Below are 71,131 nucleotides of genomic sequence, written 5' to 3' on the forward strand. Positions count from 1 at the left end.
AAGTTGTATGTGTGAAGGGGTTTGTGGGTGAGTGTAGGTATATGGGGGGTTTATTGAGAAATTACTACTTACCTGATAATTCATGTTTCCTTAAACCAGACAGACGAATTCAGAACCAATGGGTTATGCACCTCTACCAGTAGATGGAGACAGAGTAAAGCTGACGTGACAGTGTGTGTATATATATATACTCCTGCAGTGACATCAGCCCGCCAGTATTCTCCGCAAAAGCCACTGTAGACAGATTAGTGAAACTTGATTAAAAACAAATAACCATTTCAACACTCGGCCAACAGGCAACACTGAGCTCAGACAAGATTGTAATAACACTAGTCTAGGGACTGGATTAACACTTACCAGTAACCCCTGGAACACGTAGCCACGCAGGAGGACCATAACACAATCATTTGGCAGCCAAGGGGCGGGAAGCTGAATTCATCTGTCTGGTTTAAGGAAAAGGAATTTATCAGGTAAGTAGTAATTTCTTATTTCCTAGCACCCAAACAGATGAATTCAGGACCAGTGGGATGTCCCCAAGCTACTCCCCAACAGGGTGGGAGGCTGCCTGCGGCCCAGTCAAAACTGCACGTGCAAAGGCCGAGTCCTCCCGGGCCTGCACATCCAGATGATAATACCTGGAAAAGGTGCATAAGGAGGACCATGTCTCAGCTTGGCAAATGTCGACAGGAGACAATAATCTAACCTCTGCCCATGATACTGTCTGTCCTAGTGGAATGAGCCCTAACCTGACTAGACAACGGCTGCTCAGCATCCACATATGCAGCCATGACTGATTCCTTAATTCAGCGAGCTATTGTAGCCTGCAAAGCCGGCTTGCCCTGTTTACTACCACCGTGAAGATCAAACAGGTGATCCGTCTTTCAGAAAGGTTTAGAAACCTCCAGATACCTCACGATGTGTCTCGACATCCAAGGGCGGCAACAGGCGATATTCCTCCGCATCACTTTCCTTATCCAGAGACGGCAAGGAAATTTTCTGATTCAAGTGAAAATCTGAGACAACTTTTGGCAAAAAGGAATGAACAGTATGTTGCTGTATCACACCTGGAGTCACCCGAAGGAACTGTTCCCAGCAAGACAAGGCCTGCAGCTTGGAAATTCAGCGCGCAGAACAGATCATCACCAGAAACACCATCTTCAAGGTCAGTAACCACAAGGAAAGGTGATGCATCGGTCGAAATATAGGGCTCGCCAAGAAATCCAAAACCAGATTAAGACGCCACAATGGGGACTGGTAACCGTAAGGGAGGATGAAGATGTTTCACTTCTCTCAAGAACAGGCCACATCTGGATGGGCTGACAAGGGACCACCATTCACCTGACCTCTGAGACAGGCAAGAGTCGCTACCTGTACCTTCAAGGAATTAAGGGCCAACCCTTTATTCAGGCCATCCTGCAAAAATTCCAAAAGGAACAGGATCTTAACCGAACGAGGAACAACCCCTCGATCTTCTCACCAAGCCTCAAATATGCGCCAAACCCGCACATAGGATAAAGAAGTGGAGAACTTTTTTGCTCGTAGTAAGGTGGCAATTACCGTAATAGAATAGCCACACTTCAATAAGTGAGCCCTCTCAAAGGCCATACAATAAGACAAAACTGAGTCAGACCTTCATGAAGAACAGGTCACTGCCGCAAAAGATTCCTGTGCGCCGGAAACTGGGAGAGTCTACCAGGAACCATCGCAGGTCTGCATACCATGGTCTCCTGGGCCAGTCTGGTGCCACTGAAAGCACCATCCCTCTGTGACCCTCGACCTTCCGAACTATTCTGCCCAACATGGGCCACGGGAGAAAGGCATTCAGCAGCTTGTGTTCTGGCCAGTCCTGCATGAGAGCACTGATACCCAAGGACTTCGGATCTCTCCTGCGACTGAAGAATTGAGGAACCTTCGCATTGCAAGAAGTCGCCAGCAGGTCTAGGAATGGAAGGCCCCAGCAATCTACCATCAGCTGAATCGCCTCATCTGACAACACCCATTCTCCTAGGTCCAGACTCTCCCTGCTGAGAGAGTCTGCTCTTATACTGCAGGAAAAGACAATGTGTGAGGCCGAGATCTCCTGAAGATGCACTTCCACCTATTCCATAAGTTGGACTATCTCTTGTGACACTTGCTGGCTCTTGGTTCTTTCCTGCTAATTGACGTAAGCCATTGTCGTTGCATTGTCTGACATTACCCGGACCGTTCAACCCTGCAACCTGCCGCTGAACTGCAAGCATGCCAACTGGACCCCCAGAGTTTCCAGCCGATTGATATTCCAGAGAGACTCTTCCACACTCCAGCGCCCTTGCACTGTTAGTTCCTGACAGTGAGCTCCCCAACCCTGGAGGCTCGCATCTGTCATGAGTACTAACCAGTCTGGCGATTTTCAAGGAAACTCCCTTTCTTAGATGATCCATTTGCAACCACCACTGGTGTGAGAGCAGACTTCCATCAGCAGGTGGAACTGAACCGAATAGCCCTGAGACTGCGGGCTCCAACGAGACAGCAGGGAGTGCTAGGAAATTATTTATTTTTATTGAAAAAGGAACTTACCACTGCTCAAAAACAATTGTAGTGGTTTACAAATACAACATATCTAATAAAAAGTAAGCTTATGTATTTACAAATAAGAATTGAATAAAACATATAAACTTAACCAAGAAGACAATACAAAGCTGCTGGTCTTAGTTCAATGCCAGAATTATCCTGTTGATACAGCCAGGTTTTTAAACCCTTTATATGGGATAGGCAATGTGTGGGTGTCATTGTGGATGGGGGAGCCTATGGTGTATTTGGTGAGATGTATGCAGGGGTGTTGGGGTTGTGGGCATCATGTGGAGGTGTTTGTAGGAGCAATGGGTGGGTTGGTGTGGACGTGGGTATTATGGAGGATTTGGGGTGGGTGTAGCTGGGGAAGGTTGTGTGGTAGGATTGTAGAGGGGCTGTGGATGTGTATTTGTGGGGTGTAGGAGTGTGTATGGAAAGCTACTGCTATCCCTGAGAGAAAAAGGAATTAGATCTATTTTAGGGGTCGGTCAGCTACTTGTGACTTGAAATGGCCACTGTCAGAGACAGAATGCTGGGTTCCATGGAACTTGGAATGTTCCAGCATGGCAACTCTTATGTTTTTATGACTCCTCCCTACATCCCCAGCACTCTCCCTCCTCCCTAAGCCTGATCCTAGCATTTTCCTTTAACCAATCCAATCCATCTTTTTTTAATATTCAGTTTGTCAGCATTCAATGTTATTTTCACCTCCTCAAACTTTACCTTCACTCACACCACGACTCCTTCTCCAACATTCGCCTTAACTTACACTACGCTCAGGCATCTTCTCCAACATTCACCCTGCCTTACCCAGGCATTAATCCATTTCCTCTCACGCCCCCCCCCCCCCCCCCAATCATTCACAGCTATGGTCTGGGGCTGCTTTTGCTAGCTGTTCTACTCCTCCTGTCTCTGCTGGCAGCACAGACAGCTCCTGACATAACAAACCCCTGCCGCCTCCACCCTGGCTCTATTCTCCAGGCCTTCCCCTTCTGTCTGTGGGTGAGGGGTTAAAGCAGAAAGAATATAGGCTTATTTTTTTTTTGCTCTGTAGTATCTGTTTCGCCTTATCACCTCCTCTCCTGCAGGCAAATGATGAGGGGAGAGCCTGGATTAGAGAGCAGAATGCTGTGTCCCCAGCCCCAATCCCCTCCCCTCCTATTCCCTGCATGGGATGGGATGGTGGAGCTCAAGCAAGAAGCATTCTCTGCTGCTTAGAAATAAAGATTAGCAAACCAACATATATAAAGGGATGCCTTTTTATTGGACTAACTTCATCCAGTTCTGGATTCGCTTTCAAGCACTAATACTCTTCCTCAGCTCAGAATAGAATGTGCAAGAGATGATTTTTTATCAGTAATAACTTGAGTGAATCCTACAAGGCATTCCAATAATAGCGTGAGGATAAGAACATAAGAAATTGCCATGCTGGGTCAGACCAAGGGTCCATCAAGCCCAGCATCCTGTTCCAACAGAGGCCAAACTAGGCCCCAGGAACCTGGCAATTACCCAAACACTAAGAAGATCCCATGCTACTGATGCAATTAATAGCTGTGGCTAGTCCCTAAGTAAACTTGATAAAGGGGGGAAGAGTTGACATTTGAGCACTGTCCAAGAGAGCTCGGGCAAAGAGTCCAAGCAATTTTTAAAAAATCTCGGAGAGCTCCCAGGCAAGACCTATAGGCTTATAGCGCCGCGTTCTCGAGGTAGAAAACTATAAGTCCCAGCACACACTATGGTGACGCCAGCCCTGCCCGTTCCAGCTTCCGCTCAGCCTTCAAATCCGAAACCGGAAATGTCGTCAGATCGCCCGCCCTTCCCCTGAGCTTAGCAATATCCGTGCGCCATCGCTCAGGCAACCGTGTGCTGCTGACGCGAGACGCGAGCGCCCTCTGGATGGCCCGCTCCCCGGCTATAGAACGCTGGGACGTCCAGCAGTGCGGCGCCAATAATTAGGAAACGGAGACCGGGAGAAGGAGCCCTCACACGAAACTGTGTGAGGGGGAGAAGCGCCAAGGACCCTGCATGGCCCCTCCCAGTCCAGCCCTTTAAACAGAGTTCGTCCCTCCCCCAGAATCAGAAGCAGCCTGTGCTGAAATGTCCTGATATCTTCTTATAGCAGAAGTTACGTTTTGTGCTTCACAGTTAATATCAGCGAGGGGAGCATGGGAGCTGAGAGGATCAATAGTTCGGAACCGCTTTGGGTCCAGGAAGGTTAAAAGCGGTTTCCTCCTCCTGCGCTGAGTTGCATTTCTGTCTTTTTAAAGCCTTGACCGACGGGCCGGGGCCTCGTGGAGGCGGGAGCGTGCCACTATGGGGGTGAGCGGTGAGGGGCGCCGCCAGCTGAGGGTCGGCTCTGCTCCGTTCGGTTGAGGAAAGGCGGAAGCGGTTTGAATCGCCGCCGGGCGGGCACGCACACGCGGGCGACCCTCGCTGCCCGAAAGGCGGGCCATGGGGAATGTCATGGCACTGGCACCGGTCAGGGACGCGCCCCCACCTGGGGCCCCCCGGCCAGTGAAGAGGGAAGTATCGCTCCCCAACCCAGGCAGCTTCGATGAGCTACACAAGAAATGCAAAGGTGGGTTCGACCCTGTGCCCCGGGGCACAATGAGCAGGTGCAGAATTTTCAGCTTGGAGCATAGCCCAGCTATGCCATCCTTCACAGCGACCTGGCATGGCGCTGCATCACCTAGTTCAGCCTGAAGAGGCTGATCCAGTCTTAGTTACCGAACTGCCTGTATGGAGATGGCTCCTTTTCTGAAGGCAATCAAAACTACATCTCCATACATGCAGTGGAGCAGCACCAGACCTGGATCAGCCTCTTCAGGTTGACCTAAATTCCCTCCAGGCCAGCCATAGTAGCAATAGCTGGGAAAACGAGGTCAAGAGGTGTCTACAGTATTGCAAAAGTAAAGCAATTTGGCAGCTTTAGATGGGCCCCATATGCTATTATTTTCCATATGTTTCATTCCTTGTGCTGAAAAGGATGTGTATCTGGTTGACAACTACATAGAAATGTAGATGTCAAGCAGAAAGGAACCATTTGGTCCAACCAGCCTACCAGTTTGTACCTGCCTGCTGTACAGTTGCATGTCTTACATACACAGGAGGTAGGACATGCAAATACATCTCATTCATATTCATTAGGGATATCCTGAAAACCTGACTGGCTGGGGGGGGGGGGAGCTTGTAAGACCAGATTGAGTAGCCCTGTCTTACATGATTTCTGATCATCTCTTTCTCTCCACCATGTGTCTGTTCCAGGGATGGCGAACTCCAGTCCTCTAGTGCCACAAACAGGCTAGGTTTTCAGGATATCTGCCTCCATTGTATGCATATCTATCACATGCATATTCATTGTGGATGTCCTGAAAACCTGGTCTGTTTGTGGCACCAGAGGACTGGAGTTCGTCATCCCTGGTCTATTCTATGCATGCTTGAATTCTGCAACTGTTTTTGGTTTCTGCAATCTCTGCTGAAAGTCTGTCCTCGGTGTCCATCACTGACTTGATGACCATATTTTCTCATATTCTTTTTTTGAGCCCCCCCTCATTTCAGCCTCATACGATAACTACCCTGGCTTTAAACTTTTCATATTATGGAAAATGCCTTGTTTTGGTACTTTACTGAAGCCCGCTAGGTATCTGAATATTTGTATCTTATCTCTCTTTTCCCTTCTTTGTCTGGGGTGCATCAGTGTGTTTGTCTTACAGTGCAATCAATGCACCATTTTGGGGGCCCTCCTTTGAATTGCCTCTACCTTCTCAATACCCTTGTGGTAGATGGCTCCAGAAATGAACATGGTTCTTAAAGTGGGGATCTCCCCACATCCCTATAGCGAGATATTACTTCCTGCTTTCTACTAGTGATAAGTGTTTTGTCACACTGACCGGCTACCATGAGGTCATCAGAGATGACCCCCCCCCCCCGGTCTCTCTTCTGCTTGGTGACTGCTATTGTTTCACCTTCAGAAATGTATTTGGCCCTTGGAGTTTTTGTGTCCCAAATTCATGATTTTGCTTTTTTTTTTTTTTTTTTTATTAAAGCACAATTGCCATCTCTTTGTGTTTCCAACCTTTTAAAATTATTCTTCATCTTATTTGCTTGTTCTGTCATGCTTTCACGGTTGAACATTTCCATCTCTCCTGCAAATGGACATACTTTCCCCTTCCAGTCATTGAAGAGGACTGGACCTAGCACTGACCTCGTGGCGCCCCGCTGGTCACTTTCTCTCTGCTAGTGTGACCTCTATTAACTTTCTCTCTTTCAGTTCTGTTACTAAACCAGTTCATCACTCCCTTGATAAATTTCGTTCCAACTCCCAGACTGGATAGCTTGCTCACTATTACATACGGTTTTACTGAAATCTAGAGAGGCCACATCTACCGCATCCCTCTGATCACTTCATCAAAGAAATCAACCACTCTTGCTCGGCAAGATCTTCCCCTTGTGAAACTGTAATGTCTATGACCTTGCGCACTACTGATGCTAAATGAATAGGTCTGTAGTTTTCCACTTCTTGTTCCTACCCTTCTGCTCCTCTCCTGTCTCCAGTGATAAGCTGAACAAACCCGTGAGGGTACAGTTAATGACTCCTGTAGCTCCTTCAGTGCTCTGGCATGTGCCCCATCGGATCCCAGAGATTTACTCTCTTTCAGCTGTGCCAGTACGTTGAATATTACCTGCTTGATAATTTGGGATGTGCTCAGCCCACAGTCCCTTATGACTTTGCCTTTGGTTCATCAGCCTCTCCTCCTGTTGTGAGGATTGAGCAAAAGTATTTGAGAGAGCTGCTTTTTTTCTGATCCTCCTCTTCACTTAAACTCATCCTCCCCTTTAATTCGTACTGTTCTCTTTTGGTCTTCCTCTTTTCATGTCGAGATCTAAAGAAAGTTTTACTCTGCCTTTACTGAATAAGCAGTAAACTCCCCTGTGTGTGCCTTTTCTTGCCTAATTGCCCTTCCTGTTTCCTGAATTCTATTCTTTTTCCTATTACTTGTTCTCCTGTCTCCTGCTTTAGAGAACTGCAGTAGGCTTTTCATTCTCGTCCTTTTGCTAACATACCTGACACTGATTTTTTTTTTTAGCACTTTAAAATAAGTAGTGGTTCTGAAACTGTGTGTTTATATTCAACCACACAGTACGGTGAGCACTAGACCCCAGATTGTCCTCAACCATAACCCGAGTGATAGGGTATCCATTTTTCAGAAATAGATCTAGTGTTGCCTTGCTATGAATGAGCTCCTCAACCAGGTCCCCAATTAATAGCAACTCACTTTTGCATGCTCTCCTTTGGATGCTTCTGTCATGTTTATACTACATCTTAATCACAAAAACAGACAGAGATCAGCAGGCTCACTGAAGCTTGCTGGGCAGACTGGATGGGGGCCACTTGGTCTTCTTCTGCCGTCATTTCTATGTTTCTATGTTTCCTTACATGCATCTGTGCTGACACCAGCCTGCCAGTATTAGAAACTGTGTTTTGGACTGGCCTGGCAAGCTAAAAAGGAAAATTTTAGCAGAGACTCTTGAGGTGAAATGCTTGCTCTCACTCGCTCAGTTGAGCAGGGTACTTGGTATATTTTAAAAAGAAATAAAAATCATCCAATGGTGAAAGCCTGATGCTCCCTCCCACTGTTGAGCAATTCAGGTCTTACAGGAGGCCTTGGTGGAGTTTTCTCTGTTTGTTCCCTTTGCCCTTCTCCCCCACTTTCTGATTTCCTCCATTAGATCCTCTTAATCCTATGTCAATGATATGCTTTAATTCCTTATCCTGGCTGGACAACTCAGCAATAAAGCTTTCAATAAAAAAAAAAAGAGAAAAGGATCGATCCAGGCTGCTTCAGCGGCGACAGACCGCAGCAGTGGGATAGTAACATTTTGGGCCTTAGGAGTTTGGGGTGAGTTACCTGAATTCAAGATTTTTTTTTTCAGTCGGGGCCGCGTGTTGAGAGAAAAATGGTGCCAGTGGCTGAGTGCAGCAAAAAAAAACCACACTGTGCACAGGAATATACTGGCAGGAAGTGTGCAGCGGCTTGTGAGGAACTCCATAGCTGCAAGTTTATGCAGGTGGAGGGGTGAGCCCGGGGTTAGTGCTGCCGGAAATCAAAAGTTCTTCCGCGGGACCTCCTGATTTTGCCTTTGGCTTCGGCAGCCAAGTTGCAGCCGCAGAGCAGTGAAGAGGATTGCGGCCCTCCACCTCTTAGCCCTGAACAGCAGGCTGAGAGTGCATCTAGGACAGAGGCGATGTCCAGTGCAGTTGTTCCCGCTTCTCCTGCCGTGCAGCTTTCTTCCCTACCCCAGGCTCTTATCTCCCAGAGATTTTTAAGGGCTTGCAGGTGTTATGTTTGGGGCAGGGTGCGGCTCCTGGAATTGCCTCAGCTACTCCTTTGCATTTGAACTCTTCTGGCTTGGGAGGCAGAAAGAGGGGATGAGGAGAGAAGGTTAGATGATTTGTTTGTGTCAGGGGACTCCCTGGAGGGCATTAATAGATTGCCTTAGTGAAACAGAGTGAGGATTTGGAAGAAGGGAAGGTCCCTCCTGAGCATGGAGATGATGTCTCCATGCTGTGTCTTTCATAATGAGAAGCTGGCAACTTTTATTTCTCAATCTCTTCATGCATTGAATATTGTGGAGGATAAGAAAGCAGAGACCTCCTCTTCCAAAGAAGATCCTGTTATGATTAGGATAGGTTCTTTCTTCTTCATCAGACAGTGCAAAATTTGATTGGTTTGGATTGGATGTCTCCTAAGGCTAATTTTGATTGGCCGCTCACTGGCCAAGTTGTACCCTTTAGGTCCTCAGCTTAAGGAGAGATTTTATTTTTTCCAGGGTTGATGCCTTAGTCTGTTTGGTGACTAAGAGAACTACTATTCCAGATGAAGATGGTGCTGCTCTTAAAGATTTGCAAGACTGGAAGTTAAAATCTGTGTTGAAGTAGGCCTTCCAAAGCGATTAGCATGGCTCTCCAGATCTAAGCCTGCTATTACATTGTGGCAAGATCTGGTTTGCATCTTGTGCAGAATGCCGACGAGGAGCTGGGAGACCTTTCTGCTCAGTTGCAGCTGGTGTCAGCATATTTGGCAGATGTCTGCTTTGATTTGGTCTGCTTCTCAGCTAGAAGGGTAGTGTCCATAGAAGCAGCCTGAAGGCCTCTCTGGATGTGCTCTGGTCAACGGACTCCATATCTAACACTGATTTAATGAATCTTCCCTTCAAAGACGAGGCTCTTGTTTGGCAAGGGATTGGAGAAGATGCTGAAGTTATCCAAGGTATTCCAAGCTATTCCAAGGTGCCCAGGACTCTGGATGACAAGGCCAAAGCTCCGTCTCAAAACTTTTCTTCCCACAGTAGATTTTGGGATTCCAGGAGATTCAGGGATGGGGTTTGTCTAGTTAAAGATCTTGGGGTTTTTCTATAAAAGTTTCATTGCAAGTCTTCAAAAAAAAGTCTTCATTGCAAGTCTTCAAAAAACACCTCAAAACATGGCTGTTTTTAAAAGCCTTTCCACCCGACCCTTAACCTGCCCGAACGCAACACACCACACCCCCTACACAGTCTCCTCACCCCCATGCATCCCTCCCTGACACCTCCTCCTCCCACCATACCTTCCCCCTCCCCCCCTCACCCCCCTACCATTATTCCTAAATTATTCTTATCAACAAGTCCTTAATCCTAAATTATTTTAATCAACAAGTCATTCATGTACATATGTTATATTCTATAACCTTTTGTTATATCCTATAACCTATTGTTCCATGTACTACTGTTATAATATGTTATAATTGTTTATTGGTTACCATGTTATAATGTAAAATAGGGCTGATATCGCCCTATTCTCTTGGTTATCTGGAAACCGATGTGATATCTCAATCGAATGTCGGTATATAAAATAAATAAATAAATAAATAAACAAGTCCTTTTGTTGGAAAAAAGGAAGTTAAGAAGGATCCTCAGGATCTGAATCCTCTAGAAATGCACAATGAGGACTTGGGGGCCAGTTGCAGGGATAATAGGCAGCCATCCTTCTCAGTTTCACCAAAGATGGCATCAAATTACATCAGTCCGACAGGAGGGAGACTCTGGAAAGACTCCTCAACTGGAATGCGGTGATTCCAGTCCCGAGAAAGCTTGTTTCGTTGTTCAATTTATTGTATAATTCCAAAGGCGGAGGGTTTTTCCATCCCATTCTGAACATGAAATGAGTCAGAGTTCTTGAAGGTATCTCACTTCAGAATGGAGACCTCGGGGCCAGTGGATATGGCGGTGCAAAGGGAGAGTTCTTAACCTCCTGGGAATTGAAGGAGGCTTATCTGTGCATCCCAATAAGAGAGGATTGTAGTGCTTTCTATGTTTTACAATGCTGGGTTGGCATTTCCAATTTCAGGCCCTGTTATTTGGGTTAGCGACAGCCCTGAGGACCTTCTCAAAGGTAATGGTGGTTGTGATGGCGGTGCTACACAAGGAAAGAATTTTGGTTTATTCTTATTTGGCAATTTGGTTGATAAGGGTGAAGTTGCTTCAAGAGAGCGCATCAGCAATCCAGAGGGTGGTGCAGGATTTGGGGTTGGTAATCAGTTTCCCCAAAACAACCTGAAGCCATTCCAGATGCTGGAATATCTGGGGGCTCTTTTCAGTTCAAGGCTAGGTTGTGTTTAGCTAATAGAGCAAAGGAACCTGAAGATTCACCAGTTCCTTGCATTGGGGTTGACCAGAATAATGTTAATTTAGGACTATCTTCAGCTTCTCTGCTAATGACGGCTGCATTGGATCTTGTGCCGTTGGCATGGGCTCACATGCATCCTCTTCAAAGATCCGTACTATCCAGATGGAATTCTCAATCCCAAGATTATTAGATTTGTCTTCTGGTGCTGGAGTCACTCAGAGTTTGTGCTGGTGGTTGGAGTCCAAACATCTGGAATGAGGAATGCATCTTGAGATCCCAGCCTGTGTCATAGTGACGTCTGATGCCAGTCTCATAGGCTGGGGGAGCACACTTTCTGGACCTGTTTGCTCAGGGATGGTGGACTCCGAAGAGGTGAGTTGGTCAATCATCCTATTAGAGGACAGAGCGATCAGTCGCGCTCTTCTAGAGTTTGCTCCTCAATTATTGAGTCAAGTGGTCAGGTTAATGTCCAACAATGCCACAGCCATTGTTTACATAAATCATCAGGGAGGTACAAGAAGCTGTCGGGTGGTGTTGGAAATAGACTTACTCCTCACTTGGGTGGAGGAGATTCTGAAGGCCTTGACGGCATCTCACGTAACAGGGTTGGACAGTATTTAAGCAGATTATTACCTCAGTCATAACGTGATTGATCCAGGAGAATGGTCTCTGGCTTTGACCAGATTTAGTTGGGGTCTTCCGGTACTGGACCTTATGGTGAATTGCAAAAATGCCAAGGTTCGCAAGTTTTTCAGCAAGAATCAATTTCTTGGTTCAGGTTTGTCCCTCAGAGGGGATTGTACATGTATTTTCTCCTTGATACATGGTGGGCAGATATGGGTTTCATGATTCTAGTAGCTCCAGATTGGCCACGTCATTCTTGGTATGTGGATCTCATGCGTCTAAAGAGAGGCAATCCCCTCAGACTTCCATCCTTTGAATGTGCAAATTAGTTAAGAGAGGATATTCTCCAGCCATGGTGACTATTCTCCTAAAGGCTAAAGGTTTTCCACTTCCTTGGCGTATGGGAGAGTATGGAGGTAGTTTGAGGTTTGGTGCTCAGAACATCATTGTACTGCGAAGATGGCTTCAGTTCTGATGATCCTGGATTTATTTTTTTTTGTAGGAAGGCCTCTCTAAGGATTTGGCTCTTAATACCTTGAAGGTACAGGTAGCTACTCTCGCTTGTTATAAGATGCATGTTCAGGGTAGACTATTGCCTTCGCACCTGGATTTTTCTCATTAATCATATTAAGCCTCCGTTGGAGATTGTAGTTCTATCTTAGGACTTGAAACTTGGTTTTGACCTCGGAGGACTATGGTTTGAGCCTCTTGAAGGTATTTTTCTGATGGCTATTTGCTGAGTCAGAATGGTTGTGAAATTGCAGGCGCTCTCTTGTAGAGAGCCTTTTTTGTTGATTTCCAAGGATTTGATACAGATTAATACAGTACCTTCCTTTTTGCCGAAAGTGGTTTCAGATTTCCATTTAAATCAGTTGATCTCCTTTCCTTCATTTAGTAAGGCGGATTCTGAGGAGGTTAAGATTCTTTCTGCCGTGGATGACAGAAGGCTTCTTTTAAAGTATCTCAGTGTGTTCAGGAGGTTGGACCACCTTTTCGTTCTCTGTAGTGGAGTGCAGAAAAGTGCAGCATTCGCTAGAGCAGCCGTAACCACCTCCTTAATCCAAGTGGCACATTGGATTAAGGAGGTGATTACAGCAGCCTGTATAGATTGTCCTTTACCTAAGCAGGTGTGGGCTCGTTCCATGAGGACTCGGACTACTTCTTGGACTGAGCTGAAGTTGACGTCTCCCTTGGTGATGTGTTGGGTGTGTAACTTGCTCTTCTTTCCATTCGTTTGCTAAGCATTACTGCTTCGATGTTAGAGTCGGAGAGGAGGCTTCTTTCACCTCAGCGATGTTGCGAGGGGCTTGGGCAGCGACCTGCCTTATTCGGGAGCAGCTTGGATACATCCCACTGGTCCGACTGGATGAAGAGGAAGGTGAAATTTACTTCTTACCCGATTTCCTTGAGTCCAATAAGACCAGAACTTTTTTTTTTTTTTCCATTTTCTCTGATTTCTGAAGATTCTTAGAAAAGTAATGGAAAAGTGGTAAAGACTAGGGTGCAAACCCTTGCATTTCTGCACTGCTCTGCAGGTGAGTGGTTCCTCCTATATGTTGTAGAACATTATTCCTGCTTCCTCTGGAATTCCATAGAATAAGGGAGTTTGGCTTTGTTGTGTTCATTACATGGACGTGAAGTTCTCCACAATTAGCTTGTTACAGAAATACTGGCAGGCTCCACCGTACGTGCATTTTGTGAGACCGGAGAGCTAAATAGATTTGCACAGGGGTAAGGCAGCCTGATGCCTCTGTGATTGGAGGTTTCAGGGGATGGGTGCAGGAATACAGACCCAATCCCTTGTAGAACTGGATTGCTCTGGGAAGAGGCACCATGGTATTGTTTGCCTCTAGGACTTAGCAAACTGGATGGGCTGTACTTTCATCTATGTCCTCATGATGTAGTCCCTGATAATGTTTCTAAAGGTCTTACAACTTCAACAGCTGCCCTATTAAATTAAAAAAAAAAAAGCATTTCAATCTTGCCAAATTGGTTGAATCTGCACTGTAGGTATCACTATACACCCGCAGAAAAGTAAGGTTTAAATCTCATTTTTTTTCTTCCATGTTCTGCATCTAACTCACGCATGCCAAGTCTTCCACCCCTAGTGGAAGTCTTTTTTGCATTTGGAGCCCATTCCCTACCTCCTTGCAATGCTGACGGGGATCTCCCCCCGAGGCAGGGGAGAGCATTCCTTCACAAGAAAGTGGGTGGTGGGCCTTGGCTTCAGGGTTTGCAGGAGGAGCAGCTGCCGTGCCCGAAGACGCTACTTTCTGTTACCTGTCCTAACTTTACTGTAGCTGATCTTTGCCTTGTACCTTTGCTGCCCTTGGATTCAGTAAGGTCACAGTGCTGGCTCTGTTTCCTTTATGTAGGATTAGGGTTGGGTGCAGGAGGAGATTGCAGTGAAGAACGGCACAGGCACAAACTCTCTCACTAACTTCTCTTCCATCTGTTTTCTTTCTTTCAGAAGTGTTCCCACAGCAGATGGAAGGTGTGAAATTAATTGTCAACAAAACCCTGAGCAGCCACTTCCAGGTGACTCATTGCATAACCCTCAGATGTTTTCCTGAATGCAGTCAGAAAGGTGTGAGGGTGCTGGCAGCCCTTTTTTTTAAAGTTTGTGTCTGCAGTGAATTAAGTTTGCAGCATCAGGGCCTGGATGTGCCAGATTTTTGAAGACACCAAATACCTAGGCTGAAGGAGGAGCCGGTCCTTGCTTGCTTTAGGGCTGTGCACGGCGCCAAGTCAGAGTGATGCCGTCCCGGCTCTCTGGCCCCTCCAGGGATCCTTCCCAGGCCTGCCGGTGGGTACCAAAATCTTCCAGAGAGTCTGAGCTTGCTGGGCCTTGCTCCTGACCTGGCGTGACCTCTCCTGTGTGCAGCAGAGAAACGTCAGTGCCGATTGCTGACCTCTCGTGCACGTGGTTTCCGTGACTCAGGAGGCTGGCGTGTCTGACAGCAGCCAGATGAGCTCTCTCTAGGGCTGCTGCTGCCAGGGGACGTGTGTCCGTGTGAAGCCTGTGCGCAGTTTTGAGAAGGGTCAGACCGGCGGCGCCTTGCTTCACAGAGATTCTTGGGGCAGGAGGAAGCACCGGTACAGCGCCTGAAATACAATCCACATGTCGTAAAGCAAAAGGGGAGTGGGTTTGTGTTTCTTTGGGATTTTAAATCTCCATTTATCCAAGCAGACCTGTACAATCAGGCCTTTGACCCCAGCAGTTTTGTTTTGCTCATTTGAGCTTTTATCTTGATTGTGGACAAGCCTGTACTGGGCTGCAGAGCCACGAGCCTTCACTTGCTGCCATCGAGCGTGTGCCGCCTCTGAATCTACTTTGGTCCTGTTGTTTGCAGCCATAGTCTGTTCTTTTCTGGAGCTGGCAGTTTCCTTTTTACTCCCAGCTCAGTCAGGGGATTTTCCCCCTGTTTCATAATTGGGGAGGGGGATCCCACAGTGCACCAGGGCTCTTTCTGCCCCCCCCCCCCCAGCTCTGCATCATCCCCAGCTGGTGGAAAGCCCGACCCAGGTTCTTCACATGAATTGAGCCACCGGACTGGCCCAGAAGGGAAATCTTTAATGCTTTGGTTTAATTGCCAACTGAATTACGTAAAAACAAACCTTTCCCGTAGGGTACTTGAATTGTGCCTTTAGCCATGTCACTTAGTAAAATTAAACAGATTTTTTTGTTTGTTTATCCTCCCCTGCTTAGATCTTGCCACCTGGCTCTTATCAGGGACCTGTTATGCTGCTACTTTCCATCTGCCTAATGTCAGGCAACCGCCTTCCACTGTGGGAGCCAATCCATAAACTCTCCATTTGTTTTTTTTCCTATGGTAGAAAAGGGAATATGAAGGTCAGGCTGTGGTGCTGCTTAAGATGGATGTCAAGAACTCGTTTGTCCTGCTGGCCCAGGGTAAAGAGAATAATGAGCTTCTAAATCTGTTTCCTTCCTTCCAGGTCAGCCACACTATTCACATGAGTACCCTCGGCCTGTCCAGTTACCACTTCAACGCCTCGTACGTGGGCACCAACCAGCTGAGCCCTATTGAGGTACGTCGGCATCTCATCTCCAAACAGGCCCTGTAAAGCAGATACAGTATGCGGCCACTCGGCAGCAGAGGGCCATTTGCCTTCACTTGTTTGCAGTTTACGTGGCTGCTTCTAGAAAGGAATAGCAAGATGCCACCTATTTAATAAGGGAGCGAGCGCAAGGGCGCAGAGCCTGACTCGTCTAGGAATGAAGGACTTGGAGGTTCGATTTATTTAAAAGTATTTCCTGCGCCCTCCAAAGTTTGGGCCGGGTTACACTGGCACATTCATAATTAATACAGATAGATGTAAAAAGCAATAAATAACATAAAGAATAAAAATAGACTTAAAATTAGATGACCTTACAGTGGACAAAAAGGAAGGTAAAATAAGTAAAGGGTGAATAAAAGTAAACGAAAGCTGGTAGGATTGTGTCTCGCATAGTTCTGGGAATGCTTGCTTAGAGAGGAGATGTTTAATGCTTTTTTTAAATGATTTTTATTACTTAAAAGTCTGAGATTTTCTGGCCTGCAATGGAGAAAGCACACTTATGGGTCATGACCAGTCTGGTGGATTTTGGGGAAGGAACTTGTTGGAGGAGTTGATTTTTTTTCATCTAAGGTTTCGGGCTGGGATATAAAGATGAAAGGTTGCAGATAACCATGGGTTTTTGTTATTTAGAATAAGATTGTGTACTATAGTCAAGATTTTGTATTGGATTCGACATTTAATGGGTAACCAGTGTAAATTAGAAAGAACTGGAGAGATATGATCGTGCAATCTCTGGTTCCCTGTATGTACCTAGATCAACCCAGACTCCTGTGTTTTGCCTCCCTTCCAGCAGATGGAGACAGAGAAAGTTTTGCAGATACCGCCTCTTAACCTGGTGTGCCACCTGCAGCTCCTCAACATGTCTCTGTCTCCAGCAGATGGAGGTGCAAAGCCTGCAGTTCTGTACCTATTAAAAAAAAAAAAAAAGTAGTTTTTGGGGGGGATTCCCTCCCAGGAGGTTGGCAGGTCCTGGTGGGGCCATCCCTCCTGGTTTCAGAGGAGAACGAGCAGGGGTTGGGTACCCTTAAATGCTCATGGTTATGCGCTGACTCACGCCAGGGGTAACAACTGGTGGTCCAGTTCCTTCACCCCTAGGAGCCTGAAGAGAAGCCTCTGCCACCCTTCAGCTAAGCTTGCAGATAGTTTTCCTTTTTTGTTTTTCGGTTGGTAAAGTTATTTAAAAAAAAAAAAAAAAGAAGTCTTTTTTTCCTTTTTTTGTTAGCTGAGTGGGCAGTTTTTTCTTTCTAGGAGGTTATCAGAGCCATTCCCCATCATTGGCAGGAGGGTTTCTGGGAGGTACAATCTTGGGTGCGTCTCCCGATTGAGCTGCTGCTCTGGCATGTGCCGCGCGTTTGCAGCTGTTTTCAGATGTGCTGCGTGTGGAGAGAGTGTGACGCGGCTCTTTTGGGCCGGCCGCTGTCACCGATGCCTCTCCGTGGGGGAAGGCATTTCGGCAGGGACTGCACCGGCGGCTTCTTTGCAGCAGTGGTCTTGCGGGCCTGGGGCTGCTGCGTGGGAGGTTGTTGCTCCGTTCCCGCTGAGCATGGAAATGGCGGCCATTTTGGATTCTCTGTTGGCTAAGGCACAGAGCGCAGCAGGGGGAGGGGATCTCCCGCCTGTTCTCTCTCCCGCTGAATTGTCAGAGGAGGAGGCCTGAGGCGACGTATGGAGGCCAATTGGGAGAGGACCAGTATCCTCTGGAGGAGGATGTGCTAGGTTCCCTCCCCCTTTTCTCCAGAATTTGTGTTACTAATACACAAAGGTTTTTGGCCTGTCAGGCCATGGAGCAGTCTAGTTCTAGCCGGAGGACGGCAGGAGGCCCAGATTTATGGGGGCCACAAGGGCCACTAGTGTCCAGAGGGTCCTTAGGCCTTCTGTGTCTGGGGCCTCCGAGGAGGAGTCTGATCGGGGCCTGCCATCTGGGGATGGTTCTCCCAATGCAGACCCTTCTCATTTTCCGCAGGATCCAGAGGAGGATGCGTGTATGATCCAGACAGTGGAAGGTGATGATCCTAAGATAAGTCTGCTTGTTTCAAAGGGAGGAACTTGGACCCCTGATACCGCTGGTCCTGGCAGAATTAGGCATATCCATTCCGCTGGGGCAGCCTGACCTGGAGGACGTGGATCCGGTCATGGCCGACTTGAGGGGGTCCAGCCAAGACTTTCCCCTTTTACAAGTCAGTTAAGCTGGTGGTCAAGGAGTGGGATACTCCGGAGACTGCCTTAAGGTTAGCAGAGCCATGGATAAACTTTATCCTTTGCCCGAAGACACGCTGGATCTCTTTCTTGGTCTCGGCGGTTACGAAGAGGACCACCATTCCGGTGGCTGGCACAGCCGTCCTAAAGGATTTGCAGGACAGGAAGCTTGAAGTGCATCTTAAGATTTTTTAGGTGTCTGCTCTTGGCATCCGTGCAGCTGTCTGCAGCAGCTTTATGCTCTGAGCCAGTTTGATGGGTGCATCAATTACAAGGTAACAGGATCCTCTCGCCCCAGGAGTCTAATCAGGCGGAATGGTTGGAGGCCGCAGTTGCTTATGAGGCAGATGCATTGTATGACCTCATTCGCACCTCTTCTAGGACTGTGATGTCTTTGGTCTCGGCTAGGAGGCTTCTGTAGTTGTGAAACTAGTCAGCAGACATCTCATCAAAAGCGCAACTAGGAGCGTTGCCTTTTAAGGGCAAACCTTTGTTGGGAGTGGACTTGGAGCAGTTGATAAAGCATCTGGGAGATAAGGTGCACAAGCTTCCGGAGGACAAGTCAAAGAAGCCAAAGGATTTCTCCCTGTCCGCTCTCGTTTTCGGGGCCAAAGGCGTTTCCGCCAGGGCAGAGCTCCGGTTGGTGGCCAAAGGCAGATCTCGGGGAGGTCACAGTCCTGGAACCAGTCATTTTGTGGGTGTAGAATGAGCCGAGATGGCCCCAGCCAGGGTAGTGGCGGGCTCAAGCTTGCACAATGACGCGAGGCTGGCTCACTCCTCAGTCCCAGTCATCAGAGATCGTTTGACTCAATTTTATGAGGAGTGAGTCAAAATCACGACAGACCAGTGGGTTCTAAACGTGATAGGAAAAGGCTATGCTTTAGAATTTGATCGGCTGCTCAGAAATCTGTTTATGCGATCTCCTTGTGCTTCAGAAAAAAAGCTAATCATGCAGCAGATAATACAGCAACTACAAATGCTGGGAGCCATTGCCCCATTCCTCAGGACGAGCAGGGGACAAGACATTATTCCATTTTTTTTTTAAATTCTTTATCAGTTTTAACTTTACAAAACCATCAGTTTTGCAAATACAGAAAACACAGATAGGATGAAAAAGGAAAAAAACCTATATTCATATACAATTCACCATAATAGTAATAATATTTAAACTTCCATCCTTCTTAAACTTATAAATCAATATACAGTAAATTTGTGTAGGCTTAGTATCCGAAATTATGGAGAGTATTAAAAAAAAGGAAAAATAATTTTTTAAACAATAAAGGCTGACATCTAACAAACACTTATCTTTTACATAGTTATGGGAGAAGATGTAATAGGGGTTTTAGATGTAAGAAAACTTTTCAATTGCTCAGAAGTGAAGAATATATTGACTTCTACTCCTTTCTTTAAGATACACTTACAAGGAAACTTTAAAAGTATAACCCAACGTAATAGCCTGTTGGCGAAGGGTTAAAAACTCCCTGCGCCTTTCCTGGGTGATAGGAGACAAATCAGGAAAAAGTTTTACATTTTCATTATAGAAAACAGTAGGAAACTTTCTAAAGTAGTTTTTCATTATTAACTGAACATCCAGCAATGATATTAACGATACCAATAACGTAGCCCTGTCTATTATTTCTGTTGCCGAATCTTCTAAGAATTCAGTTAAATTTTCCTGTATATTTACTCTGTTTGCTGTTGAGGTTACTTTAGGCAAAAAGAAACATTTATTTGTAGCAGGTAAATTTTCTTCCTCAAAACAAAGGACTTCCTTCATAAATCTCTTTAAAGAAATATATGGGTTTTCGCCCAGAACGCGTGGAAAATTTAACATCCTTATGTTTAAGTGTCTAGAAGTATTTTCTAATGTTTCCACTCTTTTTGCCATGAATTGATTATCTTTAACCATTGCGGCTTTAAACTTTATATCGGTGGGGGTGTCGAGGGGTAAACCCTGACTTTACCCTTCCTTTTAGGTGGCATATTAAAATTTTAAGCAACTTTTCTCAAAGAAAAAACAGGAGCTACTCGGCGCCAGCTCTTAACGTGCTGCCATCTTGGATCCTCCCTAACGTGCTGCCATCATAGGATCTTCCATTTCTTTTGTGGGACCAAAAAAAGGAAAGGGACCTTTCGTCCAATTCTGTATTTAAAGAAGGTGAACTTGGCTCTTAGGGTTTCTCGTTTCCAGATGGACACTTTAGGGTCTGTCATAGCAGTAGTGTGATATGAGGAGTTCTTGGCTTCCTTAGATCTGATGGAGGTGTATCTGCACATCGGGATTCACCCGGATCATCAGAGGTATCTCCGGTTTATGATTATGGGGAGGCATTTTCAATTTTGTGCCTCTTCAATTTTGTGCCATCCTTGGAGTTGTCTAGCGACAACTCCAAGGATCTTCGCCAAGGTGATGGTGGTTGTGGTAGCAGCCCTTAGGAAGGAGGGCATACCGGTCCACCCATATCTGAACAACTGGCTCATCCGGACGAAGTTGGAAGACCTTTGCAGGCAGGTGGTGGACGTAGTGCTGCATCGCCTGAGAACGTTGAGTTGGATAGTGAACTTGTCCAGGAGTCCACTTTCTCCTTCTCAGGTTCTGGAGATTTTGGGTGCACATTTCAATATCTGAGTGGGAAAGGTCTTTCTCATGGAGGAGTGAATTGCCAAGCTACAGGCTCAAGTTTGGAACCTGTTGGAGGTCAAAGTGCCCAGGGTCTGGGATTACTTGCAGGTCCTCTGTTCCAGGGCCTCAACCTTGGAGCTGGTCCCGTGGCCACGATAATGGCGTTGCACATAGTGGGGTCCGACAATATGCAAGTGGATTTTCTCAGCTGGCAGCAATTGGATCGTGGAGAACGAGAGCTATCAGAGGAAGTGATGATCCTCAATTCTTGCAGGTGGGACATGCCTCATATGGATCTGATGGCAACCCAGAGGAATGCCAAGGCACCACACTTCTTCAATCATAGATGAGAACATGGAGCAGAAGGGGTTGATGTCCTAGTGCTTCCATGGCTGCACAATGTTCTGATCTGTGTGTTTCCTCCATGGCCTCTGGTGGGTAAGGTTGTAAGAAGAATAGAGGTCCACCCGGGAAGGGTGATTCTCGAAACTCCAGCAAGGCCATGAAGGCCTTGATTTGCGGATCTGGTCAATCTAGCATAGGACGGTCTACTGAGACTGGGCCATGACAGGGGCCTATATTTTCAGATCAAGCAGATTGCTTTTGTCTAGCGGCTTGTGTTTTGAAAGGAGACAATTAAGGAAGAGAGGATATTCTGAGGATGTTATTTCTAATCTGTTGCAAGCTCTCAAGACCTCTACTACTTTGGCATATGTACGAGTTTGGAGAGTCCGAGTCCTGGTGCTCGGAGCAGGGGTTTGTCCCTCAGTGAGCTTAGGGGTCGCATATTCTGGCTTTCTTGCAGAGAGGCCTAGCAAAGGGTTTGCCTTTTAGTTCACTGAGAATGCAGGTGTCGGCCTTGGCTTGCTTGCGGGGCAAGGTTAGTGGATTTCCCCTGACTGCACATCCGGATGTGATGCATTTCCTCCGAGGTGTGAAGCATTTACGCCCCCCCCCCCCCCCCCCTTGTTCGTAAGGTGTGTCCTTCTTGGAATCTTAACTTGGTCCTTAAGGTGTTGTGTGAAGCGCCGTTTGAGCCTCTTAAGAGGATCTCATTTTGAAGGTGGTTTTCTTGGTGGCGATATGTGCAGCTAGAAGGGTGTCTGAACTTCAGGTCCTGCCATGCAGAGAACCATTTTTTCGGATTCCGGAGTCTCTTTGCGGACAGTCCTGTCATTTTTGCCGAAAGTGGTTTTGCCATTCCTCTTAAGTCAGTCAGTGTAGCTTCTGGCTTTTCCAGCTCTGGAGGCTGGTGCACCTCACACAAAAGAATTCTGACGTCTGGATGTCAGAAGGGCTTTGTTGCACTATCTGGAGGTTACGAACAGTTTCAGACTGTCCTTCTTGTGCTATGGAGTGTAAAAAAGGGTCAAAAGGCTTCAAAAGCCACACTTGCGCGGAGATTGAAGGAAGCTATTGGTTCTGTCGAGGTCGTCCTTTCCCGGAGGGGTTAAGGGCTCATTCTACCCGCTCCCAGACGGCTTCCTGGGCAGAATATCAGCTCGTGTCGACGCAAGATATTAGCAGGGCCTTTGCTAGACCCTACAGCTTGGACGTCCAGGCCTCGGATGCAGGTAATTTTGGAGCCAGTGTACTTCGAGCGGGACTCTCGCAGTCCCACCCTGGTTAGGGAAGCTTTGTACATCCCAGGAGTCTGGACTGATCCAGGTATGTACAGGGAAAGGAAAATTGGTTCTTACCTGCTAATTTTCATTCCTGGTGGTGGAAAGCAGGGCTTGGAGAGTCCGCTCGATTGGTTTATGATATTGATTCCAGAGATTTCTGAAAAATGGCACAGGTTTCTCATTGGTGTTCTACAGATATGTTCATATCTTTGGTTACAATTCTCAATTAGGAATTTCCTCTTTCCTCTGCTCATTCCGGGGAAGTTCATAGGGTGAATTTATGAAGAAGTTTGGTTATAGAAACGATTACCGGCATGGTTAAAAGGGGAGGTGAAAGAAGCTATTTTAGCCAAAAGATCTTCATTCAAAAATTGGAAGAAGGATCCAACAGAAGAAAATAGGATAAAGCATAAACATTGGCAAGTTAAATGTAAGACATTGATAAGACAGGCTAAGAGAGAATTTGAAAAGAAGTTGGCTGTAGAGGCAAAAACTCACAGTAAAAACTTTTTAAAATATATCCGAAGCAGAAAGCCTGTGAGGGAGTCAGTTGGACCGTTAGATGATCGAGGGGTTAAAGGGGCACTTAGAGAAGATAAGGCCATCGCGGAAAGATTAAAAAATGATTTCTTTGCTTCGGTGTTTACTGAAGAGGATGTTGGGGAGGTACCCGTAATGGAGAAGGTTTTCATGGGTAATGATTCAGATGGACTGAATCAAATCACGGTGAACCTAGAAGATGTGGTAGGCCTGATTGACAAACTGAAGAGTAGTAAATCACCTGGACCGGATGGTATACACCCCAGAGTTCTGAAGGAACTAAAAAATGAAATTTCAGACCTATTAGTAAAAATTTGTAACTTATCATTAAAATCATCCATTGTACCTGAAGACTGGAGGATAGCAAATGTAACCCCAATATTTAAAAAGGGCTCCAGGGGCGATCCGGGAAACTACAGACCGGTTAGCCTGATTTCAGTGCCAGGAAAAATAGTGGAAAGTGTTCTAAACATCAAAATCACAGAACATATAGAAAGACATGGTTTAATGGAACAAAGTCAGCATGGCTTTACCCAGGGCAAGTCTTGCCTCACAAATCTGCTTCACTTTTTTGAAGGAGTTAATAAACATGTGGATAAAAGTGAACCGGTAGATATAGTATACTTGGATTTTCAGAAGGCGTTTGACAAAGTTCCTCATGAGAGGCTTCTAGGAAAAGTAAAAAGTCATGGGATAGGTGGCGATGTCCTTTCGTGGATTGCAAACTGGTTAAAAGACAGGAAACAGAGAGTAGGATTAAATGGGCAATTTTCTCAGTGGAAGGGAGTGGACAGTGGAGTGCCTCAGGGATCTGTATTGGGACCCTTACTGTTCAATATATTTATAAATGATCTGGAAAGAAATACGACGAGTGAGATAATCAAATTTGCAGATGACACAAAATTGTGCAGAGTAGTTAAATCACAAGCAGATTGTGATAAATTGCAGGAAGACCTTGTGAGACTGGAAAATTGGGCATCCAAATGGCAGATGAAATTTAATGTGGATAAGTGCAAGGTGATGCATATAGGGAAAAATAACCCATGCTATAATTACATGATGTTGGGTTCCATATTAGGTGCTACAACCCAAGAAAGAGATCTAGGTGTCATAGTGGATAACACATTGAAATCGTCGGTTCAGTGTGCTGCGGCAGTCAAAAAAGCAAACAGAATGTTGGGAATTATTAGAAAAGGAATGATGAATAAAACGGAAAATGTCATAATGCCTCTGTATCGCTCCATGGTGAGACCGCACCTTGAATACTGTGTACAATTCTGGTCGCCGCATCTCAAAAAAGATATAATTGCGATGGAGAAGGTACAGAGAAGGGCTACCAAAATGATAAGGGGAATGGAACAACTCCCCTATGAGGAAAGACTAAAGAGGTTAGGACTTTTCAGCTTGGAGAAGAGACGACTGAGGGGGGATATGATAGAGGTGTTTAAAATCATGAGAAGTCTAGAACGGGTAGATGTGAATCGGTTATTTACTCTTTCGGATAGTAGAAAGACTAGGGGGCACTCCATGAAGTTAGCATGGGGCACATTTAAAACTAATCGGAGAAAGTTCTTTTTTACTCAACGCACAATTAAACTCTGGAATTTGTTGCCAGAGAATGTGGTTCGTGCAGTTAGTATAGCTGTGTTTAAAAAAGGATTGGATAAGTTCTTGGAGGAGAAGTCCATTACCTGCTATTAAGTTCACTTAGAGAATAGCCACTGCCATTAGCAATGGTTACATGGAATAGACTTAGTTTTTGGGTACTTGCCAGGTTCTTATGGCCTGGATTGGCCACTGTTGGAAACAGGATGCTGGGCTTGATGGACCCTTGGTCTGACCCAGTATGGCATTTTCTTATGTTCTTATGTTCTTATGCTTGGATACTGAGGAGCTGCAGGTGGCACACCAGGTTAAGAGGCGGTGTCTGCGAAACTTTCTCTGTCTCCATCTGCTGGAAGGGAAGCAAAACCCAGGAGTCTGGACTGATCTGTGGTACTACAGGAACGAAAATTAGCAGGTAAGAACCCATTTTCCTTTAGATCGAGCCGCAGCATTCTGTACTAACTATATTGGATGTAATGATGATTGAGGTAGGCCTAAATAAAGGGATAGATGCAGGAGTAAAGACCCATGTCACTTGTAGAACTGAAGGGCTCAAGGGATGGGCACAGGGATACAGACCCCTGTCACCTCTAGGCTAGGACTGGAGGGCTGAGAGGACAATGAAGGGGATATAAATCTTGTCACCTCTAAGACTGGAGGGCTCAGGGGATGGGAGCAGGGATACAGAGCCTGTCACCTCTAGGACTGGAGGGCTCAGGGGATGGGAGCAGGGATACAGAGCCTGTCACCTCTAGGACTGGAGGGTTCAGGGGATGGGAGCAGGGATACAGAGCCTGTCACCTCTAGGACTGGAGGGCACAGGGATATAGAGCCTGTCACCTCTAGGACTGGAGGGCTCAGGGGATGGGAGCAGGGATACAGAGCCTGTCACCTCTAGGACTGGAGGGCTCAGGGGATGGGTGCAGGGATACAGAGCCTGACACCTCTAGGACTGGAGAGCACAGGGATACAGAGCCTGTCACCTCTAGGACTGGAGGACTTGGGGCGGAGGATGGAATATTTGGTCCAAGATGGTGCCTTGCTGTGAGTGCCTTTGGCCGTCTGGGGTTCTGAGGAGATCTATCTGGTAAATTACCCACCAAGTTTTGCAGAGCATGAAGCATTCCCAAGGGATTCCAGGAAAGACTGAAAAGTTTCTACTTTCAGTAAAGATGGAATCTTGTTTGCTCGGTGCAGTGGAGAAAGATGATAACAGAAGTTCCCTTCTCTTTTTCATTTAAGCAAGCTTCCAACAGTGCAGCTGATTGAGCTCCCTCAGTTTGGGAGCCTTCAGTTTTTTGTGTTGTATTATTTGTCTTTTATTGGCAGATTTTAATTGTTGTTTTTTTTTGTGTGTGTTATGATGTTACGTTTAGCTAATTTTATGGGTTTGTTATTATTATGTCTGCTTTAAATTGTACACCGCCTAGGACACTGGATGTTGCAGTTTATAAAGATGAGCTTTCCAGCTGCTCTTCTCTGTCTGGCTTGCTGCTGAGAGACTTTTTGCAGGGCTGCGATGAGCTTTCTGAAGGAGAATGTGATAAGTTCTTTAACACCTTGCAGGTGTTTCCCACAGTTACCGGAAACATGGACAACGCGGGGAGCCTCAACGCTCAGGTCATGCACCTCCTGGCGGATTGCATCCGAACCAAAGCCGTCTTCCAGGTAAACCACAGGCTTTTCTCCGAGAGCTACAGCGCTCGGTCAAAAGGGGAGAGGTTGTGCTTGATTGCTCCCTGATGAGAAGCAGACCAGGCCAAGAGGCCAGGCGTGATGGTTTCCTGATGAAAGCTGGGCAGTAAGGATAGTGAAAGCTGTATGGGAAGGAGAGAGGCCAAGTACGATAGCCTAAAAGCAAGAGAGAGGCCGTGCATGATGGTTTCCTGATGAGCGCCAGCTAGGAAGGCATATGAGACAGCAATTTGTGTGGTAAGGACTTTCTAAAATAGGTTTTTCTCATTCTTGCAGATACCACAAGTGATATAGGATGTGGATTGTAATACATCTGTCCAGTGAGGGTTGTGCCCTAGTACAGTCTACACACACACACACACACACACACACACACAGACACACAGACACACAGAGACAGAGAGACAGAGAGACAGAGACACCTTAAGTAGGCTGACCTGTCAGAAGCTGATGAAAATAACCACTAGAGGGGGCCTTTGCTGCATTTAAGGCAAGGGCTCCCATTTTCCTGGCATTGGACCCTTGAGTCGTTGGCAAAGCAGCAGGTCTTCCGTTCACTCCTCCTCATTGCATGCAGTGCCTTCAGTTGCCGGTAATCAGGAAGAAGATGCTCCCAGAACATGGGCTTGGTTTTTTTTTCATATGCCTTTAATTTATTTTGTGAAAGCCCCTGTTATTCCAGTACCGAGATTCCCTGCATCTGCCACATGCACACCACAGCTCTGCCCGTGCACCTCAATCCTGCCTTGCAGCAGCCCCTGTTGTTCCAATACTGAGACTGGCCCCCACCCTTGCCACTGCAGCTGTAATGCACCTGTTCTTGCAGCACCCCCCAGTACTGAGACCCTTCCTCCCCCCAACACAGCTTTCAGTACCTCTCGATCCTCTCCTTTACTATTCCAGCGCTGAGATTCCCGAACACAGCTATGTCTTCCCTAAAGAAGCTTATTCTAAAGGAAATGTTACAGTTCAGTGTGTGCATTTCTTTCACAATGGCTTTATCACAGAAACTGCCCTCTCTTTGCCTGTTAGACCCAGCACTCAAAGTTCCTAACATGGCAGTTTGATGGCGAGTACCGTGGGAATGACAGCACGGCCACTCTGACCCTGGGGAATCCCGACCTCATCAATGAATCAGGTGAGACCTGGCCACCCAGGACAGGGGGGGAGGAGCCATTCACCCCTCGCTGAAAAGAAACCATTACGTCTGGGACCTGAGGTGCCACGTAGATGGGAGGAGCTTAGACCATGAAGGCTGCTTCTTGTGCTAGTTTCCATTCTTGCAGCGATTGTGGTGGTGCATGGCCGCACTCACTTTTCTTGCTCTTTTCTTTCCTGGCAATGACTGTGTGGGTCTACGTTCTCCTGAAGTATACTCCCAATATTGTCTACACTTGTTCCCTTCCTGCTGAAGGAATTCTGCACTCTTTCCTGCTAGCCTTGCTCAGTGACCTGTTGACGTTGGGCTTTCGGGAAGCCCTCGTTAAGTTCTGTTTATTTGATGAGAGCAGGCAGGAGCAGCACATCCCTGATTTTTTTCCTCCCTGCGGTGGTGGTGCTGAAGCATTGCACACTGAGCCTTCCACTCCCTCCAGCGAGTGGGGTCCCACACTAACGTTTCCTGCACGTGCTTTCTTTGATACAGTGATTGTGGTGGCACACTTTCTGCAGAGCATCACAGGAAACCTGGTGCTGGGAGGCGAGATGGTGTACCACCGGCGCCCTGGTGAAGAGGGAGCTATCGTGACGCTGGCCGGAAAGTATTCGGGTGAGTTCAGCTGCGGCTCCTTGATGGCTCCAGGTCTTCGTGACCAGGCTGAGCCAGTCTTGATTTTTTAACCCTCTTACAGCTATGGACTTGAAATTACCATTCCTGTTAGTACCCCGGATCAGCCCAGACAAGTGGGTTTATGCATCCCTACCAGCAAATAGAGGCAGAGAATAAAAACTTTTCAAGCTGTGCTACATAACCAAGAATGCCACTTGTAGTCCCTCAGTGTTTCTGTCTCCAGCAGATGGTCGAGGTGCAGACCTGCAGTCTGAGAGAAATTGAAAAAAAAAATAATAATGAAGAGAGAGAAGTTATAAGAAGAGGTGCTCCCTGAGGTGTTAGGCACCTTCGTGGGCCATCCCTCAGATAGAGCCGGGCAAGTGGGGGGGGGGGGGGGGGGTTGGTAATCCCTGTCTGGTCTCTGCCAGCAACATCTGAAGGGATTGGTAGCCAGGGGTCTGGCTGGCTCTCTCCTTCCGCGGTCCTACTCCCCAGTGCTTTCGTCCGGATTCAGGGAAGTATTAGTGAGGGTTGTCTCCTGAAAGGGAGCTGCCTCTTTAATTTGTTTGAAAGGAAAAAAAAAAGTAGGCTTTCAGCCTGCAAGGCCTGAAGGGTGGCATGAGGCTTCAGTGGGAACTGAAGGCGCTGTGGGGAATGAGAGCGTCAGGCCCTGGTCAGCCCCGGGTTTCAGAGTAGGGTGGATTGAGCCGGCGTCGGGACTCCTGCGATCGTGCGCCTTGACGGGCCTGATTAACCGCGCAGCGCTGTGATTGGGCCACCTGTACAGGAAAAATGGCGCCAAATTCACTCCGCGGGGGATCCTGCAAGGCTTTTTGCTTGGCTGGCTTAATTCAGCCTTGATGTGTTCGGACTATGCCTCGGAGGAGAGTTGCCAGGTCGGCAGGGCCTGCTGCACAGGGCCCTGGGGGGAATGGAGAGGCGGCTAATTTGACTGAGGTGCACAGTAGGAAGCTGATGGCTTCCTGAGGGCCTAGGGATGTCCCCCTCTCCCCTTTTTCCGATGGTCCAAGCCGCAGCAGAGGATCAGGAATAGGGGGTGGGGGGGGGAGTCTAATGGCAAGATACAGGCCGAGGATTCTACGGAGATGGAAGCTTTTTCATCGGATTTTGCTCTGCTCCTTCACAAGGCCTGTTTGGCAGGGAAGGGGGCAAGGAGGAAGCAGTCCTTGGACCAGCCGCTTCTGTGCCCCTCTAAGAAGGCAAACTCCTGCCCTCGAGGGCTGCAAACAGGCCAGGTTTTCAGGATATCCACAAAGAATATGCATGAGAAAGATCTGCATGCACTGCCTCCATTGGATCCAAATCTTTCTCATGCGTGCTCATTGTGGATATCCTGAAACCTGGCCTCTGTTTGCAGCCCTCAAAGCCTGGAGTTTGCCATCCCTGCTTTAGAGGCTTGGGGTCTGGGAACTTGCTCAGAAGTCTGGGTCTGGGGCATGCTGCTGTTCAGGATGAAGACTACTTCGATGACCAGCAGGAAGATCCAGCAAATGATCCTGATGGTCCACGGGGATCCTGATGCCGATCTGGACAAGGACGTCCAGGAGCCAGATGAAGTGCCATTGGTGGAAGGCGATGACTCAAGGGTTGTCTGATTGTTCAGGAAGGAGGAGTTGCGGCCTCTTATTCCACAGTTCCTGGAGTAGCTAGGAATTAAGGTTGCCCAGGAGGAGTCTGATAATGAAAGGGAGCACCCAGTTCTAGATGGTCTGCGTGGCCCTCCTAGGGCCTTTCTGGTGCCCAAAAAGGTGAAAAAGTTAGTAAATCAGGAGTGGGATTCTCCTGAGGTGGGCCTCAAGGTTAGTAGGGCGATGGCTAAGTTATACCTACTGACAGAGGAGACCATGGACCTGTTGATTTCTAAAGTGGATGCTTCGGTCTCAGTAGTGACCAAGAAGACGACTGTTCCAGTAGCAGGGTCGGCTGCACTGAGGGATGTGTAGGACCATAAACTGGAAATTCAATTTGAGGTCTTCACCTTGAGTCTGCGGGCGACTATCTGTGGTATCTTGATGCAGAGGGCCTGTTTATGCTGGGTACAGAAGGCTCAGGAGAAGGATTCCTCCCAGGCAGCTAATTCCATGAATGCAGCCCGGTTGGAGGTTGGGGCAGCCTACATGGCAGACGCGCTGTATGATCTTTTGTATGAACTTTATGATCTTTTGTATGAACTGTATGATCTTTTGTATGAACTTTCTCTACAGCCGGCCCAGCCATCTGGAACAAGATGCCCACAACTCAGATTAGAACCATGCCCGCTTACCTTCCGTAAAAAACTTAAGACATGGCTCTTCATCCAAGCCTTCCCCTAGCCTACAGAACCAGCAATTCCTCACTAGTTCAGACACTGTTTCCTTACTAAACACTCCTACAAGTGTAGTCAATACACTTATGCCTCTCCTCTTCATATTATTGTATTATCTAATTTTATTCAGTTATGCCTTACTATCGCTCCGGCTATCCTAGCCCTCCAGGTTAATACCCCTTGTTATATGTAACTTTCATCTCTTGTTATATGGTTTTGACTTTGTTATTCCCCCATGTTATTTGTAAACCGATCTGATATGAATTTCTTTCATGAAGGTCGGTATATAAAAATGTTAAATAAATAAATAAATCTTTTGCGCACATCAGCCAGCAGTATGGTCTCAGCAGTTATGGCGTATCGACTATTGTGGTTGTGAAACTGGTCAGCGGATATGTGATCCAAGACCCAGCTCTGTAATCTTCCCTTTAAGAGGAAGCTGCTGTTCGGTGAAGTTCTCGATTGGCTGGAGGAGTCAAAAGGAAACAGGTTGCTGGAAGACAAGAAGAGCAGTGAGAATAATTTTCTTCCTCATCCCCATATTCTGGATATGAGGAGGTTTTGTTCCGGCAAGAGCGCTTCAGGCTCCAGACAAAAGTAGACCTCGGGAAGCCAGCAGTCCTTTCCAGGGTGCCTACGGACCTTCTAGGGACTTTTCAGGTCAGGGTACCAGAGAAGGAAAGTCCTTGCAATGAGGCCAGGAGCATCCACATTTCTGTAGAGGCTGTAGACCAAGTTCTCATCAGACCAATGAGTCCTGGAAGAGGTAAAGGACAGTTACGCCTTAGAATTTTTGCATCCAGTCAGAGAAGCCTTTCTGGAGCCTCATTACTCGACTAGAAGCAAGTGAGAGGCAGTTTGGGACATGCTACTTTGGCTGCAAAGGCTGGACACCTGTGGAGCAGGAACGGGGTAGTTACTGTATTTATTTCATGGTTTCCAAGAAGGAAGGCACATTTCGGCCTATTCTAGATCTTCAGAAGGTCAATCTGTCATTGCGGGTTCCACGTTTTCTTATGGAGACGTTGCAGACAGTGATAGCAGCGATCCGCAGGGGGGAGTTTCTGGCATCATTGGATCTGACAGAAGCCTACCTGCATATCCACATACGAGCTTAACATCAGAAGTTTCTGAGGTTCATGATGTTAGGGCAGCACTTTCAATTCCTAACTCTTCCTTTTGGGCTTGTGACAGCACTGCGGCCATTCACGAAGGTGATGGTGGTAGTGGCGGCAGCTCTCTGAAGGGAGGAGATTCTAGTCCATACTTATCTGGACAACTGGCTCATTCGAGCAGACCTGGAGGAGGAAGGCTGTTAGTCGATTTGATGGGTCATGGATAGGTTGTACTCGCTGGGTTGGGTGATAAACCTGGCAAAGAGCCATCTAGTGTCTATCCAGTCCTTGGAATACCTGGGTGCACAATTCAACTCCTGGATTGGTTGGCTGTTCCTGACTTCAGACAGGATTGTGAAGTTGCAGGCAAAAGTAACTCGTCTATTATACCTTGAGGTGCCCAGGGTCTGAGATTATTTGCAAATATTGGGCTTGATGGCGTCCACGCTAGATTTGGTGCCATGGGTGTTTGCCTTGGCGTCTGCTGCAGAAGGTACTTTCATCCTGTTGGGATCCATTGTTGAAGTATCATCTTCCCTTATCTCTGCAGGAGGAATCCAGATCCAGTCTGTCGTGGTGGCTGTCTCACCATAATTTGGAAAAGGGAGTGGACCTGGAGATTCCAGACTGGATGGTGGTGACCACTGATGCCAGCCTCAGAGGTTAGGGGCGGACAGTGCAAGGTCAATGGGCACCAGCGGAAGCAGCCTGGTCTATCAATCACCTGGAAATGAGGGTGGTGCGCAGAGCATTGTTGTCATTCCTTCCTCAGTTTTGTGGGAAGATGATGAGGATCTTCTCAGAGAAAGTGACAACAATAGCATACATCAGTCATCAGATAGATGAAGAGTCATCCGGTAGGCCTGGAGGCTTGTCTAGGCGAGGCTGCATCTGGAAGGAATATCAGTGTCATGTCACCGGAGTCGACACTGTGCAGGCAGATTTCCTCAGCAGGAAGCAGCTAGACCTGGGGGAATGGGAATTATCCTTGGAGGCTTTCGACCTCATTTGCACCAGGTGGGGCAACCCACTGCTGGATCTGATGGCATTGCATGACAGTGCCAAGGTGGCTCAGTTCTTCAGTTGTAGGCGAAAGTTTGGGTCCGAGGGGATAGATGCTCTGGTTCTGCCCTGGGCAAGAGGGATCCTGCCCTACGTGTTTCCTCCCTGGTCTCTTGTAGGTTGCATCCTGCGTCGCATAGAAAGTTACCTAGCGAGGGTGAGCCTGGTGGCTCCGGAGTGGCTGTGCAGTCTGTGGTTTGCAGATCTGGTACATCTTGCAGTAGACGGCCTTCTCAGGTTGTCGAAGCACTTCTTGTAGATGGGCAAGGACCTATCTTTTCAGATCGGGCAGATCACTTTTGTCTTGTGACTTGGCTTTTGAAAGGCGCTTGTGGCTGACAAGATATTCTGAGCCGGTGATGGTCACCTTGCTGCAAGCTTGGAGGCCTGCTACTTCTCTAGCATGTTCCAGGGTGTGGAAAAGTTTTGAGTCCTGGTGTTTGGAGGAGGGTCTGGATCCGTTGTAAATGGATCTCCCTCACATCTTGGCTTTTTTTCAACAGGGGTTGTTAAAGGGAGTGGCCTATAATTCGCTTCAGGTTTTGGGATGCCGTAGAGGCAATTTGTGGGGAGGTCTTTGGCCTCTCACCCAGATGTCGTTTGCTTTCTGAAGGAGGTCAAGTATTTGTGGCCTCCATTGCAGAAGTTGTATCCGGAATGGAACCTTAACTTGGTCATACGAGTGCTGTATGGGCCTCCTTTTGAGCCTTTACGGGGGGGCATCAGTGAAAGATCTCACCTTGAAGACTTTTTTTTTTGGTGGCAATTTGTTCAGCCAGATGGAGTTCGGAGCTTCAGGCTCTATCATGTAGAGATCCTTTCTTGAGGATTGCGACTGATGGTATGAAGATGTGTACCGTATCCTCCCTTTTACCAAAAGTAATTTCCTCCTTCCTTATGATCAAGATGGTGGAGCTTCCTATTTTTCCAAACTGATTGCTGGAGACATCTCTGGTGAGAGATCTTCATTTGTTAGATGTTCATCGGATTTTGTTGCAGTATCTTAAGATCACAAACAGTTTTTTGTGCTTGGATCATCTTTGTCCTCTTCAGTGGAGCGAAGAAAGGATGTTAGGCATTGAAAGCCATGATCTCTCGCTGGTTAAAGGAGACAGTTGTTTCTGCCTATCTTTGTAAACAATGTGCAGTCTCAGTAGGGTTACGAGTGCATTCTACTAGGGCGCAAACAGCCTCGTGGGCAGAATGTCAGTTGATATCACCTCAGAAGATCCTTAGAGCTGCAACATGGTCTATGCTTTATGCTTTCACTAGACATTACCGACTGGATGTTTGGATGTGGGAAGACGCCATGTTTGGCAAGAGTGTCTTGCGAGCAGGTCTTTCGGGATCCAGTTCAGTGTAGGGGAGCTTGGGTACATCCTACTAATTTTCGATCCTGTAATACCCCAGATCAGTCCAGAAGCCCATCCCCTTAGCCCCGAAAAATTGTAGCTGTGATTAGAATTTAATTCGGGGCTTTCCATGTGTATATAGGTTGAACCCAGTTAGCTAGTCAGTTTTCAGTTCCTTATTCGGTTGTGAAGGCTTCAGTTCAGGGGGCCCGCTACCCTGGGTTCTCTGTTTGCCCTAGAAAGGAAAGTTTGATTGAGTTGGAGAGTTTTTTTCTTCTACATTGCACAATTCAATACTGAGGGACTGCAGGTGGTGCTCTCTGTTATGCAGCCATGCCTGAAAAGATTTTATTCTCTGCCTCCATCTGCTGGTAGGGATAGAAAATCCACTTGTCTGGACTGATCTATATTATCCCAGGAACGAAAATTAGCAGGTAAGAACCAATTTTCCTTATTGTCCATCAAACCAGTCCTGATGGATGGATTTTTCTCCCTTACCAGTAGATGGAGACAGAGAACAAAAGATTTACTGTAACAGCCTACTTAAGGCACTGTCTCCAGCAGATGGTAGAGGAGCCAGAATGCTGCAGTGGGAAGTTCTGGTGGACAAATGTCTCCCAGGCGTGGAATGGTCCTCTTTGGGCTATCCCTCTAGTTGAATTGGGATGAGCAGAAGGCCAGGGACCCTTGGATTTGCTTGCTGCTGTTGGGGAGGGGGACGGGACTGGAAACCAATGGTGCTGGCTCCTCCTTTTCTTTCCTGTGCTGTTTCTAGTCCTCTGTAGCTGGATCAGAAGTCTTCAGCAGGGAAGTATTCCTATTTTTATTTTTCCAGTGAGAGGCTAAGTTTAAATTAAAATAAAAAGGAGGTGCAGTTGCTAGCGGAGTGGGAGGGACCTGACCGGCTTCTCACCAAGGGGCGGGGATGAATCGGGAGCTCCGTTTCTGACAGCGGGCGAGATGAAAGGAAATGGCGGTTCAGAGTTTTTGCTTCAGCTGTGCATCTCCCACCGAGTGCGAGGTGAAAACGCCTTGCCTGCGGGAGTCGGCACAGGACAACGTCCGGGCCTCTGCTGGGTCTGCACCGGGGAGGGTGGGGAGGAGAGCTGCGCCCTCTCCCGAAGAAATTTGCAACATTCGGCAGGAAGCAAGTTGACTGTTGTGCGTGAGTCTAGCCGAGCTGGGGGTATTCAGGCATTTGCTGATATGGAAGCCATTTTGCCTGCCACTCCCGGTGCAGTTAGAGAAGGCAGTGCCTCCGGTGGTGTCCCCCTTGGGGGGGGGGGGGGGGGTGCTTGGATGCTGCGAGAAAGCACGGGAGCAGGCCCCGGGCTTTAGGCCTTGTTCAAACAGGTCTTCTTGGCCTCCTTTTCATTTGAATTTATAGTCCTGATGTTTCAGGCTTTCTTAATTAAGGAGGGAACTGTTGCAGCCAGACCTAGTTGGGTAAGGTTTTCCCTGGGAGTGCGGCTGGTGGCTGCTTGATCCGAATGGGCCTAAGGTGGACAAGGATCTGGAAGAGTTGGCCTCCGTGGAATCTGAGGAGGATCCGGAGGCAAAACTTCTGGAAAGTGAGCCAGAGGGGGGCGCCCTCTGGAGGAAGGGGAAATAACTCTTCCGATTTATTTAGGGGAATAAAAACGATATGCTGGCCAAGATTACTCAGACGCTGGCAGAACTGAGTTTATTTATTTAGACATTTTATATACTGTTGTTCCATGTCTAGATCACAACAATTTACAAAAGCAACATTCATAGCTATAAATCAACAATAAGAGCGGGTTACAGAAGCAGTGTCATAAACAGGCATTTATATATATCAAATGAAGTGATCCATTATTTTTGACTCAAGATCTGGGAGATAGGTGAGGAATATAGACAATAAGATAAAAATGATATAACAAATTTTGCATTTTAATCGATAGTTTGTATTGATTCTTACATTCTCTCCCTCATTAAGTTAATTCCTCATGCTTAAGTATCTCTTGTCCTTCTTGTTATTGTAGCTCTGATGTTTTAAGGTAGGCTATAAGCATTTCTGAACTGCCATGCTTCTAGCTCACATTTAAATCTTTCCATCTGATATCAAGCGTATCATCTCAGGTAGAGAGTTCCATAGCTTTGGACGCGCTGCGGAAAACACACGAGTCTCTCTTACCTGCGCCAGACGTGTGCTCCATATTGTAGGAACAGTCAGTAGTCCTTTTATTTTGAGATCTTCGTGTCCTTTGAGGTTGTGCATGGGTGTAATGTCACGCCTATCATACTGGAGTGGAGGATTTTGAAAGAGAAGAAGGCAGGCCCAGAGGATGAGGATCTTCTTTTAGGGGTCTTAGAGGACCTGCTAAGACTTTTTTTTCCTTTTCGCAGGTCTGTAAAAAGCCCTGGTTTAGGCAGAGTGTGGTACTGCAGAAGCTGGATTGATGGTTGCAGAGCTATGGCAAAGCTTTATCATCTTCCAGAGAAATCTCAGGAACTGTTGAAATTGCACAAATTGGATGCCTTGGTGTCAGCGGTCTTTTTTTTTTTTTTTTTTATTAGGTTTTAATCAAAATACATGATGAAATACAAAGAATTTTCAAGCACATATCCAGAAAAGAAAAAAACAATGTGTAACTTAAAAACATCTTGTTTATTCGAGAGAAATGTTTGCAACCTGAGACTTTATTAGAGAAAGACAGAGACAAAGACAAAAAGGGAGGGGGAGGAACAAACTATTTTGTTCCTGGGAGTAACAACAATCGTGTTAACACCTAGTTACTCAGCTCGTCCAGCAGTGTACATAACATTATATACCCTTCATACTGACCAATCAGAGCATATTCAGAGTGCTGTTTTTAGATAAGTGCGGTACATTTGATCTGAGTATGTATTAGACCAATCAGCTAATGGGTCTGGGGTGTCGGCTCATTGCATTCTAGCCCGTAGTCAGGGTCCTCTGCTTTTCTTTGTCTAAAAACTAGTATTCAGGAATACAGCAGAAAGAGGTGCCTCAGAAAGTCAGTGCATAATGCTACATACAATCTTTACACTGAAAAAAGGCTACATCATGGGAGCAGTCATTACCTCTTGATACAATTTCAACTAAGGACAAGCGGAGGAGTAGCCTAGTGATTAGAGTAGCGGGCTGCTACCAAGGGAAACCAGGGTTCAAATCCCACTGTCGCTCCTTGTGATCTTGGGCAAATCACTTTGCTTCAAGTACAAAATTAGATTGTGCCTATAGTAGCTGAGTATAATCTGCTTTGATGTACAAGTTGAAGTGCTGAAAAGCAGAATATAAAAAAAAAAATTCTAAATAACACATCTGTCAGGAAGATTTATCTAAAATAAGTCTCTAGCTGAGCAGGATCAAGATAAACATATTTATCACCTTGAAATTCTACCAAGCATTTATAGGGAAATTTAAGAAAAAAGGTTCCCTCTCTTACTAATACTCTAGATTTTAAATTTAGGAGCATCTTCCTCTATGCTTGTGTTTCTCTGGAAAAACTTGTACAACAGGCCCACAAAAAGGTACAGTCTTGTGTTTAAAACTCTTTATCGGAAAGAGAAACAAAGGGAAACCGCAAAGGTTGACCTAGAGGAAATGTCGTTTGAAGTGTGAAGGGCACGAAATACATCAGAACCATCACTGGGACCTGTCACGCTCCCCTTCTCCGGCAGATAATAAAAAGGGATAGAGGAAAAGATTTTTTTAAGGAAAATTGCAAGACTTCAACCGTGTATTTATTTATTTTTTTAACAACTCGATACCTGAAAGCAAACGAGTCTTTGGGAAATTAAACAAACGTAGATTCTTAGATCTAGGTTTATTTCCCAGCATTTCTCCGACTCAAATCGTCTTTAATTCCCGCAACTAATGACGCTTGACTTCGGTAATCACTCCGGCCTTCACTTCTAAAATATTTTCAATTAATCCCAACCTTTTGCCTACTTCAATTAGCTTAGACGAAACAGCAGATGGAAAACTGACACAATTGAGAGACCGAGCTGGTTTCTTGAAGGTGAGTTCACTGCATCATTTAATGGGGGTTTCTGATTATTGGTACCCAGAACAAAGCTGGAATTCTCCTCAGGCGGTGCTGCTCTGGCCAATGTGCCGAAGGGAGCTGGGAGAGGAGATCGGACTCAAAGAAGCATTTTCCAGATCGGTGGTCAGCAGATCCTGAAGGGACTGGCCTGGTACAAAAACCTGCATGTCGGTCCAGAGGCCCTTTAATGGGAGTAGAGCTGGAAGAAATAACTTTGCCTTTTTGTTTCTTCCCCCATCTCTATCTGGGGAGGGGAGGAACCCAGCATAAGGGGCGCACAGCTTAGGTGTACTGCAGCGCGCCGCGATTTGTAGGATCCAGAGAGTCAGGTGACAAGACTATGGGTACCTCCTATTACTTGAAGGAATCATATGTAACTCAAAAAAATCTTTTTCCACATGTAATAATCTATTGATATATTAATGAAAACCAACTTAGTAAAATGTATCACAAAGTTTAATATAAAAAATGCAAAGAAATCACGTTGAATACATATGTTGTCATATGGCACAAATACCTACAAATAAACTCAATTCTAAAAATCATTCACACACATGCAATCATACTCACAAATGCTAATACGCAATACATTTTGAGAATTACATCAAATGTGGAGACATGTAACTCTTACACGTACAAAAAACAGCTCAAGATAGAACTCCTGTAAAAGGAAACAAGAGTTGTAACACTTCATGAAATGTAACAATGTATCATTAAGGAATGATATGGCTAAATATCAACAAATAGACAATGTAACAGATCATAAAGATACTTTTAACTATTGAAACCAGTTTTACAATGTTGGCACTCAATACAGCTAATGGCTAATGTTCCACAATTTAATGTTCAAAGTAAATAGATTGCTGCTCACTGTTGCAAACTGATGTGACATCCCAACAAAGAACTAATTCACTTTGTTTCACCATATGGTCTTCCTCAGGGGATATTTATTGACCCGCCTTGAATCATGCAGCAGTTGTAAAACAATATCAGATTGCAGAAAGACTGGAGAAAAACATTTCCAGCCCTTCTAATGTCTATAAATGAAATACAAATATATACTAATAATAACTAGAGATGAGCTTCGTTTTTTTTCTACCGTGTCGTTTTTTGAGTCTGACGCTTCGGGGTAAAGTTCGTTTTTCCTCGGTTAGTTTTTTGTTCGTTTTTCCAAAAAACTTAAGCGGGGAAAAATGAAACGGGCCCAAAAAACGACGCAAGAAAACGAAGCTCAAAAAAACCCACCTCAAGCATTAAAATTTACTATAATACATTAAATACAACCCCCCCACCATCCCGATCCTCCCCAAAACTTATTAACATCCCTGGTGGTCCAGCGGGGTTCCGCGAGGGATTTCTCCCTCTGTGCCGTTGGGCTTTCCGGCCTGCATCGCATCAAAATGGCGCTGATAGCCTTTGATCTACTATGTCACAGGGTCCCCCAAGACTTGCCAAAAGTCCCTGGTGGTCCAGCGGGGGTCCTGGAGCGATCTCCTGCACTCGGGCCGTCTGCTGCCAGTAATCAAAATGGCGCCGATAGCCTTTGCCCTTACTATGTCACAGGGGCTACCTGTGCCATTGGTCAGCCCCTGTCACATGGTAGGAGCACAAGATGGCGCCGGCCATCCATTGTTCCTACCATGTGACAGGGGCTGATCAATGGCACCGGTAACCCCTGTGACATAGTAGGTCAAAGGCTATCGGCATCATTTTGATGCGAGGCAGGCCCGACAGCCTGACGGCACGGAGTGAGAAATCGCTCGTGGGGACCCTGCTGGACCTCCAGGGATGTTAGTAAGTCTTGGGGAGGGATCGGGATGGTGGGGGGGGGGGGGGGGTTGTATTATAGTAAATTTTAATGCTTGGGGTGGTTTTTTATTTTAAAAAATGTGCCCCTCCCCCGTACAAACCCGAAAAACAGCTTGGTGCTTGAGAAAGGGAGATTAAGAAGTCCACCTCTCTAATTTTTGTCCGGATTTGGAAGGTGTTTGAAGCGTGGTGCCTGGAGATTAGGGTTCCCCCATTTCAGGCATTAGTGATTCTTGTTTTACAGAAAGGTTTAGCCTTGAATTCTCAAGAGTTCAGGTAGCAGCACTCTCTTGTTATAGAGGAAAGGTGAACAAACAATCCTTGGCTTCTCACCCAGATGTAGTAAGCTTTTGAGAGGTGTCAAGCATTTTCATCCCTCCATGGAATTTGATTTGGTGTTGATGGCCTGCTGTTCAAGTTCTTTTGAACCCATCAGAGAAGCCTCTCTGAAGGATCTTACTCAAAAAACATTGTTTCTGGTTGTTATTTGTTCTGCCACATGGTTCTCAGAATTTCTAACTTGTCGTTCTGGGATGTATTTCTTAGGATTTCAGAAGACAGGGTCTCAGTTTGCAAATTGCCATCCTTTTTGCCTAAGGCGATATCTCCTTTTCCCTTGGATCGGTCTGTTAAGTTGCCATCCCTTTACTAAGTCCAGCTCTGGGGTTGAGTCTAGAGACTTTCTCGTTCTGGATATACATATTGTTCTTCTGAGGTAGTTGGACATCTTTTGCGAATTGGATAATTTTTGTGTGTGTTTAGTGGCACAGAAAGAAGTTGCTTGAAAAGCTTCTATTGCCAGGTGGATTGAGGAAACTGTTGCTTTGGGTTACATTTCTAAAGGTCTAGTGGTAGCAGATGGCCTTCGGACACATTTTCTAGAAGACTAGTGACCTCTTGGACAGAGTATTAATTGGTGTTGCCACAATAACTTCTGTAGCGTGGCAATATGGTTGCCTCTCCAATCATATACTCTCCAAACATAATAGATTGGATGTTGGGGCATCTGGTTTTGAGAGTAGAACAATCAGAATCTCTCCCAATTTAAGGGTGGCTTGGTTACATCCCACCCATATGGACTGGTCTGATGGTCGATAAGGAAGAAAAAATTGGTTTCTTATCTGTTAATTTTCTTTCCTTGTGTTCTACCAGACCAGTTCAGAATCCCACCCAGTTTGTCCTGTAGTCTGCTCTTCTGCATTTTTATATCTGCTCTACAGGAACTATAACTGTCTTTCCTTATCATCTGGTTTTCAGGGCTTCCCAATTAGAGGGAGTATGGCCTGGCATGCAGTTCCCTTAAGAGTTTGATGTCCCCTGCTCGTAGGAGAGGGTTGAGTGGTTACTTTTGATATGAAAATACTAAGTGACTTCAGGGGGCACTGTGCCTTAAGTAAGCTGTTAGAGTAAATCTTTTGTTCTCTGTCTTCAGCTGCTTGTAGGGGAGAAAAAACATCCATCTGGACTGGTCTGGTAGGACTCAAGGAAAGAAAATTAGCAGGAAAGAAACCAGTTTTTCTTTATCTGACAAGTATGCACTACAAATTCATACTTGTCAGCTAATAGATGCATCGGGGGTAAAACGACTGGCTCAGCCTCTCTCTGCTGATCTGTTGTCTTCTGGTGACCCCCAAAGTGCATGCTATAAGATTTTATTTATTTATTTAATATATATTTCTATACCGGACTTCACGAATGGAATTCACATCAGGCCGGTTTACATGGAATTTAGGGGATTAACAAGTGGAACCAAACAAGAAGGCTGAAACAAGCAAAGTTACATAAAACAAGGGCATTGAACTTGGGGGCTAGAGTAGCCAGGAAGAAAGGTAGAGCGGAATTAGCAACAAATAAATAATATAAAACGGGTTATGAGATTAGTAATTATCTCATTCCTTGGGCTGAGTCCAAAGTGGCATTTTGACTAGGGGAAGGCTTGGAGGAAAAGCCACGTCCAGTTTTCTTCGAAAGGTATGAAGGCAAGGTTCCAGTCTTAGGTCGGTCGGTAGTCTGTTCCAGAGGACAGGGCCTGCTGTGGAGAAGGAACGTTCTTTGGTGGTTTTTAGACGGGTGTATTTTGTAGGTGGGACTTGAAGGGTTCCTTTATAAGCTTCTCTGATGGGTCTTTCGGACGAGCGGTGTTTGAGAGGGGTCTGAAGGTCTAGTGTGAGCTGTTTGTGGATAGATTTGTGGATTATAGTGAGAGCTTTATATAGAATTCTATATTTTATTGGCAGCCAATGCAGGTTTCGAAGGATGGGGGTAATGTGAGCATGGCGGTTGGTATTGGTTAGGATTCTGGCTGCTGCGTTCTGGAGCATTTGTATAGGTTTTGTGGCTGAAATGGGGAGCCCCAGGAGTAAGGCATTGCGGTAGTCTGTTTTCGAGAATAACGTGGATTGAAGGATGGTTCTAAAGTCCTGAAAGTGGAAAAGGGGTTTGATTCTTTTTAGAACTTGAAGCTTATAGAAACAGTCCTTGGTGATATTATTAATTGATTTCTTTAGATTCAGATGATTGTCTAGTATAATTCCTAAATCTCTAGTTTGAGAAATCTGAGGGTCCAGAGCTGTAATGTCGGTGTTGGTCAAGTGTTCAGGGGAGATGATAAGGATTTCCGTCTTGGATGCGTTTAGAACCAGGTTCAGGCTAGAGAGGAGGCTTTTTATGGACTTCAGGCAATTTTCCCAGTAGTCAAGCGTTTTTGCAGAGAATCTTTTATAGGGATCAATATCTGAACATCTGCATAGAGGTAATGTGTTAATTTTAGGTTTGTGAGCAGATGGCAGAGGGGCAGTAAGTAGATATTGAAGAGGGTCGGGGATTGAGAAGAGCCTTGTGGGACACCTAGCGTTGCTTTATAACTTGGTGATTCTCTGTTGTTGACTCTAACCTTGTAGCTTCTATTTTTGAGGAAAGAGTTGAACCATCTGAGGGCGAGTCCAGCGATTCCAATGTCAGATAGACGGTTTAGAAGAATGGCATGGTTTACCCACAAATTCTCTGTGCTGTGTTTTTTTGCCCTTGATCTCTCCTCTGCATGGCTTGTGTTCCTTTCCTGCCCCTTGCACGTTTGTTACCTTTCCTCTGTCTCTCCTCCTGTCCTGGGAACAGTCTTTTTTTTCACTAGCAGGACTTTTGCCTGTGTTCTTCCAGCTATGGACTGGGTGGCGACTCTGAATATCGGTTATGGTGGTGCCCATGCCAGCTACTACCACAAAGCCAGTGAGCAGGTGAGCCTCTACCTGCTTGACTTGCTTTTCTTTCTCTTCTGCTTTGTTTGCAGTCAGGTGGGTGATGGGGGCCGAACTGTATCTGTTTCTTTCCTGTTTCTCTTGCAGATTCAGGTTGGGGTAGAATTTGAGGCCAATACCAGGTTACAGGATACCTCCTTTGCCTTTGGATACCAGCTCAACGTCCCCAAAGCCAACATGGTTTTCCGAGGTAAGACGAACAAGCAGTGCGCCGGTCTTTCACGAGAGAGTCATCAAGTGCCTCACACTCACACAGGATTTGATTAGTCTGTGCTGGCGAGGATGTCTCAGATGATGTTAGACCAAAAAAAAATCTCACTCGACGAAAACAATATTCTCCTGTTTAAAAAAAAAAAAAAAGAGTACTTTGCATACAAAAGACCTCATAAACAAGGGCACCGACCCTGAACTGTGTTTCCATGGCGCCTGATTTACTCTTATAAAAATATGTAGTGCCATATAATTTATAATCATCGATCGGAACAGAATACAATTTCTGCAAGATCCTTGATTATATTTTTTAGGTAATTGTTTTTAAAAATACAGGTAAAACGTGTCCTTTTGCAAAACGTTGTTCTTAATCGAGGTATGCAAAGTAGACAAACCACTTATCTTAGGGACTCATGAAACTCACCACATGGCACTGCCTAGCACGCTACAGGCCAGTCCCAACATTCTGCTTTTCTATTAAATTTAAACAGCCGATGATTAAAATAGTCCTCTTCATCCAGTCAGACCAGTCCAGTTGAATGGGTTATGCCCACTGACAAGCAAAGGGAGGACAGATCAACAGGTTTGCTGACGTCACCCCCTTATATCCATCTGTGCGGACCTCGGCCTGCTAGCATGTCTCCAGCAGATGGTAAGGCACGCATCCCATGCTGTGGATTGAGGCCTGGATAGGAGGAATTCTAGAGAGCAGCTCCGGATTAGCCGCATATAGGTGCATCATAGTGAGGTCCGGTGTGCATCTAACCCAGCAGGTGTAGAAAGAGCTATTAGGGTCTGGTGGTGAGGTTATTGAAAGAACCTCTCACTTGGAACCGGGAGCAGCATATCAAGCGGAGGCCTCCTTCGATTTGGTGCATGTTTCAGCAAGTAGTATTGCTTCCCTAATGGCGGCAAGAAGGTTGCCGTGGTTGTGGAACCGGTCAGCTGACATTTCTAAAAGCAATTTGATGAAACTTCCCTTTAAAGGGAATCTGCTGTTTGGCAAGGAGCTTGAGAAGATGGCCAATATGAGGTAAGCCCAAGGTCCCTAGGCTTCCAGGCCCATAAGTTCCATAATGCCAGGAGACCAAAGCAGAGGCCTTCGTTGAGTGTGCAAAAGACCCGACCTTTTAGCAGATTTCAGTCCTTTCACACTACCAAAAGAGGTGGTGAACATGGATCTTCGGGAATATCTGGGTCCTCTCATAGTTCCCAATGAATATTCGGGGACACAATTTCTGATTATAAAGATAAGTAGCATATCTCAGTTTTATCAGGATTGGGTCCAAAACGCCTCAGATCAATAGGTCTTCGAGATAATTTGAGCTGATTACGCCTTGGAATTCTCCTATCCTATTTTGGGCGCTTTGATGGTTTCCCTTTGATGCTCCGCCATAAAGAAAGAAGTAGTGAGGGCTGTGCTGAAGAGGCTGCAATACTTACAGGTGGTGGTCCCAGTCACGAAACCTCAGCGGGGTTAGAGGCGATACTCCATTTACTATGTGGTTCCCAAAAAGGAGGGCTCTATCCTGGATTTTGAAGCAAGTCAACAAGTTTCTCAGGGTTTCACGTTTCAGGATGGATTTGCTGAAATTGGTCATAATGATGGGGGAGTTTCTGACCTCGTTAGATCTTACAAAGACTGAATTGGACTCAGTAACCAACAAAGGCCCTGACTTTGGTTTGGGAAACTTAAGTATGGGGGTGATCTTTATGCACGGGAGATGCTGCCATTATGGGGATGATCTGTATGGCACGGCAGATGCTGCCATTATGGGGGTGATCTGTATGGCACGGCAGATGCTGCCATGGGCTTGCTGGGCAGACTGGGTAAACCGTTTGGTCCTTTTCTGCCGTCATTTCTGTGTTTCTATATGCACATTCTAATAAAGAATTATCATAAAAAATTTCTTAATTTTAGGTGCTAGGAGAGGACATTTTCCATTTTAGGCCTTGACTTTTGGGCTATCTTCGGCCCCCAGGCCCTTTTCCAGAGTGGTGGTGGTATTGGCAATGGCACCAAGACAAAACTGGCTCATAAGACCAAAATCAGAGCAGGAGAGTGTATTCACCACCAAGAGTGGTAGAATTTTTGTAGAAACTAGGTTGGGTGGTAAACCTTTTCAAAAGGATATTTGCTGCCTTCTTAAACTCTGGAGTGCCTGGGGGTGCTGTTCAATACGAAGCTGAGTTGAGTTCATTTGACAGAGCAAAGAGTTCAGAAGTTATTTCTCCAATTTAGAATATAGAATTTCTCCTTCTAAAAGGTACAACAATCCCCATAGAGAGAGGTACGTCCACCATCTGCTGGAGACGGAGAATACTGGAGGGCTAAGATCATGTGAGGGTTATATGTACTGTGAGGTCAGCTTTACAACCTTACTCTGGCAGGGGAGCATAACCCATTAGTCCTGAGTCCATCTGGCTACATGCTAGGAAACATTCAATAATCCAATAGTATGGCGTTACCTACAGTTTCTGGGTTCTATGGTAATGTATTAGATCTAGTTCCTTGGGTGAGGGTGCATATGAGGCCTCTTCAGAATTTGAGCTCCTGGCTTGGATAACAGTGACAACAGATTCCAACCTCTCAGGCTGGGGAGCTCATTGTTTGGGCATGTAGATTAGTGAATATGGTCAGCCTGAGAAGCAGTGGTCCATCAGTCGTCTGGAAATCGGAGCAACCCATTTGACTCTCCTGAGTTTTGCGTCCGTTCTCAAAGGTCAGGCAGCCAGTGATGTCTGATAGTGCCTTGGTAGTGGCATATGTGACTCATCAAGGGGGCACCAAGAGTCTCAGGTATAAGAAGGGATGGGTTTGTTTCTGCGATGGGCAAAAGGGAATCCGAAAGTAATATCAGCTGCACCCGTAGGAGTGGAAAACATTTAAGCAGATTTTCTCAGCTGCAATGTAGTCGATACCAGAGACTGGGCCTTGTCAGATGTGGCATTCTATCGCATTGTGAACAGGTGGGAAGTTCCAAGGAAGGATCTGATGGCAGCCAACTTCAGTACTAAGGTGCATCAAAAGAAGAAAGGGTCATCCGGACTGGATGCCTGCCTTCAACATTGGCCATCAGATAGAACCATGTATGTGTTTCCCCTATTACCTCTAATAGGGAGAATCATTCAAAGGATATCGACATCCAGGCCTAGTAAGTTTTGTGACACCCCCCCCCCCCCAGACTGGCCGAAATGCCCTTGTTATGCAGATCTCATCTGGGTGTTGGACGGGAATCCATTACATTCCTTAGCAAAGAGATGTACTCTCATACGGCCCAGTGTCTTGTTTTACAGCCTGCCCCTTGAGAGGTCTCGATTAGTCAGGAAAGGTTATGCTGAGGATGTGGTGAACACTCTCTTTTAAAGGCTAGAAAATAATCTTTCTTCCTGGCGTATGCAAGGATTTGGAGGATTTTTGAGCAATGGTGCTCCAATAGACAGATTATTCCCAGGAGCGCCTCAGTGCCTTGTATTCTGGAGGTTTTTTTTCAAGAAGGCCTGAATAAGGGATTGGTTCTTAATTTCTTGAAGGTATAGGTTGCAGCTATTGCATATTATAGGGATCATGTGTCGGGGAAGGCATTATAGTTTCATTTGGATGTCTCGTGGTTTTTGAAGGGAGTTAAACGTATTAGGTCTCTGGTGAAAGATCCCATTCTTTCTTGGGACCTGAATTTAGTATTTAACTTCATGGCAGGATTGCAGTTTGAGCTGATTAGAACAATTTCCCTGAAGCCGGTGGTGTTTCTCGTAGTAGTTTGCTCAGCTAGCAGGATTTTGAAGTTGCAGGTGCTTTCATGTTGAGAAACAAAGGATATGGTCAAAATTCATATGGTGCCACCTTTTCTCCCGAAAATATTGGTTTTCTTTTGTGTAAACCAGATAAGCAGGATAATGAGAGTGAGTACAAAATTCTTCAGGGTTTGGGCTGAGGGAGAGCTCTTTTGAGATATCTGAAAGGGTCATTAATGGATTTAAAAATCCAACCATCTATTCATATTGTTCAGTAGAATTAAGAATGGAGAAGCAGCTATTAAGGCTTCAATAATGTGTTGGATCAAGGATGTCCTTGTGGCAACTTTACATCAACAAGGGCAAGTCCTCACCCCCAAAAAAATCATTCTACTGTTTTATTGGAAACTGCGGAATATGTTATAAAAATAAATAAAATAGAGCTCAGGGGTCGTCTTGAGTGAAACTGAGGCCTAGATTTTTCATTCCACTATAGATATAGCGCAATGAAGAACCATGGCCAGAAAAAGGCAAGTGTCGGTGATATGTAAAATATTATCACCCGCAGCGCTACCGGCCCCAAAATTTTGTTAACCCCGTCCTAACTCTTCCCCTTTCCTTCACTCTAATTTTAACATTGCGATGCAGTTGTTATCTCATGGTTAGGGCGATGTCGCACGTGATAATGGCCCATCGTGTTTTGAAAAATGACCTTGTAAGATTGGTTTCTCCACAGAGGATTTGTAGAGCAGTGACCCTGTCTTCTCTGCATTCTTTTTAAAAATACTATCGTTTATATATTCAGGCTAGAGAGGTGGCCTCTGCTGCAGAGGTTTTGAGAGTAGATTTGGCAGTGTCCTACCTTGCTCAAGAGTAACTTGGGAACATCCCATTTGTCTGGACTGGTGTGACTGGATGAAAAGGAAGGAGAAATTTGTTCTTAGCTAATAATTTCCTTGAATCAAATCAGACCAGTCCAGAATCCTCCTTCATCTGTCAAACATATTCAAAATTATAGATTTTGTTTGTTTGTTTATGTAAGCAGAACTCATTGGAAGGGCATACTGATTGTAAGAAAGAAAAAAAGAGAGGTTGTTTCATGACAGATGTGTACATAGTTTGTTTTCTGATTGGTATTGTTCCGAGAAGGCCTCTGATTGATCTGGGGTTTTAACATTTACAAAGTTAGCTTGTTATAGGTAATACTGGCAGGGTTGAGGTTAGCATGGACACCAGCAATCCTGTTAATCTGTGACCATCTGCTGGTCAGTGATCATAACCCATTCATCTGGTCTGGTCTGACTGGATTCAAGGGAAGGAAATTATTAGGTAAGAACAAATTTCTCAAAATAAAAAATCTGACTGACATAATGACTTTAAAAGTCAGGTTTCAGTGTTGCTCCTGATGAGCATTTTTTTTATTTGTAAATAGTTTATCAAAATGTCTCCAGAATAAGCCCAAATAATGTAGTTCAGCAGGACAGCTTCTGATAGTATCCTGTGTATCTATCATTACATAAAACATGCACTGAAAAATCTGCCAGGAAACACAGATACCACCATTCATCATAGCTGACATAATATATAAGACCAAGGGTCACTGAAGCTTGTTTAAATTCATCTAAGTTACAAGGGCTTAACTGGAAATATTTGCTATCTGAAGGCACCGAAAAACATAGAAAATGTTGGCAGATGTTTGGTCCACCCGGTCTGCCCATTAATACCTGCCTACTATGCCACTCCAGGCCTTACTGGATCAGTGGTTGCCTCCTTCCCTCTGTTCCATGCATGCCTGGATTCTGCCATTTTCATTCTATGGAAAATGCTTCCTTATGGTACTTTTTTTTTATTGAAGCCTGTCACACTGTCATGTTTGTTCCCTTCTCTCTTGTAGAGAGCATATCTTTAGCTCCCTCTCTCTGCTTACGGCTTACAGTGCAGGCTCTTGCATTCTGATTGGCCTCTACCTCGTCACTTTAGTTTTCTGGGTGCTTGGCCTTTGCACTGCCTGTGATTTTTTTTTCTTCCAATGTCCCAGCCCTGCTCAACTGCCATGTATGATCGGGAGGGTCCAAGGACAAGGCACTGTGACCTTTATTTGAAGCCACTTCATTCCTGCTCTGCCCAGCCATCACGGCAGCAGTCCTTGGCCTGGTGGGTTCCGCTCTGAGCACTTGAAATCCTATTCACATGTGTTGCTGTTGAACAAGGGCTGCGGTGTTCTCCCCTCCAGCCCTTGTCAGCTCCGTCCGTATAAGATGGGTCAGGAAATTTAAACCCGGGTCTCCTGTCCGGGCCCTCTGGCCGGTGCCAGGATCTTTCTCTTAGGCCAGAGGTTTGCAGGTGACCCAAGCCCTTAACCCTGTTTTCTTCTCCGCAGGCTCAGTGGACAGTAACTGGTGTATCGGAGGCGTGCTGGAGAAGAAGCTGCCCCCACTGCCCGTCACTCTGGCCCTCGGGGCCTTCATGAACCACTGGAAGAACAAGTTTCACTGCGGCTTCAGCGTGCTAATCGGGTGACCCCGGGGTAACCACCTCGGTCCTACTTTAAAGCAGGGACTGAAGGAAGGACACGGAACGGCTCTCACAAGCGCTGGAGAACGTTCAGCAGTACAAGAACACGAGGTCGTCCTGCGCTCCGGAATCCAGCGCGTGGAGTCCTCCGTGACCGATGGACTGTTCAGTATTAACAGGTTCCTTTGATGCTTAAAAAAAAAAAAAAAAGAAGAAGAAGAATCCAGGTCCTCCACAAACAGTTTATCTTCTCCCATGCAGCCGCTGAGGGGAGGTGGAGAAAGTTCACCAACGCAAGCGGGACCGGGCTAGTAAATCTTCCCGACCAGTAAGCCACCACCTGCCTCAGGGATCATTTGCCGGGACGGCCCTGACTGAGTGGCTGCGGCAGACTCTCTCCCCCCCCCCCCCACCCCCGTCACGGTTTCTCTTGGCGGGGGCATTTATTTATTCCTGTATTTATGATCCTGGTTCCTCGCGTTTGCCTTTTGATTGCTGAGCTTTGTGGTTGCCCTGCACTTTACTGGAGGGGGAAGAGAGACAGCAAAAGGCGGGACCTCTGCTGGCCTGCCTGGATTTTCTTCCTGTTGTGAGCGGACGCCGGGTCCCTGAAGTGGGAAAACGATTTTACCCTGTAGTGAATGGGGCCTTTCTCCTTCCACAGTTATGTAATGAAAAGGACATTATCTGGGGGGCGGGGGGAGGGTGCCTTGACTTTATTTTTTCTGTTGGTTCACAGCAGCCTTTGCAGGGTTTTTTTGGGTTGTTTTTTTCTTTTTTTTTTTTAATTGTCCCTGCGGTTTTTCCTGTTCCGTGAGTATTTGACTGGACAGAACTAACGGCACTACCTGCTTTTCTTCGACTGGTTCAGAAAGCGAGCTGTTGCCTAACTTCCCCATGCTGATTGGCTTTTGAGGAGGGTCCATGAGAGGAGTCAGAGATCCGCCCAGCCCAACGAGGCGCAGGGTCAGGGACCCGGCGTGGCCCGCAGGGGTTTCTCCTCCTCCATTAAAATTTTTGGGATCTCGGTGCCCGCCCTGCCCTGGCTGTCCGTATTGTGCGTTGACCGTTTTGGAAAAGAAGCGGCCATCGGCAGGATGGGCCGACCTTGTTTGTTCAATTGACTTGCACTGTGCTGCTGCAAACCCCACACCGAGGAAGATAAAAAAAAAAAATCAGCAGAAGCAATTCGGTCGCTGTTAAATTTCTGTGCAGTGGTCTGAGGGAAAAAAATAGACAGACCTTCCCGTGATGTGGGTCTGTGCACACCTCCCGGTGCGGTGCAGGTGCCGGGGTTTCTGTCCCTCTTCTCCCCCCCCCCCCCCCCTCCTGAACCGCCACTGCACGTTTCTTTCATTCAGACCCGTGTGCGACTGCCACACCGCATACATTTGTCATGCACCCCCAGGTTTGGCCGGGCCTCTGCAGAATCGCTTCATTAAGGTCAGAACTGGAATCGGAGAGCAGATGTGAGCAGACTATTTAAAAAAAAAATTATAATTTTTTTTTTTCTTTTTGTTCCTTTGCCTTCCATTTATTAAGAGCTACCCAGCCTGCAATCCTGGGGGTTGGGGAAGGCCAAGAACAAGGTTAACTGCGTTGCCTGTGAAATAATTCATCTAGCACGGGGTTGGGACTCTTGTGTTTTCCAAAGAGCTTTGCTGCGAGCAGAGTGGAAGGACGACCTCAGGGGAAACGGGGGCCCAATCTGTCTCCAGGCGGCGACACGGGTTTTGCCTTTTCGTGGTTGCTCTCGGTGCTTCTCTTTTGGAACTGGCAACCCATGGGCTCATGCAACAGGGAAAATACAAGGCTGCGGTGAGACCCGGCGACGTCCTTCGTAACATCACTGGGCAGCACGACGCCTCTGGTGACTGGCTCGTACATTAAAGTGTTCGATGGATTCTGGAAAAAGTGTAAAATGCTTTGCATCGGGAGTTGCAGAGTTTGTTATGCTGCTCCTCCTGCCTCACGTTTCTTTGGATTAGAAAAAAAAACAACTTTTTTTTTTTTTTGGTCCTGAATGTGACGTGAGTGCCCCAGGCACCCAGGGGCTATTTTATAATTCCCCCTTGCTTTAACAAGTCGAGCCGTTCTAGCTTTTACTCTGAGTGGAATCGGCTCCCCTGAGCAGGTTAGGGGGGGGGTTGGAGGGAGCCTAAAATAAGATCACCTCAGACCTCTTTAATTAGTCTCAGAGTAGAAGCCAGAACGAGTCAGTGTTATACAGTAATGGTCTTTGTAGATATGAGATCGACTTTTAAGTTTACAGTCTCACGCTGAGCTTGGAAGTAATATTTTATATGTACCAACCGAGGGGATTCCTCAAGGGCTGCAAGCAGGTCTGGTTTTCAAGATCTCCACAGCAGGTATCTGATGGAAGAAACCAATGAATCTGCATATTTTTTTTCTGGTTACTCTGATTTTTGGCCTTCAGGGAGGGCAGTTGTGCCCGCTCCAGACCTAGAAGACAGATGGGCCACAGTATCCTTCTGTACTAACGAGGCCTTCGGCTAGGCCCGCTGTGACTGCTCTGCGGTTTCCCAGCTCAGATCTGCTGCTTAAATTAGCTTCTTTCTGGGGTTTAATTATAATGCACTCCTACTGCACAGGGCGAATGGATTATTCAGCTCAGGATGCGTTCTTCCTGGAACTTAGGTTAACCTCGGCCTTGTCACCTAATTGGTGAGATTTTAAGGCAGGAAAGAACACGAGCCGAGGTCTTGATTCTGTGGGGGGCTTTTTTTTCCCTCTGTGGTGTTATCAAGAAAAGGGATTTCAAAGTAGCAAAGCTCCCTGTAGAATATCGGCTTTCCTCTTTACCAAGTCTGTTTATGTGGCTGCTCATCTTTCCGTTTCTGTTTGCATTTATTTTCTCCCTTGGAAATAAAAGCAAGCTCCTTTTAGCATGGCCAGGAGCCCCTATTTTTTTTTTTGTAAACTCTTTTCATCACTGTGGCGCTAGTTAAGCTTCGATTTATAATTTAGCCGTTGCCTGGTAATATGTTTCTGATGGTGAACAGCACAGAAACACCCTGATTTTCTTAAATCTCTTGTGCTGAGACCAACTGTAGAAAAGATGTTTTGATAAAATGGAATCCTTGCATCTTCTGGGGAGAGGACCAAGGTAGATTTCAGAGCGCTGAAGAGGAATCGGATGCACTAGCTTAATTACTCAAGGCCTGAGCTTGTCTTTTGCTTATGTATGCCACTGTTTTCAGCCCTTGCAAATTGTGTGTGAATTATGTGTACACTATGAAATAAAATTCACCTCAGCCGTCTGTGCTGTATTCCCATGGGCCTCTGATGAAAATTCACTCTTCAGCTCCCTCTGCTTTACGTGCGCTTGGTGCGATGCCTGCGCGATCCGCGTATCACCCTGACCATGTTGTAGTCGCGCTTTAAGCCTGCATTGGGTTCTGTTATCCGTGCTGTATTCATGCTGTACGTGTATCATAGGCTTCCGATAAGGTTCAGCCACAGCAGTGCCCCAGTTTCATTAGAATCCTTGATGGTGGGGTGGGGGGGGGGGGGGGTAGCTAAATTGAAGGCACTTTTAAAGCCATTAAATATTAATCTCTCCTCAGGACCTAGAGGTACAGACCTCTGTTGTTTTGTAAGCTCAGGTTTGTTACCATCTCTCGGTAACTGCGAGGTCGCTCCTCTAAACAGGGAGCCTAGTTTTTCTGCGGTCCCAATGCAGCTTCCGGGGCTTTGCACTGCTGGAGTTTCGATAAGAGAACAGAACAACAAGAGGAACCTTTAATGAGTTTTGTTTTTTTTAACAGCCTCGTTAATTACCAAGAAATGTATCTCTGGCACGGTTGCTTTTGACCAGTTAATTGAGCGGATATGAGTCTCCGGCAGCTGCACACAGGCATCCTGCAGCTCTCATTATCCACATTCATTATTCTCTCCATGGAGATCTCTTTTTTTAAGTGCAGTCCTAAATATGGATCGCCAGCTATTTGTTTCAAGGTATTTGTTGCCTGCTCCCTACCCAAAGGCGAAGCACGTAACGGGCACGAGAAACTATTACGAATAACAGAAAATTTAAACCATGCCCAATTTACCACCTAGCCAGACAAAAATCCCACCACTTCAACTCCCCAACCAGAAAAAGGTAACCTATGAGGCTAAATAAAAAAAAAAAAAATCATGCGCAAAATATTTATTAACGTTAACAGCAATTCAGGTGTATTATGTTTTTTTTCTTCAGCCCAGTCCCCCCCTGCACTTGATCTGCTGCCGCTCGGATGTTTCTGCCCCTTCAGAAAGAAAAGGTGTTTTCAGGCCGGGCAGCAGGCGATGTATGCGCCGCCTCCTTCAACTCACGGTCACTGGCCATCTGGCCGGGGACTTGTGCCTACGTGGCTCGCCCCCTATCCAAAAACCCTTTTTTCCTAAAGGAGTACAAAAGCTTGAGCGGCGCTGAACCAAGATTATTGGTTATATAATTTAATACATTCTTTGTGGATACTGTTTGTCTTAACCCGCCTATAAATAATACACATATTAAGCAAAAAATAAAAAAAAGTAAGCCACCATAATCAATAATACAGGATCAAAGAAGGTAAAATAAAATGTCTAGTCAGAACCACCATTAAAAATGAATTAACATTTCAGTCCTGTGCACTTGAACATCAGCAGTCATGAAAAAATGAAACTCGTAGTCTTGCTTTTACCTCTCATTGGGCTTGGAGTCCCTGCTTTTCTTACAGAAACTGGAGCTACAAGCCTACAGATGTAATATGAGCCAAACCAGGACTGGCTCAGCATCCCCCTGCCTGACCCTAGTTCCAAAGTTTGCCTGGTCACGTGTACTAGCACAGGGTTTCTCAAGCCAGTCCTCGGGGCACACCTAGCCCAGGGGGCAGCTCTATAATGAGAGAGGGTGAGGTGGCCGCTTCAGGGGGCAAACATTTTAGGAGCGGCAGCAAGCATCCTCCAAAAATAACTCTGCAATGGCCACCTCATCTTCAACTTACAATTTGGCATGCTAACGCCAGCTGGGTTCCTACAACCCACTGGCAGGAAGACTGCAGCTCCCAGGATAAGGTGCTGGCCAGGGTTCCCACTTCCCTAGGAAGGCGACTGTGCGGGCACCACTGGATGATTTGCTGGCAGAATTCCCAATCTCTGCTAGCAGGAAAAGGACCCTATCACAGCAGGCACGTTGGATGACTGCTGGCGGAGTTCCCACTCCCTGCTAGTAGGAAGACGACCCTGCGGTGGATCGCATCTGAGCATGGGAGTGAGGACGTGTATGGGTGAGAGAATGAAAGGACATGTGTGTGTGAGAGAGGCAGCATGCTTGTGTATGTGTATGTGAGAGAGGCAGCATGCTTGTGTATGTGTATGTGAGAGAGGCAGCATGCTTGTGTATGTGTATGTGAGAGAGGCAGCATGCTTGTGTGTATGAGAGAGAAGCAGCATGCTTGTGTGTGTGTGTATGAGAGAGAGGCAGCATGCTTGTGTGTGTGTGTGTATGAGAGAGAGGCAGCATGCTTGTGTGTGTGTATGAGAGAGAAGCAGCATGCTTGTGAGTATGAGAGAGAAGCAGCATGCTTGTGAGTATGAGAGAAGCAGCATGCTTGTGAGTATGAGAGAAGCAGCATGTGTGTGTGTGTGTATGAGAGAGAGGCAGCATGTGTGTGTGTGTGTGTATGAGAGAGAAGCAGCATGCTTGTGTGTGTGTATGAGAGAGAGGCAGCATGCTTGAGTGTGTGAAGCAGTTTTTTTTTGTGTGAGAGAGCTTGTGTGTATGTGAGAGAGAGAGGGGATAAAGTTTGTGCACCCCCCCCCCCCCCTTTTCCAATCCAACGACAATCACAGGGCGACAGGAAGCCAAAAGATCCCAGGTATGGACAATGGGGAGTTTTCTTTCTTATTAGTTTAAATTGTAGGATGTTATTTAATATCTGTTTAGAAATCTTATTGGGATTTTGAATTGGATGATCTGTTTGTCAGTTGTGTTTGAAATATTTCTTCTTTCTATAGTTTTCATGTTATGAGTGATGTATTATATTTTGTGGTTTTCTTATTGTTTTATGAGGTTTGATGATTGTTTTTCCATTGTTGTACTGCATACAGTCTGGCCTCTTGTGGTTTCCAGTTCAGTTTTTCTCTGCACGTTTTTATTTTTACTTTACAGTGTCTTTATTCTGTGTTTGGTGAGGGTCTGTCTGTTCTGCATGTGGGATCAAGGTGAGGTATACTGGCATGCAGTTTCTGTGTAGGCATCTATAACAGCCTGCCTTGTTCTGTTTTACTAATAGGCGGTGTATTAATGTTTTAGGGCCTGGTGTAATATATGCAATGTTGCCATTTGAGTGCTGACATTTAGTGCTGTTTTGTTATGGGAGGTTTACTAAATTGTAATAGTAATTCAGTTTACATATGGCTTTCTGAGGGCCGAACCCTTATCAAATGCACTTTACAATAGGTCTAATGCCATATGGGTTCAAAGTGTCTTTTTCTTTTTTGGCAGTGTGCTCTGGTTGGTCCATTGCAGTCCATGTAAAAAATAATATACATGTCGTGATGTTTTTCCTCAGAAGACTATGAATGTCCTTTTTCTTGTAAAATCTTTTATAAATGCATAACTTTTTAATTATGTATGGTGAGGGCTGGGAGGAAGGCAGTAAAGTAATCTCCTGGTGACATTATAGTATTCCCACACACCTTCACTTTTCCTTAAGAGAGACTATATCTATCTGGCTTTATAAATTGTACAGCCGAGTATCTGGCTAAATCTATCCAATCAAAATTTGAGCAGGTAAATTTAGGCCTGCTGTTTGTGCAGCCAGGATTACACAGCTAATTTTCAATGTTTAGCACTAAATACCGCACTAAGTGGCTAAATTAAAAATCCTGCCCCAGGAATCATTTGTTCTGGCTTAAATATGTGATGCAATTTGAGCTGCACTAATTTGACTGGTTAGAGGAGCCGGATTTATAACTAGGTAGATGTACCCACCTAAAACCCAATTTTAGTAAGGTAAATCTTTCGAATATAAGCCTCATATTTTATATGTTTGCAGGATAAGAGCCGACTTGAAAAAGAAAGTTTTCTTACTTGTCTTCAAAGACAAAAATCTTGGTTTCCAAGAGGGAGCACGTGAGCTGAAGATTGTCTTGGTCTCCAGTCCTATGTCACAGATGCTCTCCTGATCACGCACTGCAGGCGTTCTTGAGCTCCATAATCCCCATCCTCAGATCTTACACTTTCCCCATAAGCCCGCATTACCTGTGTCTTTTTTTTTCCTCTGAATCACACGCTTTACTCCATTAATGTATGTGTACAACACCAGCAACCCACACTGGAGACAATTTCTTTGAACCTAGAAAAATCTCTTCCAGTGGAGAGAGCTGAATAGTGGAAGGTTCCTGGGATCCGCACTGGTGTTTACATAAATTATCTGGAAAAAAGGTGATCAAATCTGCAGATGCCACAAAATTATTCAAACTTCTTAAAACAAACGGATTATGAGAAACTGCAGAAGGACCAAGTGAGACTGGAGACTGGGCAATTAAATGGCAGATATTAATTTAATATGGACAAGTGCAAAGTGATGCCCATAGAAAAATATAATGCTAACTATTGGTACACAGCACTGGGTTCTCTTAGTCACTACCCAGGAAAAAGATCCTGGAGTCGTAGTCAAGAACATCGAAATCCTCAGTTCAGTGTGCAGTGGCAGCTGTTTAAAAAAATATATATATATTCAGAAAAGAATGGGGAATAAAATGGAGATTGGAGAATATCATGCTGCCTCTGTATTGCAGCTATAACTTGAGTATTGCGTGCAGTTCTAGTTGCCCCATCTCAAAAATGATAAAGCGGACCTAGACAAGGTGCAGAGAAGGGCAACACAAATAATAAAGGAGATGGATGGCTCCCTTAGGAAGAAAGGATGAACAGGTTAGGGCTCTTCAGTTTGCAGAAGAGGCGACTGAGAGGACTGGAGGGTGGCCAATCCGATGCCAATTTTTAAAAAGAGCGGGGGTGATCCAGGAAACTGTAGACAGGTGAATCTTGTGTCTGTGCTGGGCAAAATGGTGGACGCTAGATTTTTCGAGGGTGTAAATAAACACGCGGATAAAGGTGAGCCAGCTGATATATAGTGTATTTTGATTTTCAGAAGGGCTTTGACAGAGTCACCCCCATCAGAGACACAAAAGTGTTTTGAGTCATTACAAAGGCAGCAGATTGTGAGGAACTGCAGAAGGACCTTATGAGAATTGGCAGATGCAATTTAATGTGGACCATAAAGTAATGCACGTAAGGAAAAATAATCCCAACTACAAATACACAATGCTGGGTTCCATGTTAGGAGTCACCATCCAGGAAAAGGACCTCGGAGTCCTGGTGGACAGAACCTTGAAAACCTCGGCTCGGTGCGCGGTGGCGGCGGTCAAAAAGGAAAATAGAGTGTTAGGGATTATTTGGATAGGAACGGAGAACAAAACTGAGAATATCTTAATGTCATGGTGCGACCACACCTCGAGTATTGGTTCATCTCAAAAAAGAAGTAGCGGAGAGAGAAAAGGTACGGAGAAGGCCGACAAAAATGATAAAAGGGATGGAAAAGCTAAACAGATGAGGGCTCTTTAACTTGGAAAAGAGACAACGGAGAGGGGATATAATTGATATTTATAAGATCATGAGTGGGGGGGTAATCAGTAAATGGGAAGCAGTTATTTACCCTTTCAAACACTAGGATTAGGGGACGTTGCATGAAACGAGCCACCGACAGGTTTAAAACAGATCCTAGGGAGTGTTTTTTTCACTCTGCGCACAATCAGTCTACGGAATCTGTTGCTGGAGGGCCTGGCAAGGGGTTCAAAAGAGGATCAGCCAAGTTCCTGAAGGAAAAGTCCATGAACAGTTAGTTATTAGCCAGGTAGACGGGAAGGCTGGCACTTATCCCTAGGAGTGAGAGGCAAGAAATGGGGATCTGACGGGTACTTGTGACCTGGATTTTGGTCTGACTCTGGTTGGCACTACTTATGTTCTTATGATAGAGCTTTGTCAAATCATGAATGGGGTGGAACAGATAAATAGGGGATGGTTATTTACCCTTTCAATTTGTACTAAAACTTGACAAAGTTCCTCATGAGAGGCTTCTAGGAAAAGTAAAAAGTCATGGGATAGGTGGCGATGTCCTTTCGTGAATTGCAAACTGGTTAAAAGATAGGAAAGAGAGAGTAGGATTAAATAGACAATTTTCTCAGTGGAAGGGAGTGGGCAGTGGAGTGCCTCAGTGATCTGTATTGGGACCCTTACTTTTCAAAATATTTATAAATGATCTGGAAAGAAATACGAAGAGTGAGATAATCAAATTTGCAGATGACACAAAATTGTTCAGAGTAGTTTAATCACAAGCAGATTGTGATAAATTGCAGGAAGACCTTGTGAGACTGGAAAATTGGGCATCCAAATGGCAGATGAAATTTAATGTGGATAAGTGCAAGGTGATGCATATAGGGAAAAATAACCCATGCTATAATTACACAATGTTGGGTTCCATATTAGATGCTACAACCCAAGAAAGAGATCTAGGCGTCATAGTGGATAACACATTGAAATCGTCGGTTCAGTGTGCTGCAGCATTCAAAAAAGCAAACAATGTTGGGAATTATTAGAAAGGGAATGATGAATAAAACGGAAAATGTCATAATGCCTCTGTATCGCACCTTGAATACTGTGTACAATTCTGGTCGCCGCATCTCAAAAAAGATATAATTGCGATGGAGAAGGTACAGAGAAGGGCTACCAAAATAAGGGGAATGGAACAGCTCCCCTATGAGGAAAGTCTAAAGAGGTTAGGACTTTTCAGCTTGGAGAACAGATGGCTGAGGGGGGATATGATAGAGGTGTTTAAAATCATGAGAGGTCTAGAACGGGTAGATGTGAATCGGTTATTTACTCTTTCGGATAGTAGAAAGACTAGGGGACACTCCATGAAGTTAGCATGGGCCACATTTAAAACTAATAGGAGAAAGTTCTTTTTTACTCAACGCACAATTAAACTCTGGAATTTGTTGCCAGAGGATGTGGTTCGTGCAGTTAGTATAGCAGTGTTTAAAAAAGGATTGGATAAGTTCTTGGAAGAGAAGTCCATTACCTGCTATTAAGTTCACTTAGAGAATAGCCAATGCCATTAGCAATGGTAACATGGAATAGACTTAGTGTTTGGGTACTTGCCAGGTTCTTATGGCCTGGATTGGCCACTGTTGGAAACAGGATGCTGGGCTTGATGGACCCTTGGTCTGACCCAGTATGGCATTTTCTTATGTTCTTATGTTGGGGCACTCCATGAAACTAACAGGTAGCAAATTTAAAGCACATCAGTATTTTTTCACTCAATGCGTAGTCAAGTGGTGGAATCTGTTGCCTGAGGAGGTGGTCCAGGCATCTGGCTTAGGTGGGTTTTAAAGGGGGGTTTGGCCAAGTTCCTGGAGGAAAAGTCCATAAAGAATTATTATTCAGGTAGATTTGGAAAAGCCAGCGTTTGTCCCTGGGAGTGAACAACAAGGAGTGAATCTTACTCTTTGGGTTCTGCCAGGTTGATTGGCCACTGTCGGAGACAGGATGCTGGACTCTAAGGACCTTTGTCTGACCCAGCATGGCACTTGTGTTCTTAAATATCACTTAGGACCCTTTCATTCTGAGACTTTTGAGATTTCGTCAGGGAAATGCGCTCTTACCTGGAGACCCAACTGGGAGATAGAATGCCCAAAAGGCTTTCTCTCATATTTTGTGGGCCCAGGAGAAATGAGCATCTGACCATTGCAGCACCGTGTGGCTTTAACGCTTCACCTTAGAAGCCATCTTTGGCTCCTTAGTCACTCTTTCCCTGTCTCAGATGATGCATAAGACCATCACTCTTCTGGACAGGGTTGCCATTGCCCACCAGCCAGTGTTTTGCTTGCCTGGACAGTTTTCATTATGGAAGGCCAGCAGCCGGCAGAGCTTTAAGCCAGCAACGTAACTGCTGGTATTCTACAGACCATTGGCCTCTGCAGTAGCAATTCATCGCCCATCTCCTTTGACCTTTCCTTTGGAAGCAGGGGCCGGGCCTGAGCCCAGTGCATGCTCCATGCCCGGGCACGCCCTCCCGAACAGAAGGTAAGAGGGGCTTGGGGACAGAGCATGCACTGGTTCTGTCCTGGTCCATGCACCTCCACCACTTATTTCTGCTGCTGCTGTCTCTGCAGTTGGATCTAAGGCTGGGCCCTGCTTCTGAAGAAAAAAAAATAAAGTTTGGTTTAGTTTTACTTATAACTTGCTGAATCACATTTCTTACATTTGTAAAATAAGGCGGTGTGTACAAAATTTAAAATTGAATTAACAAAATAACCAGCCAGAGAAAGTTACAACTATATAAAATCACAGCAAAATAAAATAAAATCAACAATAAATACAATTAATAAACATAAAATATCATACCGCTAAACTAACAGCAGACTTTCTAGATGTGGTAGGAGTGAATGCGGGAGTGGTAGGAGTGAAGGCTTGGGGAGAAGGAAAGCTCTGAAGGGAGGAGGAAGAGTGAGAGAGTGGCTACCTTTTTAAACATTTCAAAGTTGGCAACCCTACTTCTGACTGACAGGCCTTGCTTGTCCACAGCAGGTTAGCAGGCTTAAGATCCTTTCCTCGCAATGCAATGTGATAGGATGCAAGCTGTGTTGATACATTCCCTCACAATGTGATATGGCAGGGTGCATGATATGGCAGGCTGTGGTGATACATTCCCTTGCGGTGTGATATGGCAGGGTGCTGGATATGGCAGGCTGTGATGATACATTCCCTCATAGTGTGATATGGTAGGGTGCATGATATGGCAGGCTGTGGTGATACATTCCCTTGCGGTGTGATATGGTAGGGTGCATGATATGGCAGGCTGTGATGATACATTCCCTTGCAGTGTGATATGGTAGGGTGCATGATATGGCAGGATACATTCCCTCATAGTGTGATATGGTAGGGTGCATGATATGGCAGGCTGTGATGATACATTCCCTCATAGTGTGATATGGGAGGGTGCATGATATGGCAGGCCGTGATGATACATTCCCTTGTGGTGTGATATGGCAGGTGATATTGTAGGGTACGTAATTTAGCAGTCTGTGGTGATATGTTTCCTTGCAGTGATACGGCTCAGCGTGATTGGCACAGTATTTGATGCTGTGTGATGTAGTTATAGGACGGCACATGATATAATGTGGAGATTATTGGGATATGGAAGTGTCTGTAAAATGGTGCATTGCATTCAGATCCGAGTTTCCCCTCCTTTCCAGTTGCTGCATTTTGCATTCATGCTTTCGCTGCTGGGATCCTAGCTCCCTGGTTTTAAGCTGCACTTGTCGCAAGGGTTTCCACTGCTGCTGCTGAAGTGCAGAAGAGATCATTTGTTTGCTGATGCTCAGCAATTGTCAGGCCTGGGGAGAGCAAACACTTGTTTGGTAGTGCTTACCAGCATTTCTAGTGATTAATGAAAGCAAAAATAAAAGAAATCTTCATGCTATTAGTTTGGAAAGATTGATGTTCCTCTATGAGAATCTGTTAGTGGGGACGGATGTCCCAAACCGGTGTGCCTCTCTCTCCATAGCAGACAGGCAGGGAGCCAATGACTGGCTAATTGCTGGATGTATACAGTCGGGTAATAATAATCACTCAAGCTCTTTGTGCAGCGTTTCACAGGAGCACTATATAAGAATGCAGACGTTTTTATTACCGCGATAAGGAAGATCTATTGCTCAGTCTCTGCACATGACTGCCCTAGCAAGTACTGGACAAGGTTTGTTTTGGGTGACGGGATTTCAGTTTTTTACAGATTTGCTTCCAAAACAGCCAATCGCAGCTGTGTGAAATACAAGGGCATGTGGGGCAGGGTAGATTGATATCTGCCGAAGAGTTGGACAGAAATACCAGGGGGAGTGTAAGATGTTGTGGAGCTAGGTGGAAGGTAAGTAAATGGAATGGGTGGCATCTGAGAGGGTATTTATTTATTAAAAGATGAATAGTCCGCCATGTTACCAAATTCTGTTCATAGCGGAACGCAATTAATAACATAAAGGGGGGAGGGGGGAAGTATGGCATTGGGTGGAAGGTATGGGCATGTGTAGGTGAGGAGTGGAAGGGGAGGTGTGGTGAGAAATATTTACATACATAGGAGGTAGTGCATGTAAATACATTTCATGCATATTCATTAGAAATATTCTAACTGCCTGGGGGCCCCAAGGACCAGTTTGAGCATCCCTGCTCTATGGAAACAAAACTACCTGGTTTTGCCCCATTGCATGATGGGAGATGTAGTCCTGTTTTCTCTTGTATGGAGCTGCATCTCCAATACAAACAGTGGAGCAAAACCATCCCTGACTCTGGCCCACCCTTTTGACACGGAGCTATGTGTTTGTGGCATGGGTTTGTGTGCACAGCATGCCAACAGTTTATGTGTAAACCTGGTGGAGATGAAGGGACTATAGAAGTGTAGCTTCTCCCACTGCGTAAACCCTCTTTAGATAATCAGATTAATGAGGAAGAGTTTACTCGTTCTCAGTGGACACACAGAAACGGCTGCGGGATTTACTCTGCCCTTTCACCCCCACCCGGTGAACTGAATGCAGATTAATCCAGAGAGCAAACCTTTGTGTTACTAATTCCAGCCCATCTCTAGTATTTACGTTAGACGCACGTTCACAAGTACCCGCTGTATTTCAGCAGCGCGCTCCCGGCTGGAGGAGCTGGGGCCTTGACCCGGACTCCGCTAGGCCTCTCATTCCTGCCGGCTGTGAGTTTTGGTTCCGACCCCTTCCTTCCCCCACTTCAAGGCTCTCTCTGAAATCAGGGGCCGTGCAAGAGTTATTTGGTGTCCTGGGTGAACCTTCGGTCGTGTTACCCTCCCACCCGCAGCTTTCCTGGTGGTGGCCAGCACAGCGCTCCCTTCTTTGGCAGGATTGGATTTTCCCCCTCTGAGCTTCCTGCAGGTGGATTTTGCCTCCCCAGAAAAATGTTGGCCCTCGAGGCGACTGCGTAGTTTGTCTAAGGGAGGCGCCAGCCCTGTCTTGGATCTGTAATCCAGGTTTTCCCAATGTAAAATACCAGGGCAGTATAAGGTAGTCTAGTACCAGTTCCTGCCGCCAGACACGATCCATGTAGACACACGGTTAGGACTGCTGGCCCTCAAGTTTAGGAAGTGTTCAATCCATGCTGGCCTGCTCAGATGTTTCTCAGCAGCCCACACCATGGGATGGTTCTGCTCGCCGCCTCCTTCTTCCTTTTGGAAGCTCACACTATGGGAGGGCTCTGCCGGCTGCTCTGTCCCCTCCTTTTATTTTTATTTCATTACCCGCCGGCATTGCCTCGCTGCCTGCACTGCCGCCATCTGGCTAACCAGCACAGGCCCATCTGGGGATGCTCGATCCTCCGACAGGGCCAGTCCGCCCCATCCCTCTCTGCAGTGGCAGAATATGCACAGTTAGTGATGCTTAAGTTCATAAATCGTAAGAGGACGTGAGAGCTGGAACATTCCTATGACACACACGCACCCTGTTTGTGCAAAATTATCAGTACCACGTTCCCATTCCCTGCGAGGGAACCCTTGTTTCGTCTTTATAGCCTTCCTCGGGTAAAGTTTCTGAGTTTAAAATCAACTTATCTGTCTAAATGTGTCCTGTACAGGGGAAACGAGGATTCCTTGTAGGGAATGGGAATGTGGTACTGATATGTTGGCAATGAGACTATGGACTTGATCATTTTGCACAGATAGGAGGTGCGTGTGTCATGGAACATATTTACCTAAAGAGAGGCGATTCCTTTCTACACAGGAATGTTCCAGCTCTCACCCCCCTCTTATCCTGTTATGAAAAGTTTTGCACAGTGATTTGTGAACTCTTGAATTATGTGACTTAAGCATCACTGGTTGTGCATATTCTGTTTATGTAACCAGTGGTGCAGTTTGCATCTTCAATGTATATCGTACATAGCGTGTGGTTACCTCTCTGCATTGGGACAAAATGAGGTCTGGCTTAACCTAGCCCTGAGGACCTGGAGTCAGCTGCGAACACTGGGGTAAGAATAGTCACAACCCCCAATTTCCTGCAGCAGCTCCAGAGTAGATTCTGTGGGAAGAGTTCGAGAATTCTGCAGCACATTTGCAAATTAAATAATATAAACTGTATTTATTTATTTAAAATATTCTGCACTTTCCAGCAAAGTAGTTCAATCTGGATTACGAAATAGAGCATTTTTTAAAGTTTTTTTTTTTTCAAATCTTCTTGTGGTCATTTAATTTTTTTAGGGTAGGGCAAAGGGATCTCTTTGGATGGAGAGGAGGTGGGGAGAGAGAGGACTGGGGATTGGGAGTAGGAGAGAGAGAGAGAGGGATCTGGGGATTTGGGAGGGTGGAGAGGAGAGAGGGGACGAGGGATGAGAAGGAGGTTCCAGCATCCGAGGGAGAGAGTGCAGATTGGAAGGCAATGTTCTCCCTTGCCCCCAGTCTTGCTTCCCTTTGCATCTTCATCCTATCTCTATCTTCTTCACGTCCCCAAAATACAGTATGTCCTCTTTCTCTCACATGCCTCTACTTTTCTTCTTCCCCCTGTGCAATCTCTTCTGTCATACACACATGGCACAGTCAAAAACCCTATCTCACATCTTCCAGCCCCTCACTCACTTCGCTGCCAATCCCCCTCTCATCCTCACTATTCAGCTTTTTTTTTCATCATCCCAGATCCTGCCCTTCCTCGCCCTTTCAGCTCCTGTAACAACCCCCTTTCTCCCTTCTCTCTCCCCCTCCCCACTCCACCTGATGATGCTCACCACCGATCAGGCAGGCATGAGAGTGGTGGGATCTCAAGCTGGGTACAACTCTGCAGCCCTGGGCCCAGCTTGAAGTTTGAAGTGTGTGGGACATTGTATTTCTTAGCGTCTATACAAATGAATAGGGATGTGAATCGTGTCCTCGATCGTCTTAACGATCGATTTCGGCTGGGAGGGGGAGGGAATCGTATTGTTGCCGTTTGGGGGGGGTAAAATATCGTGAAAAATCGTGAAAAATCTAAAAATCTAAAAATCGCAAAACCGGCACATTAAAACCCCCTAAAACCCACCCCCGACCCTTTAAATTAAATCCCCCACCCTCCCGAACCCCCCCCAAATGACTTAAATAACCTGCGGGTCCAGCGGCGGTCCGGAACGGCAGCGGTCCGGAACGGGCTCCTGCTCCTCAATCTTGTTGTCTTCAGCCGGCGCCATTTTCCAAAATGGCGGCGAAAAATGGCGGCGGCCATAGACGAACACGATTGGACGGCAGGAGGTCCTTCCGGACCCCCGCTGGACTTTTGGCAAGTCTCGTGGGGGTCAGGAGGCCCCCCACAAGCTGGCCAAAAGTTCCTGGAGGTCCAGCGGGGGTCAGGGAGCGATTTCCCGCCGCGAATCGTTTTCGTACGGAAAATGGCGCCGGCAGGAGATCGACTGCAGGAGGTCGTTCAGCGAGGCGCCGGAACCCTCGCTGAACGACCTCCTGCAGTCGATCTCCTGCCGGCGCCATTTTCCGTACGAAAACGATTCGCGGCGGGAAATCGCTCCCTGACCCCCGCTGGACCTCCAGGAACTTTTGGCCAGCTTGTGGGGGGCCTCCTGACCCCCACGAGACTTGCCAAAAGTCCAGCGGGGGTCCGGAAGGACCTCCTGCCGTCCAATCATGTTCGTCTATGGCCGCCGCCATTTTTCGCCGCCATTTTGGAAAATGGCGCCGGCTGAAGACAACAAGATTGAGGAGCAGGAGCCCGTTCCGGACCGCTGCCGTTCCGGACCGCCGCTGGACCCGCAGGTTATTTAACTCATTTGGGGGGGGTTCGGGAGGGTGGGGGATTTAATTTAAAGGGTCGGGGGTGGGTTTTAGGGGGTTTTAGTGTGCCGGCTCACGATTCTAACGATTTATAACGATAAATCGTTAGAATCTCTATTGTATTGTGTTCCATAACGGTTTAAGACGATATTAAAATTATCGGACGATAATTTTAATCGTCCTAAAACAATTCACATCCCTACAAATGAATACAGAACCGGTGGGTTATGCACCTCTACCAGCAGATGGAGACGGAGTAAAGTTGACATCACAGTATATATATATACCCTTGCAATGACATCAGCCTGCCAATATTCTCCGTCTCCAGCAGATAGTGGACGTGCATCTCCCTACTGGGGATTGCTTTGAGTTTTAGAAGAAGAAAAAGAAGGAACATTAATTTGCCCCGCTCTCCTGCGGTGATACCAGATGGTCCCTCCCCCAGTTGAGAATTCCTGAAATGATTCCCGTGGTCCCTCAGATGAATGTCTTGGTCTGGTAACTGTTTTTTTCAGCTGGTGTAGACTTAGCTGTTTAAACAGCTGAAAGACAGCGGTTGCAGGAAGCTGGGCACAGTGGTGACAGTATATGCCCTCTCCCCCCCCCCCCCCCCCCCACCCCCCGCAGCCGGAGACCGACTCTGTACTCACCCAGGTAAAGCTTAAAAAAAAAAACTGTGGAGGGTTTTGTTTTTTTTATAGGGCTTCCTCCTTCCTCTCGTCTTCGTGCTCAGTTCGCCGATCCGATGTTTGTTCCTGCCCCTGAGGGAGGTTAAGGGACGTGGGCAGCCTGGCGGGTTGAGCAGCCCTTTTGAGCTAGGCCCCACTCTTAGGCTTTTCTCTGTGCTCCGCGTGGGAGGCCACGGTGGCGTTTTCACGCTTTTTCCTGTGCCTTAGGCTGCCCTCTTCAGAAACCTAAACGCCTTTCTGTGCTGCCTGTCATATTCGAGCTTCTCAGCCTAGTGTCAGCGCTGCTTAGAGGGTCAAGGAGAATTGTCTTCCTCTGATTTTACTAAACCCGGTTCTTCCCAGTCCGATGAGGGCTTGGGTAATGACGCGTCAGAAGGAGCACCTGATCTTGGAAACTCCCTTAACTGGTTCGTCAGCGGGGGAAGGTAGCTCAGGGGGCACGGGACGCTGCCTTTCCTTGGGTGGAATTGTTTTCAGGGATTGCAATCCTTTCTTCAGGCACAGTCCTCTGCCCCAACCAATCTTGCCAGGTAGAGTCGCAGGTGTAGTGACCTCCCACATGCCTGATGCTATGGTTAAGCGCCAAAGTGCACCTGGATCAGCAACCGGATGACACAGATGATGGAGCCAATCCTTATTCTCTGGAGGATGGGGAAATTCCTCCAGGACTTGGAACCGTATAGGACTATGTTGTGGTTCTTTCATAGACATGAGTTACCAGTTCTGATTTCCCAGACATTAAAGATGCTGGGATTACCTGGGGCTGATTCCATGTCTGAGCCAAAGAAGAGAATCCCATTTTGGTTTCTTTGCATAAAGCCTCTTGATTTTTCCCGGTTATGAAGGTCATTCAAGAATTGATTCATCTTGAGTGGAGCAGCTGGAGGCTAATTCAAAGGGGGACGAGTCTTGGAAGGCCTGTACCCTCTGGATCCAGTGGCGAGAGAGTGGCTGTGTTTTCCGAAATTGGATGCACTTGTGTGTGCCGTGTCTATGTAAACGACTATCTCCGTGGAGGGAGCAGTGGCCTTGAAGGATGCGCACGATAGAAGGATTGAGGCCACCCTTAAACAAGCATTTGAAGCAGTGGAAATGACCTTGCAGATGGCTTCTTGTTGTTTCCTATCTCAGGAGGTTGATGATTCTAGAGTGAATTCCAGGGCAGCTGCCTTTTTGGCAGATGTGGGTTGCAATTTGGTCTGCACCTCAGCCAGTGGGGTGGCTTCGGTATTACTGGCCAGGCATCAGTTATGGCTGAGAAATTGGTTGACCGATGTGACCTCCAAGGCTAACCTTACGAAGTTGCCCTTTGAAGCCTTGCTCTTGATTGGGAGTGAGTTGGAGAAAATAGCCAATAAGTGGGCGAGTCTCCGGTTCCTCGATTGTTGGAAGACAAGAAGCAGATGTCGCGCTCCTTTGGCATGAGAGGTTGTGCTAGGGGATCCAAGCATTTTGACCCTAGAGAAATGCGAACTTTCAGAGGACTCTGCCTTTTGATAGGTCTTAGTCCTTTCATCCCAGGCAGACCAGGAAGGGCGCAGGCTCGGGTAGAGGAATTTCCTGAGCTTCCCAATGAGGTGTGCCGAAACACCCCCCCTCCCCCCCAGGAACAGGAGATAGGAGGTCGCTTCTCTCTCCTTTATCAGAGATGGGTTGAAATCACGTCAGACCAATGGTTCTTGGAGGTGATCCAAGATGGATATGCATTGGAGTTTCGCAGATGTGTCCCGCTTTTTGAAAAGAGTGAAGCATCTTCGTTCTCCCTTGTGGTTCCCGGTGCCCTTGTGGAGCCTTAATCTGGTTTTGGATTTCTTAGCGGGCCCTACGTTTTGTCCATTGCATAGCTTCCCCTTGCGATTACTGACCTTGAAAACGGTGTTTCTAGTGGCGATTTATTCGGCGCGTTGAATATCCGAGCTGCAGGCCTTGTCTTGCTGGGAGCTGTTCCTCCGAGTGTCTCCAGGGCCGATACAGCTGTGTGTACTGTTCCTTCCTTTTTGCCAAAAGGGGTCTCAGATTTTCATTTGCATCAGTCCATTTCCCTGCTGTCTCTGGATAGGGAAAGAGATGCAGAAGAATATCGCCTGTTGTGGTCCTTGAATGTTAAGAGGCACATCGTGAGGTACCTGGAGGTTTCTGAACCTCTCAGGAAGACGGATCGCCTGTTTGTTCTTCATGGTGGTAGTAAATAGGGCGAGCCGGCTTCGTGGGCTACAATATCTCGCTGGATTAAGGAGGTAGTTATGGCTGTGTATGTGGATGCTGAGCAGCTATTGCCTAGTCAGGTTAGGGCTCAGGCAGGTCCTAGACTAGTGTTAATATATTCTTTGTCTGAGCTCAGTGTTTCCTGTTGGCTGAGTACTGGAATGGTTCTCTCTTATTAATCAAGTTAGGTTAGCCTGGAACTGGAAACAATGTCCCTGACAGGGCCTCATCTCTATAGAAACATCACCTCCTTTTTTTTTTTTTTTTTTTCTCTGCTGGTTATATCAGCATTTTCCCAACTCTCGCTATTCTCTGGTCATCCTGTTTGCCAGCTGTGCAGTAGGCAGGCATGCTTACTCGGAGATCTTTCTCCTGATTTAGAGGGCATAATACTGCCTCTTACCCTTCCTCCCCACTATCCAGTCATGTACTGCATCCCTGGGTTTCTGTCATCCACATGCACAGGTGACGAAGCTGGGGGCTATCCTGTGACCAGAATGTGTGCATGGAGAGGCGAGAGGATGAGATTGGGTGGCCCAGAAGCAGGGCCAGGATGGAGCTAATCCTGGTTTTACCCTCCCTGCATCTATAAACTTGTAGCTCCTGCCCCCCTGGCAGCCATAGGAGCCACTACCTCCTCAGCTCAGACAAAATGTGCGGTTTGTTTATCCGCCTGCATAGAGTCCGCAAACGCTGTACTAATCGGGAAGGACCCACCTGCACCAGCCGCAGAGTAAAAGAGCCGCTGAAACACCGTGCCAGCGCTGGCCGCCCTGCAGGTGCTCCCATAGCATTTCAGTCCCGCTGCCTGGGTTCCAGCTTCCCCTTCTTTGGTGCCTTTTCTTCCTAAAGTCAGCCCCGATTTATCAGTGAACACTGGAGATGCAATGGGAAACAGGGGTGGGGAAGGCTTGCAGGCAGCTGTAACACTGTCTGCTCAGGCAAAGTTAAATTGCGAATGCCTTAAGATTAATAATTAGGATTTGAGCATCATACCTGTTACTGTCTGAGGATGTCCTCTAGAGAGAGAGAGCAGTTACATTCTCTTTTCACGCGGCAGTAATTGAAAGAAATTGTAACCAGGACTGGCGTGGGGAGAGACCACATCGGAATAAGACCGAGCGGCTGCACACAAGCAGCGCCAAATAGTTTAATGTTTCAAAGTGACTTTTATCATCTGGGGGCCACTTTAGAGAAACAGAGGGAGGGAGAGAGGGCTGGGCAAGGCCCATCCTGGGTTCCTTTAGTGCCAGGGAGAGAGGCAGACCCCTTCCTGCAGCTCCTAGAGACAGGCCAGCCCTGTTAATAATATTTGGATTTGTAACCTGCCTCTTCCAAGCTTGACAGCTTACGCCATTATTAGTGTCGGGTACTGAGAGTGCCTGCCTCAAATAGCTTACAATCTTAAGTGGGGGGTACCTGAGGGCAGTGGCAGATAAAATGCCTTGCCAGGCTCACAAGAAGTGCCAGTGGAGGATGGCAGGGGATTTGAACCTTGGGTTTCATTTGTTCTCAGCCCATTGCTCCTATCAAGCAAGACTCAGCCAGCCCATCCGAGCCAGTCTGGCCACCTCGGGCACAGATCTTCAGTAGGCCCAGAGTCAGCATCTGCATACTTCATACTTAGAGGCCCTGCGGAGGCTCCGCTCCTCTTTTTGAAAGGGCGGGGGAGTCACTGTAAGGTCTGTGAACGCATACACACCGGGTCCGGGCCCCATGCTGATGATCTTTTTGCTATTGGGTTTGCCAAAGATCTCTTGCTGCTGCTAGCGAGCTTGGACTAGATAAAAAGGGGAGAGGAGGTTGGTAGGGGAGGGGGGGACAGGAATAGGCAGACCAGATGAGGCCATTGGAGAGTGAGAGAGAAGCCAAGAAGGAACCATTGGGGGGGGGGGGGAGAGGGGAGAGAAGCTAGAAAGGGGCTGGAGGAGTAGGGAGGAAGGAAAGGGGCTGGAGGAGTAGGGAGGAAGGAAAGGGGCTGGAGGAGTGGAAT

General features: G+C 46.4%; 1 protein-coding gene across 2 annotated transcripts; it reads left to right on the plus strand.

The window, feature by feature from the left end:
• Nucleotides 1-4,371: 4,371 nt before the first annotated feature.
• On the plus strand, nt 4,372-52,681 carry TOMM40L (translocase of outer mitochondrial membrane 40 like). 2 transcript variants are annotated; one of them, XM_029580388.1, is made up of 9 exons: nt 4,372-5,128; nt 14,310-14,377; nt 15,797-15,889; nt 26,075-26,176; nt 27,236-27,341; nt 27,849-27,971; nt 42,829-42,905; nt 43,014-43,116; nt 49,252-52,681. In XM_029580388.1, the coding sequence occupies exons 1-9, from the start codon at nt 5,002-5,004 to the stop codon at nt 49,389-49,391; spliced, it is 939 nt and encodes a 312-aa protein (XP_029436248.1). In that variant the 5' UTR covers nt 4,372-5,001; the 3' UTR covers nt 49,392-52,681. The 2 variants fall into 2 exon arrangements, with proteins under 2 accessions (XP_029436248.1, XP_029436249.1); XM_029580389.1 differs by lacking the exon at nt 14,310-14,377.
• The last annotated feature ends 18,450 nt before the right edge of the window (nt 52,682-71,131 follow it).

The sequence above is a fragment of the Rhinatrema bivittatum genome, chromosome 16 (genome assembly GCF_901001135.1).
Source record: "Rhinatrema bivittatum chromosome 16, aRhiBiv1.1, whole genome shotgun sequence".
In the NCBI taxonomy this organism is placed as follows: domain Eukaryota; kingdom Metazoa; phylum Chordata; class Amphibia; order Gymnophiona; family Rhinatrematidae; genus Rhinatrema; species Rhinatrema bivittatum.

What these genes read in the sequence shown, in the direction of transcription:
- TOMM40L (XM_029580388.1), top strand. Translation starts at nt 5,002, where the DNA reads ATGGGGAATGTCATGGCACTGGCACCGGTCAGGGACGCGCCCCCACCT. An exon ending in ACCAGCTGAGCCCTATTGAG is followed by an intron (nt 15,890 to 26,074) that starts GTACGTCGGCAT and finishes AACACCTTGCAG; the next exon opens with GTGTTTCCCACAGTTACCGG. An exon ending in GAACCAAAGCCGTCTTCCAG is followed by an intron (nt 26,177 to 27,235) that starts GTAAACCACAGG and finishes TTTGCCTGTTAG; the next exon opens with ACCCAGCACTCAAAGTTCCT.